Source organism: Peromyscus leucopus, chromosome 19, assembly GCF_004664715.2.
Source record: "Peromyscus leucopus breed LL Stock chromosome 19, UCI_PerLeu_2.1, whole genome shotgun sequence".
NCBI classification, from domain to species: Eukaryota; Metazoa; Chordata; class Mammalia; order Rodentia; family Cricetidae; genus Peromyscus; species Peromyscus leucopus.
This window is the reverse complement of record NC_051079.1, coordinates 47,898,015-47,967,626: the sequence shown is the minus strand read 5'-3', so window position 1 is coordinate 47,967,626 and position 69,612 is coordinate 47,898,015. Positions and strand designations below refer to the sequence as shown.

The following is a 69,612-nucleotide window of genomic DNA, read 5'->3' as shown; positions in this document are numbered from 1 at the left end:
GGGATGAGCAGCCCCTGCCTGGGCTAGAGGCCTAAGGGCCACGGGTGGTCAGGCTTGGTCCCGCGGTCATCAAGCCAGTAGACGTTAATGAATTCTCCCCAGCCAGGCGCAGCCAGAACATGAGTATGCGCACGCATGAGTCCTCTATCTGTCTCCTAATAGAGAGTTCACATGGCTAAGCAGTGGGAGAATGGAGTCTTTCAACAAGATCTACAAGGGTGCCTCCAAGCATGACCAGCAGTGTGTGCCCTGCCTTAAGGGCTACCAGCTCAACTGAAAAGGTCTTCTTCATGTCCGACTCTGTGTCTCCTCAAATGACTTCCAAACGTTTGTCCCCACTGTGGGTGGGACTCTGTCCTGCTCTCTGGGACCCCACCATGGACCTGCCCACTGCACATCTGCCCTGGAAATCTAAACATCAGGCACCTTCTCGTTCCACTAGTCACCTGCCCCTTCCTGTTTGTTTCCAGCCTCCACGAACACAGTCATGTGTCCTCAGAGCCTGGGACCTGTGTGGTACCCCACATTCCTCCCCCTTCTCCACACCCACTCTCCATCTGCCAAGCTCTTCCGCCCAAGTACCCTCCATTCATCCCCTCCTCCTTAGCCCTTAGAGAAAGCTCCCGCCCTCTCCTGATTATCATCATTCGTAACATTTACAAATAATTCTACTATGATCACTGTTTTCTCATTATTATTCACAGCTCTCCCCAACACAGCAGTTCTCAACCTGTGTGTCGCGACCCCTTTGGTGGCCGAAGGGCCCTTTCACAGATACTTATATTACGATTCATAGCAACGGCAAAATTACAGTTATGAAGTAGCAATGAAAATAATTTTATGGTTGGGGGGGTCACCATAACATGAGGAACTGGATTAAGGGATTGCAGCTTTTAAGGCTGAGAACCACTGCTCTAACAGATGTCAGAACTTCATGAACTAGAACACCACACCTTCATCTACACTCCATATTTCTTACGATTATCTGAAGTAGAATGGGGGCCTGATAACTTTCTGTGGGATGAAAGAGTAGCCCACGTAAGTTAAGCGATGGCTCAGAAAGTGTGCTCAACACTCTGCATGCGTTTTTTTTCATAGAACCCTTTCCACAATTAAATTGGAGTTGATCCCTCATCTAAAGTGCTTGGGACCAGATTTTAGTGTTTCAGATTTTAGACTTTTGAAAAATTTGCATATGCATAATGAGGATAGCTTTGGGGATGGGAAGCTGAGTCTAAAATTAAGTTTAATTTCTGTTTCGTACATATCTTATACCCAGCCTGAAGACCATTTTACACGATGCATTTTTTTTTTTTTCTTTTTTAACTGCACCTTATGTTTACTGTGACTTAGTCCACAGGTCCAGGGATGGGATTCACGGTGGTGGCTACGTGATGCTGCTCAGAACGTTCTGGGTTTGGGGTCTTCAGATTCTGGGGTGCTCAAGCTAGATCACGATGTCCATTTCACAGATGGGGGAGGGGAGACTCAGAGGCCAGCACACAAGTGGAGGGAGTTGGATCCTGGCTCAAAGTCTGGGCGCCTGTGAGCACCCCATTGTGTTGGCTCTAATAACCAGCTGTGTACCCTAATTGTGTACCCCGCACCCCACTGTCCCTGTGGTTCTCACGGTGTGTGTACCTTTGGTGGGACGTGAAAGAATTCTTTTTACATGGTGCTCATGAGTGTTTTAAACTAAGTAGATATTTATTTAATGTGCATAGGGAAGGGGGTGACTTGGCCCGATTGGCTTGTGGTTTTCCTGCAATTATTGCTCAAGATAAGTCTAAAGTGATAGAAGTTATGTTATTTAAAGTGGATTGAAGGGGAACATTAAGTAAATAAGTGTCAGGTAGCCTAGGGAATAGGGTATGAACAGCTTGCTACAAGGCCAAACCTCTGGAAACACTTCCCTGTGGAGGAGTGGGAACCGTACCCCAGATCCCAGCCAGCTCTTGAGGCTACCCAGGGGTGGAGAGGTCCCAGAGATTCCCTTCAGAACATTCAGTGAGCTCTCTGATGTGTGGCATCTTCTCTTCCTATGCAGATAGATCTCTCTGGAGGGCCCTACATAGCAGAGCCCAGGAGGGTAAGGACGAGTGTTGGAGGACTACATCTTCACCCAGCCCAGAAAGGACTTGTCTCACCCCTCAGCTGGACCTCACTCCAGCCCTGTGCAGCAGCAGAAGAAGGTGACTCTGCAGAGAACCCAAGGAGGCCCCGAGAGGATTGAGGAGCTGTATTCACACGGGTCACCCACCCTGCACCAGGAGGCGGCTGCTTTGTCCTGCCGAGGAGAGGACCACAATGTTGGGCCCTCACTTCCCACCCCTACCCCTCGGGCCCAGCGAGGGGAGGCCTGCCCCTTGCACCTTCCAGATCCCGGATGGCAGCTACCGGTGCCTGGCTCTGGAAGCTGAGGAGAGCAGCAGTGAAGATGGCCTGCAGGGAGAGGGGAGGCTTGTGGAGCTGGAAGAAGAGGTGGCCAGCAGAAGCAGAGCCAGCCATGGGACGGCACAGCTATCCAGAGCCTCAGGCGTAATCCAGCCATCCAGCTGTTCCAGGGAGGCGCGAGGTGGGTTCCAGCACAGTGACAGGACCAGCCAGGACTGGGATGTGGTACAGGCCCGAAAAGTGATGACCACCAGTGGCAGCACCAGCCCTGGGCCCAGGGTGGCCCAGAAGCCAGGTAAGCTTGTATCCCTTCTCCCCCGGGCCATAGGAAACCCCACATGGTCTTAATCAGGGACTTTAATCAAGCACGTTTTTCCTAGGATGATTAACAATGATCTCAAGTCTTCCAGCGTGTCCAGATCTCCAGCTGTGGGAGATGGGCACCTGGGCAGTGTGTGTAGTTCCAGCTGTTTGTCAAGGCATCAGTAGAAAGCCCATATCTCACTTGGTTGACAAAAAACCCACTCCCCCATCACCTGCCCATTAGCCATTACTGGTAGCAAGTGGTTGTGACGTCCTAAGCAACTGACCTGGGCAGAGCCCCCTCATTAAACCCAGAGAGCTCAGTGGGAGCTCTGGACAAACAGACACCCCGACAGGGGGGCTGTTGCCTCACAGGTGCAGACAGGGCAGAGACTGAAGCCTTTTGTGTAAGCTGACCTCAATGGGGAAACCGAGACTCAAGAGTAGGAGAGTGCTCATCCGGGACCCTAGGCCGGCCGGCGGGGTATTGATGGCTGAGCTAGGCGAAGGGTCCTCGCTCAGGCCTCGGTTCTCCATCTGTCAGGGATGAATGACAAAGGCAGAAGAAGCCTTGTCACCTGGACTGCAGCAAGATCTGATGACAGCTTGTGGAGGGAGGAGGATCCTTGTCTCCTGGGGCCAGCGAGTGCTGGAGTCCTCCGAGCCGGCAGGGTGAGGCGAGGGAACCAGGCTAGGCTGCCTCATTGCCTCCACCGCTGGCCAGGGACAGTGGAAACCGCTGCTGCAGTGGGTTCACACTGGGGGTGGGGTGGGGCTGGCTGTGAGCTGAGCCGCCATCTGCCCAGGCAGGAGAGCCAGCTGCCAGCAAGTCCCCAGGGCGCAGAGTGTGTGTGTGGGGGGGGGACAGTCCTGGGAGGGCTTGTGCGTCAGGAGAGTGAAGGAACACTTCATTTCTCTGCAGGCGTTGCTGACGCCGGAGCTGGCACCTCACCAGCCTTCTCACCCACTCTGCTCTCTGCCATAATTCTCTCCAAGCTCTGATCATCTCCTTGGGTCACAGTCCCTGCCCAGGCATGGGCTCTATATATACAGAGAGCTGGGCGGGAGCAGCGAGGGGCCTTCAGAGCCTCTAAACAAGGTGGAGGATCCCAGAGTCAGCCTGAATATGGGTCCTCGGGCACCTGAGGACCGTTGTGACTTGCTCCCTGCCCTTACCTGGGCCACAGCTAGGTCAGGAGGCAGGGATGATGCGTATCAAGCCCAGTACTCAGTCATCAAGCCCTAGCAAGTCCCTTTGGTGAGCTCATTTTTTTTTTTTTTTCATCTGTGAAAACAGAATAAAAACAGGAGCTGTTGAAAGGGTGCCATGATCTTAGCTGTGGCTGTTTTGGAAAATTTACAATGCTCTAGGTAGCTGTGTAAAGCGAAATGGAAACGATCATTACTGGCTGAACCACACAACGGCTGTAGGTTGAACTGTGTGCAGAGACTGCTGTGCTAACAGCTTCTCTGTGTGGCTTCATGCAGTCTCGCAGCAGAGCCCATTCCACAGATGAAAGATGGAGACTCAGGAGTACTGTAAGTGACTTGTCCAGGATGTGACTAGCATGGCCGGCCACGGATGGCTGTTTGACTAATGGGCCTCGTGCTATTAGCTAGGATTTCTACTCTGAAATGGCGCTTTCTGCAGATACCCTGGAATGGTAGCAACTATGGGTGAGGTGGAGAGGAGAAAAGATCACCTTTAGTGACTTTGTTGGCATCTCACACCCCGTGGGTCATTTGATGGGATCTCACTGTAGTTTTCCCAGGAAGGACAGGTGAGACGATGGAGACTCAGAGATTCAAGTCACCAGTCCAAGGTACGCAGTCATGGTCAGCTCGGAGACTCAGTGCATCCTTTTCATGAGCAGCCCAATTCATTTGTCTCTTTACTGTCCATCCAGTTGGCCTGAGCATTCTAGGGACAAAGAGGCAGAGGCAGCCTCAGGAGGAGAGAAGGGAGAGGTGAGACTTCTCAAAGGAAGCTGGGTCTTGCTAAGGAGTGGAAATCTGGGTGGTCTTGGATCTAAGTCTCAATGGCCTTTCTGCTCCCTGGGGATGGGTAGTGGCAGGTCCCTTCCCTCTGCCTGGAGAGCCGGAGGGAAGGAGCCTGGGGAGCTGCCAGGTTATTAGCGGCTTAGGGCTTCCTCTCCAAGCTTCCTCTCATTACAGAGAGGATCATAAGCATCTTCAGACAATCACACCCATCCTTCCGCTATTAAACCTGGCTTTCTGGAGTGCTGCCTGGCAGACTGAGGTCCAAGCCATTTGTCTTCTGCCTCGGGCACCTTACAGACCTTTCTTTGGGATCAGCGGATGCTGGTACCGGCGAGCTGGGCCGAAGAGGGCCTTTGGCAGGCAAGAAGGGACTGCAGACTCAAGTTCAAGTTCCATGTCACCAGTGGCTGAGGGAAGTCTGGTAGAGGATGTGATCAGATGGTCCACAGTCGGCCAAGAAAGAGCTCTACCCTGTAGCTGTCCTTGCCACAGAGTCTCAGCTGATTGTACCTGGCAGGGCACTGAATCTGCTGTGCCGATAGCGACAGAGGGAGAGAAACGGAAAACGACAGGCTTGCAAAGTCACCCAGTAAATTGGTAGCAAAATGGAAGGCTGGAACCCTGGGTTGCTTCTCTTTTCAGATGCTCTGCTCCGAGTGGAATGTTTTATACAGAGTGCTCCATTGCATCCTCTGAATAGCCTTAGGAAGTTCAGACTTGCCACTGCCGTCTCCTCCTCCTCCTCCTCCTCCTCCTCTTCTCCTTTTTATTTTGAGACAGTCTTGCTGTGCAGTCTCGATAAGGCCTGAAATTTGCTGAGGAAGTCTGGGCTGACCTTGAACTGTGGCCTCTCGGATGCTGGGATTACGGGTGTGCCTCCCAGACCCAGTTGGCTCTTTCCTCATCTCTGTCTTACAGATGAGGAAACTAGGCACATAGAATTTCAGAGAACTGTCACAGTGAAGGCCAACGGCCTGTAGGTGGAGGAGCTGAGATTTGAACCCTGAGAGGTCTTGGGCCCATGCTTCTAAATCCTCTTTCTGCTGCTTTGTTTCTATGGCAACAGGAAGCAGGCTTATGTGCTTCCACCCACCTGGGGCTGGAAAATGGTTGTTCAGGCTCTGAGAGTGGGTGGGGGACCCAGCCAAGCCTCATTCCTCTTCTTCAGATGTAACGGGGAGACCTGGGAGCCACTGCTGACCCAGCTTGTCCTTTGCCAGCGGCCACTTGATGGTGAAGGTTATCCAGAGGATGCTGGGGCCTTTGCCACTCTAACAGACACTGCCTCGAGCCTCAGATGGGTAGGAGGATAGGGGTATGGGTATAGATTGTAAGGTAAGCCTGCCCTGGCCACCTCCATCTTGATTAAACAGAGGGAAATGAACTACATCTGTTTTATTAGGGAGAGAGCTGACAGAGTCTGGTCAAGGTCAAGGAGCCAGGGTCAAGGCTCCTGTCCCTTAGGCTTCTGGGAAAGAGCAGATGGCTGAGGAGGCTGGGCAGGGAGCCCCACACCCTGGTGACTTTAACCGGAAGATGGCCGTGAAGAGCACTGCTCACAGGTTGACATATACCTTCCTGTGCTGTTCGATCAAGCATATATACCATATCCATCCATGAACACATGTGTACACCACAGTGTAGACATGCCACATTCCCAGACATTCTCCTATGACCTTTTCAGTTGATACATGTGTGAATGCCATCAAACCCCGGCACATATATGTGCAACGGGAAGACACTGGCATACACCCTCCCAAACAGCCCCTCATCCATCATATCACGGTACATGCAGGCAAGTGTCTCAGGTTTGTTTACATAGCCCTCATCCCACGTCAGGTCACGCAGACACATGTAAGTGTTCGCACACGAGTACACAGTTTCCTGTAGACAAGGATTAAGCCATGTCCTGCTCTTCCTTTCTTTTGCTACACACTCCTGGTCTGTGTTCCAGGCACAGTCACTCTTGCACATCCACCGTCACACACCCACACGCAGACGGAACCACTTTCTCTCCGCCTTTCTTTTCCCCATCTCTTTCTCTTTCACAGCCACCCACACAGTAATCCTAGCCTCTCTCTCTCTCACTCTCTTCCTCTCACCCACGCACTGTTTCCTGGATTTCCACAGGCTAGGCTGCAGCCAACTCCCCAGCGCATGCACAAGGAGAGAGCAATCTCTTGCCTGGTACCATCTCCAGGATGTCTTCTTGTCCCCCACCCAACCCACCAGGACAAGAGTGACCACTGGCCGGAGGAATTTCCTGAAGCCCACAAAGCCAGACAGAGGGATGGAAGGGGCCAGAGTGGATTTGTCTCCCCATTCACCTGACCTCCTGCTCTCAGAGCCTACCCACTGGGGACAGGGACAGTCTGAAACCTGAACATCTTTGAGTCTGTGTTTTAGAGGACCTTGGGCGGGTGGGTGGATGTCAGCATATTTCTAAGTTCCTTTATCAGAAACCTAGACACGGTTCTTGGGGACCAGTGATCCTGGAGCCACTCTGACTGAAGGAGTGATCAACCAGTGTGGTCCTCCTTCAGAACTGCTGGGGATGTGGAGGTGCTCGTTAACCAGTTATGTTTCCAAGTCCACCAACAACTCCCCATGGGAGCTGCACTGGAATGTGGGAATATGGACTTTTAACAGCTGTGTGTGTGTGTGTGTGTGTGTGTGTGTGTGTGTGTGTGTGTGTGTGTGTGATGTCCCCACTGAAGCAGAGTGACAATTGCCATGGCCTCTGCTGAGCTCAACCCTAACCGTGTTCTGCAGAAGTTGGGGAATCAAAGCCTCCCAGCATCTCTGCCCTTGTTGCTGATAGCTAATTAAGTCAGGGGAGGACAACGGGCTGATGACAGCCCTCCCAGCCTCTTTGCTTAAGCCCTACAAAAGAAGATAGTTACTCTGGTTACTTGGCTATGTGGGGCGCGGGGGTGGGGGGTGTCGTGGTTATCACTTGAGGGGACAGAATCTCAAAGACAGATTTTAAAGGAGGGTAGCAGGAAGAGAAAGGGGCAGAGAGATGGCGGCGCAGGGAGAAACCGAGTGAGAAAGAATTTAAGGGCAGGACCGCAGACCCAGAGACACACAGTAAGATGAGGAGACGGAGGGACAGGGGCATCCGCAAGTGAGATGCATAGTGAGGACGAGAGGAGAGAGCGGGACCCGGCTGGAGATGAGGCCTTGGCCACAGCGGGGAAGGGGGTGTCGCACCCCGGGGGCTGGGCGGGGCGCGGGAGGGGCGGCGCTAGGGCCCGGGGGAGCGCACAGCGGGAGAGCGGCGCCCGCCCAGCGCCCGCGGCTCCCGCTCCGGTCCCCTTCAGCCTCCAGCGGCCAGGACCTGGCTTCGGGGCGCTGAGCGGGCGCCGCCGCTGGGCGGGGTGCAGGGATCTTGGGGCGGGGCTCACGCATGGACGTAGCCAAGTGAGCCAAGGCGGCGGCGCCCGGGAGCCCAGGGAGCGCACACCGCTGCTGGAGGTGAGTGGGGGGGCTCGGGGCTGGCGAGGCGCCCAGTGAGCCTTGCCCTTGCCACCTGCGCAGCCGCTCGTACCTCCCCCGGAGGAGGGAGGTGGCACATCTGGGCTCCAGTCCCTGCCTTCAGGGTGAGCTTTGCCAAGTTGCTGCTACACCGAGCCTCAGTTTCCCCATCTGTGCAGTGCAGGCTGGAGAGATCTCAGGGCTCTCCAGCAGCTCGGAAACCGGAGGACGCCCTGTCCCGGGGCGCTATCTCCCCCGGCTGTGTGAGCTTCAGCTATGTGTCCCTCTCCGCAAGCCTGTCGATGGGGTGTAGGGGAGACATGCAACCCCCTGACTCAGACATGGGCACTAACTAGCCCTAGCTCTGAGTCCCTGCCGGCTCCGGGAGATCCGGCGGCAAGACCCAGGAGCCTGCGGCTGAACGGACGTGGGCGCCTGCGGGGGCAGCAGGACCAACTGTGCCGGCGGGCACCTCCATTTCCCGCGGGCGGGCGGAGCGGCCCGGCCGAGGGAGCTGCAGCTGTGCGCAGGGGAGCCACACCGCTACACAGCTGGGACCTCCAGGGCCCTGCCCAATCCTACCCGGGGAAATCAAGACCTTTATAAAGTGCCCCAAGGGACTCCCGAGTCTTCCTCGTCCGAGTCTCACAGCTCCACCTTTCGCTTAATTACCAGAAAGGGCCGGCTCTTTTCTGACACTGCACTGTGGAATGAGGCGAGGGGAAAGATCCCGCCTAGGGCCCTGGAAAAACCTCTGAGGAATCTAGGGGAAAGGTCTCCACATCCTCCCTCAACCCCAAGTTCTGGGTCCAATTCTAGGTGGAGATAGGGACCCCTGTGCTCCGCATCTGGGTGTTTTAGAAGTTGGGTAAACAGCTGAGCGAGAAGCCGCAGGTGGCATGTATCCTAACCCCTACTCCCACCAGTCCTGAGTGGCAAGTGACCCTGCTGTGAACCGCCTTGTTGTAGGGTCCTGGCATCCCCCTCCCTTCTCCCGATCCCAGAGAGGAAGGAAGGTGGGCCCTGAGCGGGGGGGGGCAACTGTGCTACAAACCCAAGTACCCACGGTGGCCCATCAGGATGTCCCACTCTTATTGCTTTGGAAAGTGAGGGATGAAATCTGATGAAATCTGATGCTTGTCATGAGGAAGAGGGGGGTACTGTGGGGGTCCTTGCCTTGCAGCCAGTCTGCCCTGTCACTGACCCAGACCTGGCCCCTAGCCATGTTGAGGGGAGGGGGGTGCTGAGGCATAAACTGAAGCTGATGACGGTCCCCCAGCAGGAGCCCGAAATCCCTGTCCAGAGCTGACCTGCTTCTGGCTAGTTCTAGCATCATTCAGGTTTGATACTGGAAGAGCTAACAGCAAATATTTGCTGCTGGGCCACCAAGGCTTTCCGTCCTAATTTTTAGCCTGCCCTCGCTTTGCAAGCCACACCCAATCTCCTGCACCCCTTTTAACTAAGTTAGGACTGAGTCAGTATTTGCACAGTGAAAATAAGGTCTTTAACTCTTTCCCTCCCTCGCCAGCTGGAAGGTAAGATCAACGCTTTTTTTTTTTTTCTAAGACAGAGTTTCTCTGTGTAGCTTTGGTGCCTGTCCTGGAACTTGCTCTGTAGACCAGGCTGGCCTCAAACTCACAGAGATCGGCCTGGCTCTGCCTCCCTAGTACTGGGATTAAAGGCGTGCGCCACCACCGCCAGGCGACAGGTTCCTTTTAATGGACAGTTTAGTTGTAGGCAGAAGGCAGCAGAACCCTCTCTCCCTGGGGGAAAAAAATTGACACTTTAATAAGTGGGAGGGGCATAGTGCCCTAGGGCATGTGGCAGAAAGAAAGAAACACTGGGGGCCTTTCTGGTCCCCTTCTCTACAGTCTTCAGAGCTGATTCCCAGAGCCCTGCTAGGTGGGACGTTCACACTACTGCGCATGCTCTGCTAAGGCTGCCTTCCCACAAGGCTGAACACACCTCCAGCCCACGGGCCTGGCCTGGGAGGCACCTTTTCCTTCAGGGCATGAGCTTCCTAGGCTTCCAGACATGAGCTCATCCGAACAGTGGATGCCAGGAAGGGAGGGACTGAGGGGAAACAGTCGGGGCTGCCCAGATCGGTACACCATGGGCTCTGAGTGGGCACTGGTGTCGAAGACTTTCCAGCTCTGTCCCATTGTGATGAGGAAGCAGGGTCAAAACAGCGAGGCCAGGGTGGGTCAGCAGGGAGAGGATGGGAACCAGGCTGAGTGCCCCAGCTCTAGTACCAGGCTGACCCCTGCTACCTGCCGGCTTACCAAGTGACCTTGGCTAAATCCCTTGGCTTCCTAGGACCTCGGTAGCTCTGGCTAGCAATGAGGGGAAGGGTGCTTCGGAACTAGGTTATCGTAGAAAACAGGCTAGTCCGATTCGGTCCTCAGGGAGCTTGCTATACATTTGTATTTGTACATACATGTGTATATAAACAGTGTGCATGCGTGTACACATACACACAGGGTTGGGCTTTTTGTTTTGTTTTGTTTATCGAGACAGAGTCCCCCTATGTAGTTCATGCTGGTTTGGAACTTGCTGTATAGCTCAGATGAGCACCAAACTCAGGATCAATCTATTTCCATCTTCTGTGTGCTGAGATTACAATGGGTATATGCCGCCTTACCTGGCTAGAAGCTAGAAGCTTTGTCTAGATTTTTGAATAACATTTATTTACTTGTATGTGTGTGTGTGTGGGAGGAGAACACATCATGTATGTGTGTGCACATGCACATGGTATGTGTATGGAGGCCAGTAGTAGTTGGTTCTCTCCTACCATCATGTGGGTCCCAGGGATTGTACTCAGGTCATCAGGCTTGGTGACAAACACCTTTATGGGATGTACCATCTCACCATAGACACTTGTGTTTTAATTGAGAGAATAAGACAAGAAAAAAAAAAAAAGAATGAGTAAATCAACAAGATAATTTCAGAGTTGGGGGTGTGGGGGTGTGGGTATAGCATGGAAAGAAGCCCACTGTTGAGATGGAGAGTCAGCAGAGGGACAGCCCCTTTGTGGCCAGGGAAGGCTTATCGGGGACCACTATGGCATAGAGGTCTGAATGATATTTGAAGGGTGGTCAGGGCATCTTGGGGGAAGCATGTCCGGAATGGGACCCAGAGTCTTTGAAGGTACTAGTCTGGGCCTGGGAGGGTACTGGAGAGGATGGTGAGTGGTTCACTCTTAAAGCTGGGTGTGGGTGGTATGTGTTGGCTGCAGGGTGAATACCCCCCACCCCCTGGTCTTTAAATTGCAGGGCATAAGAGTTGGGCTTGAGATCTCTGGCCAGAGGGAGGGCAGATGACCTCTGGGGAGGCTCTGTGAGTTAGGCCAGTGTGTGTATAGAGCCCTTTGTGAACTATCTATCCATGGACACTGGGGCTCAGTTGCTGCTCAGTGTGACTGGAGAAGGCGTCTACATGACAACAGCCCCCAGGCCCTGTGATTCCAGAGGCTTACCCAAAGCCCTTTTTCTGGAATGAACTCTTCACCGACTGGCTGCTGCTGCTGCTGACATTCCATCACCCTGGGTTCATCTTTTCCATTCAGTAAGGCTGACCCTGCCCTCCCCTGCCCTGCCCTGTCCCCCTCCCTGGATGCCACAGTCTATCTCTGTGTCACCTGCTTTCCGAATGGCTGGCACATGAATGTTGTGGTCAGACTTGGGGGTTTCATCCCTGGCCGTCTGAGAATTCATAAGCACATTATGTAACCCCTCTGGACTCCTGTTTCCTTATCCTACAAAACAGAGACAATGCTCGGCCTTGTAGTGTTAGGAAAATGGAGTGAGTTGATGATGGATGCTTAAAAAATGAGCTACTACTTATTAATAGTACTCCCATGTTTTGATCTCCATTAAAATAGCAAGCCCTTGAGCAGATGGCCTCTCGTCCAAGGCTCCTCATATCACCGTGTCAATTTCTTCTTGGTGTTTGACCAGGGTGTTTGGGAGGTGGCAGGATGAGCCAGCATAATGGATTGGACCTGGATTGAGCCTGGGGGGGGGGGGGGGGGGCTCCCGGGCTAGTGGTTTTAAGCAGCCCTTTGCTTCCTTCGGGCCTCAGGTTTCAGCTATAAGGAATGAGCAGGAAGGATGGAAGAGAATTATTTTGTAGAACCCCAAAGCATTGACCTCTAGTAAGGAAGGAACAGTTAAATGAGACCATGGTTGGGACAGTGGGCTTACCTGAGACCCTTGTGTCCAGTCTAGAATAAAGATCTCTTGGAACTAACATGCTCCATAAACAACAACAACAACAAAAACAACAACAACAAAAACAGTTTTTGAAAAGTATTTTTTTGTTTCTGTCTTCCAAGAGCTCTATGAAACCAGCCTCACTGTTTTATGAGTGGGAACCCAAGGCACAGAGTGGCTAGTTCAGTGAGCTCCAATGACTGACCCCAAAGACCTCAAGCTTTACTACTGAATGATAGAGTCCAGAGAGGCCGAGCCACCTTCTCCAGATCACACAGAGTGTCTCCTGATTTTCATTATCTCTAACCCTCAGGTCCGGACAAGAGAAACCTCATGGGACTTGGGGCCCAAGCCTCTGACACTGGCAATATGAGCCAGTTCCTTCTCCTTTCTTTCCTGCCCGTCTTCCTTGGGGTAGGTAAAGGATGATAAACATGTGCACCGTGGGTACACCGGGCAGGGGCAGCCCTGCCAGAGTGAGTGTGGCTAATGCTGAAGAGCTTGCAAGGGTGCCAGTGCCTGAGCTGCAGCAACCCATGCAGTCTGGCGTGCATGGCCCAGCTCTGGACAGATAAGGAAACTGAGGTCAGAGAGTCTACAGACTGGTCCCACACCACCCAGACAGTTGGACCCTCTTCATCCTCTTGTCTTGCCTTCGGGGCTACTTAGGACTTTGGGGCGCCCTGGGGAGATAGGACACAGGGCTCTGAGAGCATGCGTGGAACTGGGGGATGGGGAGGGTACTGATTAAAAAATAGACTGTCATGTGCATGAGGGCCAGACAATGCCACCACCCAGCCTCTGGCCATTTGGCTTCCAGGGAGCCAGCTGCCAGGCTCTCCTCCGGCCTCCTGCCGAGAGCTCCAGCCATCTTCCCTGGCTCTGGGCCTGAATCCACATGCGCTCCCTCACAGCTACTTTGCTCTCTCTTCTCTCCCTTCTGCATTCCTCCTAACCTCCAGGCAGATGGTGCTCTCCGTGAGCCTGGGTGGGCCTGAAGCTCAGCTGTTGGCTCCTGGCTGCACCCAGGAAGTCTGGTGTCACCGTGCACTGGTTGTGTGGCCTCGGATGAGACCCCCCCCCATCCCTCTCCAGGCATTAAGCAGCGATAGAGGAATGGGATTAGTGAAAGTCCTTTCTTTGCAGCTTTAGAAGTCTCACCCAGGCTCCTTCTCCCACGAAAACCTGGCAAACGGTGCTGGGGACCCCACACCAAGAGGTGACATGGCCTGGAAAGGCCACTGCGGCACCTCAGAGAGCAGCCAGGCCGCAGGGCCGAGGTCTCACCCCCCAGTCATCTTGAAAATACCCTTCTTTAACAGCTTCTCTGGTTGAGTGAGACTGCGCCGTGTCAGGGAGGTGAAGGAAGGCTTTGCAGCAGGGGTGTGAACCGTTCGCTGCTCTGTTCTTTCCTCCTAGTTGACAAATGTTGGTCCGACCCCAACTGCAGCCTAGGCACGGGGGAGGTCAGAGCCGGTGTCTCTGCCCTGCCAGGGTGGAGCGGACTGATATTAAAACAAACAGGGATGGAATCTGATGAGGTCGGAGAATATTCTGAGGATGCTATGGCGCCGAGAATGTCACTCCCACCTGCGAGCACCACCCCGAAGAAGGAAAAGTGTGGTCGGAAAGGCGCAGCTGCTGGGACGAGGGCCGGAGGGGCTCAAGGCAGGGAGGGCCGTGGGGCAAAGGCCCTGGGGTGAGGAAGGGCATGGTACCTCCAAAGAGCCTTTAAAGGAAGGCCAGTGAGGCTGGAGTGTTAGGAGGATGAGGCATCCCAAAGAGAGGCGCATCATGGGGCAGTGGAGATAGCCGTCCAGGACTGGAGGCCAAAAGGATTGGAGGAGGACACTGGGAAGGAGACATCCCTCTGGAGCTGTGCCAAAGGCTACCTGCGTCCTCTTTCTTGGGATAGGTGCTGTCGGTGGGCCCCACGCTCAGGGTTGTCGTAGATGGTGGTTGCTCACAGAGCATCTGGAGCTGCCCCCTCTGCCTGGATCGCTCTGAGCAGGGCATGGTGGTCCAGTAGCCACCTGGCCTTGGGCAGTCTCCTGAAGCCAAGGCCCTGGGATGGTAGTTCAGTTGCCGGTGCTCTGCTGAAGCCCTTTCTTTGGACTCAGTTTCCCAATCTGTGTCCTAGAGAGTAGGTTTTGTTTTTTTTTTCCTGTTCTCCAAAGAGGGCATGTGGTTGAAGTGGCAGCGTCACTGGAAATGCAGGTTCTCGTGCCTCGCCCCCTGTGGCCTGTCCCCACCTCCCCCGAGTGACAGTGTCCATTCTAACAGGTGCCCTGCATAGTTCCTCTGTGCTCCAGAGTCTGAGGACTGTGCTAGGCTAGCCATTTTCAAATTTGGAAACAGTTAAAGTCCTCATATGTTTCCTCCCTCTCCAAGGTTTTACATATAATTTTCCCAGGCCTCTCTTTTACTCAAGAACTTGGAGCTGGGCAGTGGTGGCGCACGCCTTTATCTCACTTGAGCAGAGCCAGTGGATCTCTTGATTCGAGCCAGCTGGCTACAAGTGATTCCAGAACACAAAGCTACATAGAAAACCCGTTCGAAAAAAAAAAAAAAAAAAAAAAAAGAACTTGGCCACTGGCCTCTAAGCACCCTTAATTCTCTGGGGTTCCCTGTCTTGAGAGTCTGGACATGTGAGCTAACAGGGAGGGCAGTTGGCAGGCCACAGCCCTGTGACATTTTTCTTGCTTGTTCGCATTGGGTGTCCTGTCCTCTTCCCTTTGGGATCCCTGAAAGGGTAGCTGGTACTATTCTTAGCAGGTCAGGGTGGGGAGGAGAGAACATCCTGGTACATTATTTATGCCTCTTCGTCAACAGGATTACATTCAGGGCTCCCAGGACATGGCCTTTCCGGCACGGCCTTCGTCACTGTTGTGACGACCACATCTACTATTGTAGCCCTGAGGTGAGAAAAGTGCTTGGCACCAGGTAGAGAGGAAAGCAGTTCCCCAGGACCCCAAACTTGGCAAAAGAAGTTTGGGAGGACCCACACCAAGAAGGGACATGATCTGCAAAGGCCACTGAGCCCCCAGGAAGCACCTGAGTAGAGAGACCTGACCTCGGCCATCTCGAAGACCCCATTCCCAAGCAATTGCTCTAGTTGAGCGAAATTGCGTGGTGCGACAGAGGTGACGTCTTTGTCACCTTGCCTGTCACCCCACTTAGGCCTGTAAACCTCATGCTGGTAAATGGAGTGTGAGATGACAATGGTCAGGAACCTGGGATGTGTGTGGCTCAGTGAGTAGAATGTCAGCCAAGCACGCCTGAAGCCCTGGGTTCGGTCCTCAGTACCACTGAAGCCCGGGTGTGGTGGTACACGCCTATAATCCCAGCATTTGGGAAGTAGATGTAGGAGGATCAGGAGTTCAAAGTCATCCTCCTCTACACAGCAAGTGTGAGGCCGGCCTGAGTTACGAAAGACGTCTATGCAGTTATACGGATGCAGTGTGTGTGAGCACTGACTAACAGATGAAACAAGATTCTCTGCTTCTGAAAGCGAGTGTGTTAGTCAGAGCCCACACACACCACCATTGCTGGTGCACGCATGAGCCACAGGCCTATGGATGGGTACTTTGCATGTGTGCTACCCACCCCTTGCAAGCACTCAGCAGGGTGGACTTTGGAGACTGTTGCAGAGACTTGGCAGATGGGAGGCTTGCTAATGGTCATCATAGCTCACGCTCAGGTTAGTTAGGGCCGAATGATGGTTTTAGACCAAATGTAGCACACAGTGGGAGGGCTCTGGGGACTCTGCACATGGCCCAGGGAGGGAGATACTACCGTGCTGGCAGATCAGCTGGTCCCATTGCTGGGGGGCCTTGAGTTGCCGAGGAAGTCACATGTGCCGTAGTTGTCATGAACCTGGAATAAAGGCCAGTTACCCCGCGGCTAGAACCAAATTATAAGGGATGAATGTCAGGCCTGAGGTGCCAGAGCCTCTGGCTAGAAGCCAAAGGCTGCATGCTATGAAATCCTGGGAGGTAGAATGGCCTTCTCTGGGTCCCCTCCCCACCTCTTGCCATTTATTTATTATTTATTTATTTATTTATTTATTTATTTATTTATTTATTTATTTATTTATTTATTATTTATTTATTTATTCATTCATTCATTTACCTCCTCTTGCTGTTTGTTTTTATTTGTTTGTTTGTTTTTAAGACAGGGTCTTGCTATGTAGCCCTGGCTGGCTTCAGATTTATGGCAATCCTCCTACCTCTGCTTTCTAAATGCCCAGCCTCTGCCTCAGTTTCCCAGTCTGTAGAGTGATGTAACAATCCCTCCTCTGCCTGTATTTCTGATTAATGAAAAGTACTATGGAAACTACCAAAGGGTTGTGAGTACTTAAAGGATGGTTTGTATTCACTATCCTTTTTATTAGCTTTTCTACTTTGCACACAAAATAACCAGGTTTCATCACGGCATTATCATGCATGGCACTGTGTGCAGGTACATTTCAATGAACATTGCTCGCACCCATCCCACATAATTTTTTTTCCGTGTAGTTTAATGTTATTAAATGTGTTTTGGGTTAACGTTTAAGGAGTCATGTTATTTGCCAGACCACAGTCTAGGCATCTGTCTGTCTGTGTGCTTGCTACCTATAAACTTAACTTAGGGGTTGATGGGCCCATGGAGTCTCTAACCTGGCTGTGTACCGGAGTCCCTTAGGTGGACCTATAGGGCTAGACTAGAGCCCAGGAATTGGCATGTGGGCCGCCTGTAAGTTCTGTTCTGGGCAAGAGAGGAAAAGGAACTTGCTGAGGCCTCAGGCTGGGGCTGGTCTTTTTCTCCTGCTCCTCAGCTGCCCTGATCACTGCACAAGAAAGAGACTGGGAATCTCTCTGGTGACAGCTGACAGATGCATGCTGCGCAGTACTGCTAGGGTACTTCATAGGGCTTAGTTGTTGTAGGAGTGGAAGTGGGGGGGGGACGACATTCTCTGGAACAACGTCATCCCCTGGGACACTCAAGCATCGGTGGTAGATTTTAATGCGTCCCGAAGAGACGCATTCTGCTCTGAGTGAGGTGCAGAATCATGGATTTCAAAGCCTACCTACCATTGGGTCACTGACTCCTCAGTGGCAAGAACTGTTTGGTAACTCCATTACCTGGAGACTAGTTAGGTAGCCTGAAGGGACACATGCCCTCCCACAGAGCGTGTACCTGTTTCGGGTGTGCCCATGCTGGCCTCCCGCATGAGCACAGTGTACTTCCATGTGTACGCCTGCAGGTGCTCACGTGTCTGTCCTGCCCACTCTGCTTAGTGTGTGTGCGCGCACCCGGGTGGGCTGTGTTGTATGTCACGCATACTTGAAGCCTCTGTGTGGGGGCCTGTGTGCAAAGGAAGACGTGTGTGCTGCCACCCGCTGGAGTCGGTCCAGCATTAGGGGAAGAGATCCCAGGGAGAAGAGAGCTGTTGGAAAAGACACTTTCCTTGCTAGTGTGTGGTGTAGCCTGCCCCAGGACAGTGCCACGCCGCTCTTTCTCTGCACAGGCCTATGCTTCCCGAGGCCCCACTCACACCCTTCATCATGGCCTCGCTCAGAAGCGCTTCCTCTGTGAGGATGACCTTGATTGACATAGTTGACCTTGCAAGTCGCTCTCCACAGACTCAGACTTACGTGTCTATTTGTTATCTCGCCCCCTGACTACAATTCGCACATTGCTATTTCTCTTCATGGCGGTGAACAGTGCTCGGTCCTTACGCTTGTGCGATAAATATTGGCTGAATTCAGGAGGGTGCCTCCACTTAGCCTTATTTTCTCTAAATTGTCTGGTTATCCTCTCCCTAAGATGTGATACACGGGAGGCCACAGGCTTGGCGAGTGTTTTCTGGGACACACTGGAGGCTGGCATAGCTATTAAGATGTTAAGGGCCAGCAAGAGTCTGGTACGTTCAGTTGAGGCAGGACCGGGCCCCTCCCCACTGCATCAAGACTGAACAAGGCGTCCCACCTTAGGTAATGGGCTCCAGAAAGAGCCCTTTATCCTTTTGGAGGAGGGGATGGGGGTGGGGTGGGGGTGGAGGAAGGCTGGTGGGGGAGTGGGAGGAGGGATGAGAGGGGGATCTGTGGTCGGTGTGTAAAATGAATAAAAAATTAAAAAAAAAAAAAAGATGTTAAGGACCAGAGTTGCACCCAAAACCCTTGGGTGGGAGGTACTAATTCTCTGGCAAGCATTGGTCCCAGTGCAATCACCCCCACCCCATCCCCCACCCCACTTTGAAGAGATGGTAAAACTAGGTCCAAAGAGGTTTAGGAATTAGCTCAAGGCCACCCAAAAGCAACAGGACAGACACCGGAATCAAATGTCCTGACCTCCTCCTGTGTTCTTTTGTAGTTTTAGGAAAAACGGCCAGGCAGGAGATTGGCTCATTTGGCAGGATCCTCTCTGGCAGGATTCCTGGTGGGTCCAGGGGGCAGTTCGGCCTGGAAATGGATGAGCAGCATTGAAGTAGATGTGGTAGGCCTCCATCTTCCAGCTCCCCGGAGTCCTGGTGCCCTCTTGGGTGGTATGTCCAGCCAGAACCTATGTAGCTGCTCCTTCCCTACTGGGATCTTGGACCTGGGGCATGCCCCTGGTGGGCCTGGCAGGTGAACTCTTCTTTTCTGCTGTAGCATTTTGACTAGAGGTTGCCTCTGGGGGGGTCCCCTGGGCAGTGGAAATGGCGTGGGACTAGGCTCGGTTATAGACAGAGCAGAGCCTGGCTGGGGAAGAGAGGGAGAGGGAGTGAGAGACCCCGAGCCCGAGCTTTGGAAAGCTCTCCAGAGGTGGTAAAGGCTGGAGTTAACCCCTGCAGGAGTGATCAGGGCTTTTAACCTTATAACCACCTCTGTGCCTCCCTTGCTGAGCGGTGACCATGAAGTAGACTGTCTTTGTATTTGCTTGTTTGTTTGTTGTTTATTGAGACAGGGTCTGGCTGGCATTGAACTCACAGAGATCCACCTGCCTCAGCCTCTGGAGTGCTGGGATTTGAGGTGTGCGCCTGCGCCGCCGCCGCCGCCGCCGCCGCCGCTCTCAGCTACTTATCCTTGTTTTATTAAGGAGGAAGTCGAGACACAGTGATTTCCTCAGGGTGGGTGATGGGTGACCCGTTGCCCGGGAGGTGGGAGAAGGGCAGCTACCTGGGGGAGGCACCAGCTGACAGGATGGGAACGTAGGCAGGTGCTGGAGATCCACAGTTGGCTCCTTAGCCTAATGCTGTAGGGAATCCTCAAATCCTTCACAGCGTCAGTTTCTTTGTCTTGAGAACGGAGATAAGCCTACTTAGAGCCCACGAGGATAAAGCAAACGATTGGAAGAATGATTCTACGTGAAGGAGGAAGACCCCGGTGCATTGGCTGTGCTGGGTGGGCGGCTAGCTGAGGAACAAGGGCACCCGGCCCCTGACAGGTTTGCTGGGGTGACTCCTTGTGGCTGCCCTACCACAGGGACGCCGAGCACCTCTGGCAGCTGTGAGCAAGCCTGAGCCCCCATTGGCCCTTATGCCCATGGTGAGAGGCGGCCACAGGCCCTGCCCGTCCCAGGACAGGCACGGGGCGGTGCTGGGTTCCCATGCTGTCTCCCCCAGTGCCCGAGAGTGCCAGCGGGCTTGTGCCGTCATTATCATTCCTCCTGTGTTTTTCGCCCGGGTTATTTATTTTTCTGAGAGGAAGGAATGTGGGGAATTTACCACAGGGCTGGCCATCATTTTTTTTTTTTTTTCCCGGCTGCACGGCAGCAGCCTCTTCTATATGAAGGACGCAGCAGAGGGACAGATGGCAGAGCGGAGGAGGCAGAGGGTCCTGGCTGACTGTGGGACTGCGCTGTGGTGTGTGTTGTATAACCACCCAGAGGCCCGAGGCAGATCCCACGGTGCACGTAGCCCAGGGCAGAGCCTGGACGCTCCCGGGGCTCCTGTGAAATGACACCCGGCTCCCTGCATGCAAACTGGACTCCAGGCAAGCCTGCTGTCATTTTTTTTTCTTCCTCAAAGGTTTCTTCTCTCCCTCTTGCTTTGGGCCATGGGGGCAGATGTGGCCAGACTACCTTGAATCTTCTAATGCCTGAGAACTCTCCCTGTTGCTGGGAGCATCTCCTCATCTCCACTAACAAAAACCTAAGGCAAGTGCTGTCCTCTCCAAGGAAGCTTTTGGATCGCTTTATCCTGATTTCTCTCTCCCAGGCTCTGTGTGCTCCTGGCACTTCATGCCATAGGCTTCTTCTCAGGTTTGACACAGCGACTTGGGATTTCATCTCCCAATTCCACCCACAGGCTTGCTGATCTTCTTTTTCCGGCCTCCCCTCACCCACTAAAGAACCACTCTCCAGTCTTGAAGAATCTGGAATTTGGCTCCAGGGCTGAGCGATGGAGCAAATGTGAAAAAGACACAGAAGCCTTGGATGCGGGGTGCCGAACCTTCAGCCCACACTTACTGAGCTCCCCCTACTGATAGTTCTGCCTGGGCTGAGGCATGTAGAGATGCTAGAGGCAGGCCTTGGCCCAGAGAGCTCAGGGAGCAGGGGGGAGGGGGGAGGCCTCACTTTCATGTAGGGCCCGAAGTGCGGCAGGCCCTGATGAGGGAATGTTCTCTTTCCTATCCTGGCTTGCCACCTTTGTGACTCCAGACCTTGGCACCTCCAGGCTTATATGTGTGGTCTGTCCTGTGCTCCTGACTGCTCTGAAAGACCTCATAGCCTGCAGGCCAGCCTTACCTCTCTTACAGGTTCTTGTCCCTCTAGGCCTGAACTTACCCGTCTCTTGTGACCATTTTGGGTTTTGTCTTTTTTTCCCTCCCCCGCAGACAGGGTCTCAACTGTGTCACCCCGGCTAGTCTGGAACTCGCAGACATCTGATCTCCTCAGCCTCCATAGGGGTGGAATTAAAGGTGTGTGCCATGCTGCCCTGCTTTTGGTTTTTAAATTTATAAGTTTTTATTGTGTGGTGTGTGGGCGTTTTGCCTGCATGTATGTTCGTGTGCCCTGTGTGTGCAGTGCCCATGGAGGCCAGAAGAGGGTGTTGGATCTTCTGAAATTGGAGCTGTAGATGGTTGTGCGCTACCATGTGGGTGCTGGGAACTGAGTCTGGGTACTCTGCAAGAGCAGCAAGCCCTGTTGACCTCTCCTGTTGTTCCCCGCCCCCCCAATAATTGGTTAACTTTTTGACACAAGGTCTTACTTTGTAGCCTTGACTGGCTTGAAACTCACAGAGATCCACCTGTCTCTGCCTCCCTAGTGCTGGAATCAAAGGCGTGTGCCACGGGCTGACTGGATTTTTGGTGTTGTTTGTTTTGTTTTGTTTTGTTTTAGACAGAGTCTTATGGAACCCAGCAGGCCTGAAACTTGCTGTATAGCCAAACACTGAACTTCTTATCCTCCTGCCTCCACCTCGGATGCTGAGATGAAGGCATGCACCACCGTACCTTTTTCACATAGGGCTAGGGAAGGAATACAGGACCTCTGTGTAGGCTGGGCAAGCGCTCCACACTGATCTGTATCCCCAGCCCTCTGATGACCATTTCTAAGATTCTGAAATCTGCCCATTATACATTAGTGATTTAGCTAGCAGAACAGGCAAGAGACATGCTATTGCAGCCAGGTCCTACCGGGACCTCCCAGCAAGGCCCTGGGCAGCCAGCAGTCTGTCTTTTACCTGCTAAATGGGCCAAGCCTGCCTCCTTCTCCTCCTCCTCCTCCTCCTCCTCTTCTTTTTCAAGACAGGGTTTCTCTGTGTAGCCTTGGCTGGCCTCGAACTCGCTCTGTAGACCTGGCTGGCCTCGAACTCACAGAGATCGGCCTGGCTCTGCCTCCCAAGTGCTGGGGTTAAAGGTGTGCGCCACCGCCGCCTGGCATCTCCCCTCTTCTATCTGTGCCTGTCTGATACCCCTTTGACAGCAGGGGGGAAACACAGGAGTTCTGGTAGAGCCCACATCCTCTTGATGTCTGCTGCATCCTGTAAGTCCTGTTTCTCTTGCTTGGAAGTCAGGGAGGATGGAGCAGGACTTCCTGGATGAAGCGGCAGCTGATTCAGGAGGTGTATGGGTGTACTCTCTGTAGATGGAGCTCCACTGAGGAAATATCCCAGGCTTGGGAAGTAGCCTCTCTGCTCTGCATATACTCTGCTCTCTCCTTGCTGAGGGATATATTCTGCTCTCTCCCTTGCCGAGTGAGAACTGGGATGCACTAGCTCGTCTTCAGTGCTTCTCTCTCCTCATTTCTAAACTGGCCATCCGAAGCCATCCTTTGAGAACTGCTGTGAGGATTTGAAGGAAGCCTTGAGCCTTTGTTTGCAGCATCTGGAACTCAAGCAGGCAACGATCGATCGGGCAGTTGTCATCCTCACCGAGGATGTAGGCAGGGAGGGGTGCGGGAGGGGAGCCTGTGTGGCCCTGCCCTCAGGCTCCTTCAGTCTATGGGGGACAGAAGACCCAGGGCCCTGGATGTCGTGAAACAAACGTTGGGAGGGACACCCTGAGTGTGTCCAGCTAGCCACATGACTTGTTCCGAGTCGCGGAAGGCACCTCTCCGAGGCATGTCTCCTCTGAGGCAGAGGTGAGGTCAGTGCTAGCCTCAGGGCTGCTGGGATGACAGAGAGGCAAGGTCCTGTCATGGTTCCTGTTAAACAGCAAGCTCTGCCTGAAGTGAGGCCTGCTCCACAAGTGATGATGCTCTGGGCTGTGCAATTTAAACGCTGACAGGCCCGGAAGGCTTTTGGAAGGGGCTGATCACATTCAAATTGGGTGAAAGGCTGGGGGGTGTGGGACGCATAGAAAGGATGGGAAGTAGAAGGCTTCAAGTGGAGAGGTTTGTGACCCTGTTTCCAGGCAGGAACTCAAGGGGAGGGGTGGGAGCCAGGAGCTACTGTACTCTCAGCCATTGCCAGGGACACACAGAGAGAAAGCGCGTGCTTGTACAGGCAAGCTTTGCTATCCGGACCCCTGAATGCAGGGATGAGGAGGACCTTTCTGGATTTCCCAGGGCTAGGGGTTCTGAGCAGAAGAGAAGCACAGGGCTGGGAGGGGGGACAAGTGAATCTGGTGATTCTGGCTGCGTGGGGTGGGTTGATTGGCGGGGGAGAGACTGGGGGTGGAGAGGCCATTTAAAAGGCAGTTGCAGAATCGTTTTCCTGATAAAGAGCTGGGCTGAGTCATCTGTGGAGGAGAGAAGTCATATCTAGCTCCTCCGGGTACTGTCAAGGTGGGATTTTCCTCTCTTCATCAGCCGGGAACTTGGCTGCCTGTTCCAAAGGCTTTGAGAACAGAGGCCAGCAGCGGCGGCAGAGCATCCTGGGGAAGCTGGGCTGCAGGGAAGACCCAGTCAGAGTGAGTAAGCTGAGCACTCAGAGGGACCTTTGGGGTTTGGGGTGTGACTCAGGGTATGTGGCATCCCCTGTCTGGCCTATTTTCTCTACCAGGACCGGGAAGAGGCAAATGGGAACTTCTGCCAGCCCCGTTAGTGGCAAGGCTGGAGCTGGCCCTAGGGATCCCCACTCCTATTCCTGGGTGCCCCTTAGCTGGCCGGCCTTCTCCCCCAAGTGGTGGGTTATTCTACAGGGAGACGTGTGGGTCTGTGTCCACTGTCAGAATGTACTCACCAGGCTTCTGGCATGGGCGCATCCTTTGGGGGGTCTGTGTCATTTCCCTCTTTGCAGGGAGGATGTGAGGCTGGGCTGGCAAAGTGGCTAGGTTATTACTCAGACCTCCTCATCTTCCTGCCCCAGCCAGGCCAGGGGTTGTATTGTGGCTGGGACATTGGGTCCTTCCTGACCCCAACAGGGGGGCAGTTTACCAAGCCTGTTTACCGGGTCCGGTTGCCAAGGCTCCCAGGCCGCTACAATGGGCTGCCTCACGCCAATCTCTGTGTTCCCACCTCTGGCTCCCATCCTACCCACTGGCCTTGCCTGGACACTCCCATGAACGGCAGTCGTGTGAAGAAACATTTCCTTGAATTCTCAATGTCCTGACCTTCTGCTCTGGCCTCTCTTCCCCTGCCTCAAATCCCTTCCTTTGGTTCAGACAGGCAAAGTCATGGGCAGAACAGGGGGGGCGATAAGGACCAGGAGCTGGCGAGAAGGCTTTTTCCTGCTAGAATAAAACTAGACCCAGGAGTTTACTGACTCCTAGCCTTATGAACCTCCTACTCCACCGGCAGTTCATAGCCTATCATTTATGTCTGTCTTATTGGGAATAAGTTCATCAGCTCTTCTCCTGAAAGGAAGAAGTGATAGGAAGCCATCGAGGGGCATTGGTGGGATGGGGAGACAGGGGTCTGTAGACTATCCTCCAGGAACCTTGAAGCTCCCTTGATGCCCTTCCTGCTGAAGCTCTGAGCTAGAAAGCCTGTCAGACTTTCTGAGTTCTGCATCCCAGCTCTTCCACTTGGAGTTGTTTGACACTGAGTGGGCATCTCCGAGCCTGGCTGTCATCTACCGAATGGGAATAGCAACCGTATCATCTTTTGGGATCGCCGCCTTTTAGATGAACAGAGCGATAAGCATGGAGTGCTGTACTCGGGCGTGCGAGGCCTGTGTGATGTCATCCCCACTTCCCTGAGGCATTGCTCTGTCTTTGAGCCTCTCCTCCGCTCCGGATCTGCCCAGTCTCGCCCTGACTCCAGGCAGCTCTTCTTTGTCTACCCTCCAGCCTTCTTCTACCGAAGGCCTGTATTCAGGGCTGCTGTCCAGAGTTCTGTAGACCTTCTGAGATCTAGGCTAGAAGAAAGGGCATCATGGCCTGTGCCACGGGCAGGGAGAACTGTGGCTCACCTCTGATCTCTCTAAAGCCAAGAAGCACAGTCTCACACAAGTTTGCCGTTGCCAGAGGTGACATTGCCCTAGGAGACTTTAGCTGGCATGTCCCCTGACGCTTGTAACAAGGGACTCCAGGGTACCATTGATTGGTCAAATACTGCCCTGCCCCACCCCCATGTTTGTGCAGGGTGACAGAAAAATTGCCAGGCTTGGTGGCTGGGCTGGCACCAAACCTCCTGTCAAATTCCTTTTTTGTGACATCACTGCAGCTGGCCTTGGGGGCAAAGCGCCACTAGGCAGGAGACTCATTCCCCTCTTGGAGCTTAGGGGCAGCTCCAGACTCACAGGAGGGGAGGTCATTCAGGCCAGGGCGGGCTATGACGAGCCTGGCTGGCAGTCAGCAGCCTCCTGTCACCTTTTCTCTGTGACCCTTCCTCTTCCTGAGCCTCCCCAGCTGGCTTCTCCCCAAGGGCCTTTCACACTGACATCGGAAGTCAGGGGGTTGGGGAGTACTGGGTGGATGTGAGGGGACTAGGGGGGCGGATACAGGATGGTCCCGAAGCAGGAAAGGAAGGAGTGAGTGGCGGTGTTCAGGGACATGGCGTGGCCTGGATGTTCAAACGCCACATCACTTTCTATCTGTCTTACCCTGTGGGATTCTGCCAGGCAGGATCCCGGTGCTCTCCAGTGACAGGTGTAAAGGTAGCTCTGTGACGTTGGACGGCTCACCTTACTGTTCTGCTCTTGGGGTGTCCTCGTCAACACAAAGCACACAATAGCAGTCTGTGCTGGAATTGTGCGAGGATCCAACAATGCATGCCAAGTGCATGTAGCGTGTGCCTAATCAGGGTAAGCTGCAGCTGCTGCGAGTGTGTCGTGAGCAACGTTGGTAGGCTCTGTATCCTGGGTCACAGGGGATGGGTTTGCACCTGTGAATCTCTGCGGGACTGTCAGGCTGCAAAGTAAAGCTGTTCACTGGGGTGGTGGGTGGTGGTGGTGGTGGTGGGCAGAAACCCACCAAGATGTGGAAGCCACTGAAGGAATTTGTGGTTGAGAGGCCTGTACCAGTGGGAGGCACAGCACGGAGTCATGAGCCCACCCTAGCTGGTGTGTAAACAAGTTTTGCACACGCAGGGGTGTGGCTCTAGGGATGCAAGGATTGGGTGGAGAATTGTGCTGTGACAGCCGTCTCTGAGATGCTGAGACCCTGTGGTGCTTCTCCATTATCCCAGAGTCCCCCGGTGTGTGTCCTTCGGGATCCTGATCTATGCTATGAACGTGCTTTGCTGGAAAAAGATCAGATACTGTCTGTCCCCGTGAGCCGAGTGGGGTCATGGTGGCCAGCTGTTCCTGGGGTAGCATGAGTCTTCTTTGCCCTTTGCCCTGGATTTGAGGATGACAGACCCCCCCCCTTGTACTTGTGATCTCAGGGTGGCCCCCAAATGTTTCTCAGCTAAGGAGGCTATGGCTCTGGGAGGAGCTTGCCAAGAACATAGGGAGAACCCAGCCAAAGAACTTGGCTTTGAGCCAGGGGACCTGCTTCCAAGCAGAGCAGAGGAGGCAGACACTGTATGGTCCAAACATCCCAGACTTTCCCATGTGTGGAAGCCTGGTCTTTGGCTGTCCCAGGAGACTTGTCTGGCTAAACACTTCATGCTTTACAGAGTGGGTAACTGGGGCAGAAGAGGAATACCACAGTTGGGGTAGGCTCTGTGCCATCAACGTGGCATGAGGGGAAGCTACAGGTGTAGCAGATGGACAGAAGGATGGAGCCAGAAAGCCAGGAGGCACGGGTTGTACCTGGCCTCCATGGACCTCTCTGCTGACTCCAGCATAGGGGAGTGAGAGCTTTGCCCTGGGATACTCTCTGGATCTCAGTTTCCCCATCTATAAAATGGGATAGTGGTGAACCACCTATCTCCTCTATCAAGGCACTTGCCTCTCTCAGAGTCCACGAACTCTGAGCCAGGCTGGCAAGATGCCTAGAAAGACTGTCCCTGGAGACCCATCAGCCTGTCAGGCCCAGGGCTAATTAGGGTGAGTTAGGGAGGGAGGGCAAGGTCAGATTCCTCAAGAGCTAATTAGCTTCCCACAGTGGGGGAGGGGTTTTCTCAGCCACTGGGTAAGCTATGACCCTGGTCATAGGCTGATCCCTCCAGCTGCCTGTGACTCATCTGTCCAGGCATCTTTCTTTGTTTATTCATTGTTCAATGGCATTGGGCACCGAGTGTGTGCCAGCTGGGCGCCATGGACAGAAAGAGAAATGGTGACCTCAGTTAATAGGGGGCCGACCCATGACCTCGTCTTTGCCGTTTCCTACAGCCTTGTCCCCGAGAAAGACCCTGAACACAGCTATAGACTGACTCGGTCTTTGCCACCTGTAGCTGGGTGGCAGCCTTGTGCCTGTCAGGAATCTTGGAACTTCCTCACAGAAGTTTTTCTCTTCTGCGCTGCAGGCACACAATGGCTGTCACCCAGGGCACTTGGGGGAGCAAGAGAAATGAACACAGTGGGCCAGTGTGGCCACAGTTGATATCAGCCCAGGGTATCGCTTGGCTTATGTTAGAATGTATGGATTTTTAAGTAATTATCTTAATAAAAAATGAAGAAAAATTGGGGAAGGATGTAGAAGAAACTGACCGAGTGGTTTCTTGATTTGATGAGGTATAATTGGGGTTACTTTTTTTTTTTTTGACAGGGTTTCTTTGTGTAGTTTTGGTGCCTGTCCTGGATCTTCCTCTGTAACCCAGGCTGGCATCGAACTCACAGAGATCCACCTGGCTCTGCCTCCTGAGTCCTGAGATTAAAGCCATGTACCACCACCACCCAGGGTTACTTTTTTTATGTGAATGTGTTAACTTTTCCTTTTTTTTTTTTAAAGACAGGGTTTCTCTGTGTAGCCCTGACTGTCCTGGATCTCACTCTGTAGACCAGGCTGCCCTCGAACTCACAGAGATCCACTTGCCTTTGCCTCCCAAGTGCTGGGATTAAAGGTGTGTACCACCATGCCTGGCATGTTAACCTATTTTTAAAAAGAAGTCTTAGGGGCAGGTGAGATGTCTCAACAGGCAGAGGTACTGGCTGTGCAAGCCTGGTGACTGACTTTGATCCCCAGAACCCACATAAAGGTAGAAGAAACCTGACTTCACCCATTACCCTCTGACCTCCACATGTGCAGCGTGGTACACACTTCCCCACAATGATAAACTCAAAATACCTTAAAAAACAAATCTTAGTAGCATCTTGTGTAGAATATCAAGCAAATGACCATACTCTGAATTTGAAAGTATAAAGGACCCCCAGAAAGGACTATGTCAGGCATTCTGGGTTTTGCTTTGCACATCTGGGAATCTTTAGAACACTGTTCTTGGGGTTGGGGTCAGAGAGGTCATCATGACAAGGAGAGGCCCTCAGAGCTGGTCTGGAGGTGAGAAGACAAATCAGGGGATGTTCAAACACTTTAGTTTCAAGAGTGAATGCTGCTGAGGAAAAGCAGAGGTGTGACAGGAGACGGGAAGGCCCATCCAGGGAGAGCATGTTGTCAGGGGAAAGGCTGTTCCCAGCACATCCAAGGCCTTCCTTGGCCATGGCTTGTCTTTCTTCTTCCTTTTCCCCTTCTTTAGTGTAGAAGGGAGGCAGAGTTGGTATAAAACACTCTCAAGGGGTGAGAGTGGCCAGTGGCCAGGGGGACCATGGGAGATGTAGTTAGTGGGGTGACTCAGTTTGGAGAAGTACTGTATTAGCAACCCTTCCAGGGCAGTCCAGTGCAATGGTCAGACCATCCTGAACAGCGGGTCAGCATCGTCCTTGAATCTTCATGACAGCTGATTCTAGGAAACGGAGTAAAGATCAGATTTCAAAGGAATGGTCAGATGTCGGAGGGCATTGGTGACTGTCTGTCTGTACACCCGTTCACTAACTGGGCCTGTGTACTCTCTGCAGCATTAGGCCGGAGCACTAGCTTCACTGAAAAGGATCTGAAGGAGGCCAAGGCCTGGAGCCAGCAGATTGCAGCCCAGCTGACCACCCCTCCCAGCTCCAACTCGCGAGGTGTCCAGCTCTTCAACAGGCGCCGGCAGAGGGTGAACGAGTTCACCTTGGAGAGCCGCGGCCAGAGGCCACCAAAGCTCAGCCAAGAGGCCCTCCCGGCAGGGCATCCTTCGAGCCCCACAGGCCATGCCCCAGGGCTCAGCCTGAGTCCTACCTCTCCATCCAAGCCAGGCCCTCCAAAGCACCCCAGCCCCCGAACCCCGGCAGAGGGGTCTCTGGCCACATCATGGAGGAGTACTCAGAAGAAGCCAGTCTCCTGCGGCACCTGGAGAAGGTTGCCAGCGAGGAGGAAGAAGTGCCACTGGTGGTTTATTTGAAGGAGAATGCAGCCTTGCTAACAGCTAATGGGCTACACCTGTCCCAGAGCCGCGATCCCCAACAGCCCTCACCAAACCCCCCATCAACTGAGGTGCACAGTCCAGCGGCAGATATCAACCAGAACCCTTCCGCGCCCAATGCCACCGTCACCACAGCGGCGTCCAACAGCCACCACAACCAGCCCACCACCGATGTGAATCAGAATCCCCCGGCGACGGTCCCCCTGTCCAACAGAATTCATCTGAGGCACAGTGTCCCCCAAATGGCACACCTGATTCCAAACCCGGCACTCCCTGTGCTGATGGGCAGCCCCCGGTGCCAGCAGAGGAGGTACGATCCAGCATTCTCCTGATCGATAAGGTGTCGGCTCCGTCGTCATCCGCCACCAGCCCCTTCTCTAGGGAAGCCACTCCCCTCTCCAGCTCTGGGCCACCACCAGCCGCAGATCTCATGTCCAGCTCCCTGCTCATTGAGATGCAGCCTAGCAACCTAGTGGCATCAGCCGAGCAAGAGATGTCTGGACGGGCAGCTGTCACCACGCCCACTAAGGTGTACAGCGAAGTACATCTCACGCTAGCCAAGCCCGCCTCGGTGGTCAACAGGACGGCCAGGCCTTTTGGGATCCAGGCACCAGGGAGCACCAGCCAGATGGAGTACAGCCCCATGATGGGAAGACGGCATTTTGGAGAGAAGGCCTGGGCTCCCCCGGCTCCCACCATGGTGGACAGGAGTCCCCAGCCGCAAAGGCACATGATGTCCCGCAGCCCCATGGTAGAAAGGAGGCTGGTTGGGCAGCGAAGCCCAGTCCTGGAGAGGCGCCCCTTAGGAAGCTTCACCCCACCTCCCACCTACGCAGAGACTTTGTCAACAGCCCCCGCGGCTTCCCGGGTTAGGTCTCCCCCCTCTTACTCAACTCTGTACCCCAGCTCCGACCCTAAGCTGCCTCACGTGAAGAGCCAGGTCGCCCCTGCCAACAAGACAGGCATTTTGGAGGAGTCGATGGCCCGCCGAGGCAGCCGGAAATCGATGTTCACTTTCGTGGAGAAGCCCAAGGTCACCCCAAACCCAGACTTGCTGGACCTAGTGCAGACCGCTGATGAGAAGCGGAGGCAGAGAGACCACCACGGGGAGGTGGGCATGGAAGAAGAGCCCTTTGCCCTGGGAGCCGAGGCTTCCAACTTCCAGCAGGAGCCAGCAGCTCGGGACAGGGCCAGCCCTGCGGCCGCTGAGGACACCGTGCCCGAGTGGGCCTCCTGCCTCAAGTCACCCCGCATCCAGGCCAAGCCGAAGCCCAAACCCAACCAGAACCTCTCGGAGGCCTCGGGGAAGGGGGCCGAGCTCTACGCCCGCCGCCAGTCGCGGATGGAGAAATACGTCATCGAGTCTTCGGGCCATGCCGAACTGGCCCGCTGCCCTTCACCCACGATGTCCCTGCCCTCATCCTGGAAGTATTCCACGAATGCCCCTGGCGGCTTCCGAGTGGCATCCCTCAGCCCAGCGCGGACTCCGCCTGCCTCCCTCTACCATGGCTACCTGCCCGAGAACGGGGTCCTGCGCCCAGAGCCTACCAAACAGCAGCCATACCAGATGAGGCCTTCACTCTACGCTCTGTCTCCTGTCAAGGAGCCTGCCAAGGCCTCCCCACGCACCACCTCGCCACGCACTCCATCACGCACCGTCTCACCTCGGGCTGCCTCCCCGGCCAAGCCTAGCTCCCTGGACCTGGTGCCCAACCTGCCTCGGGCAGGCCTCCCGCCATCTCCTGCTCTGCCTCGGCATTCCCGCTCCTCCCCAGGCCTCTACACTGCCCCCATCCAGGACAGCCTCCAGCCCACGGCTGTGAGCCCCACCTACAGCAGTGACATCTCCCCGGTGTCTCCCTCCAGGGCGTGGTCTCCTCGAGCCAAGCAGGCGCCCAGGCCTTCCTTCTCCACCCGGAATGCTGGAATCGAGGCCCAGGTGTGGAAGCCTTCTTTCTGCTTCAAGTAACGCATCCCAGGGCCTGTCTTGGCTCAGGGCTTAGGGAGGAAGATAGGCACCCACGGATCAAGGTCTGGCGATGCCAACAGACCGTGGGTGGACCATCTCCCCACTCCGAGCTGTAGACAAAGGGGCTTAGACTCCATGTCTGGGTGGTGAGGAGGGTCATGGAGAAAGAATATCCCCAGAGGGTCCTGATAAGCAGAGATTCTTTCCCTGGCCTTGCAAGCTTCAGGGACGACAGTGTCTTGCTGGGAGAAGGCCCAGAGGGGTCCTCAAGGGGACTTCTGGAACAGACAGAGCCTTTCCGGCACCTGTGAATCTGCAAGTACTGGGTGTGCCTTACTCATAGGGCTCAGGCTCCTGGTATCTGGCTTCCTGCTTCTGGATTCTCACCTTCACAGGGTGTTGCTTCCCTCTGCCTTCTTCTGGACATTTCCTGTCTACTGCCTCAGAGAGCTTTGCCTGGCTCCACCTCCTCTCCCGAGTCCTCTACTGCCTGTGGACTTAGCATATCACTGTTTTCTGATGCTTGTCTTCCTGCTCTCTGGGACTCGGCTGCCTTCGTGCCCTCTCCGGGACCTGAGTCTACACAGGGAGGGAAACTCCGGGACCCCGACCTCAGTCCTGCTTCCAACTGCCTTGCCCTCTCGGTTCCGGGGTGAGGGGACATCCCAGGGTATCCCTGCGAAGAATGCCCTTTAGAGGGCTGTGCAGATACGAGTATGTTGTTAGGAGAGTGACCCTTTAGTGATATAGTGACCTCGGTCAAGGTCTCCCTGACCAAAATAAGCCACCTCAGTGCAACAGCACGAGGTCAGGAAGAGGCAATGGAGGAGCATTCTAGACTCACTCGCACCTCCCATTTGCTGGGTGACTTTGGCCAATCCACTTTTCCTTTCTGGGCCTTAGTGTCCCCCACGGACACAGGGTCTTCTAGTTGTGATAGTCATCGAAGATTGTGAGAACAGGCTGGTGCAGAGGTAAGGGGACTCTCATACAGAAAGAAAGTAGAAAGGATGGGCTGTTGCTGGGAGACACAGGAGTTAGCTCTCCATGAGAGTGGCCTGGTGAGGCACCATTGGAATGAGCTGCCGCAGCAGGCCACAGTCAGAAGCCTGGGCTGGGTCAGCTTAAGCTTGGGATCAGCTAGTGACAGCAGGAACATGGTACAGTGGCTCAGGAGAGAGGGACAGAATAGCTTTGAGGGAAAATCCTTGGACTTCGACGTGAGTTCTGACAGACTGAATGTGCACCTCGGGTCTCAGTTTCCCTGTTCACACAGAGGGTGTAGAGTCAGGTAGCCTGAGATCTCCACTCCATGCCCTCCTTTGAAGTGGCACAACCCCCCCCTCACCCCCAGAACTAGTCTTTGTTGGGGGTGAGAGCATACAGACACAAGAAGACACATTTACATGGAATCTTCCCAAGACTTGGGCCTAGGACCACCCACTTCCTCTTTCCCATCCCTATTTCTGGGATCCCAGAGGGGCAGGGGTGGTGGAGGCGGTGCCCGTGCTGGGCTGAGTGCGCAGTTTTCATGAGCTTTGGGCTTGTCTCCATGGGAACAGGGGTGGCTTGTCAGTGAGCTCATCCGCACAGAAGAGGCGGATGCACGTGGGAACTGTGAGTGAGCTTGGCTCCTTCAGGCCAGGTCTTCCCAGGAGCCTCTAGGAGACCCCCGCTCTTTTGCACCTGGGGTGGGGTTGGGGGTGGCCGTGGATGGGGGTGTCCGTGGAGGAGCCTGTTCCTCCAGCCTGTCACTCTTGCCTAGGCTGAGCTCTCTGCCACTCGGCTCTGTTTTCCTGTTCTCAATACACTCTGTCTCAAATCTGTCTCGCTTCTTTCTTCTGCGCTGTTGCTGCCGCCGCGGCGGCAGCTTGGGGCTCCCCTCTCTCCTCCCCGACTCAGGCCTGGAGGTGAAGTGGAACTGCTCAACTGCTGTGTGTGCGTGGAAGTGAGGCTGTGTCCCTGTGTGCTACGGTGCCAGCAGTGGGTCTAGATCTGCTGGTGTCAGCCATGTGCTGCCTAGGAACGAGGGTGCTTTCTCTCTTTTGCTCCTTTCCCGAGGCTAGCCCAGATTGCGTTGAGGATAGAGAGAACACACTGCCCGATGGCCCAAATTGGTTTGGAGTTCCTTTTTTTTTTTTTTTTTTTTTAAGATAGAATCTATAGCAGAGTCTGGCCTTGAACTCACGCTCATGATGATCCTCCTGCCTCAGCCTTCTGAGTGCTAGGACTATAATCATGAGCTTCTGTGCCTAGTTCTGTTGTTGTTTACTGGATTTTTTTTAATTGTTGTTGTTTTTTTTTTTTTTGAAACAAGGTCTCACTGTGTAGCTCTGGCTGGCCTGGAACTTGCTGGATAGACCAGGCTGGCCTTGAATTCACAGGGATTCACCTCCTTATGTCTCCCAAGGACTGGGATGAAAGGTGTGCCTCCATATGCCTAGTTCTGATATGGCTGGGTCTGTTTGAGGTGTGTGTGTGTGTGTGTGTGTGTGTGTGTGTGTGTGTGTGTGTGTGTGTGATCGAAATGTCTTCCACCAGACAATTCCATTTACTCTCCAGTCCCCACCCCTCTCCTTTTTTTTATCTAAATTGGACTGTTTCTCACATCCATCATCAACCCTGCCTGGCTCCCCTGGTGGAGAAGAAAACGCTATGCGATCAGTACCTGGTTCCTATGTGACTTTGCATAGCCCCTGCCTGTCTCTGGCCCTGGTTCTTCCAAATGCAATGACTGGGCTGCAGGAGGTAGCCTGGGAGTCCCCTGGCCTCTGGCAATACTGTGCTCACGGCTCAGCTTTTGTCTCCACCCCCTCCATGCAAAGGCCCTGCTGAGAGGCTGGGGTGACTGGCTGCTGCTTTCTGAATTTCCACCCATTGCATTTTCAAGGAGCTTGGTAGACACCGTGCGCTGGGCCCTTTGGCAGAAAGCGAACAGTTCTGCTTCCTTCTCCCTTTCCTTACTGTGCCCCCTCTGCCCCCACATGTCCTGAGACATGGCAGTTAACACGAGGTCAGGCCTGGCTCATCACCACATTTCGGCCTGTGCCTGAACCATGTCACTTCATAGTCCAGGCTGGATTTGATGACTTCCTTCTACTTGGTGGATCCAGCCGTCCCCTGTGTCCAGGAAAGGCAGAAACAAAACTTTAGAGACTTTTAGACAGTTCTCACAGCTCCTCCAGCCTCTTCTGGTTCTGCCTTAACGTTGACTAGGGCCAGGTGTGGTGGTGGTGCACATCTTTGATCCCAGCACTCAGGAGGCAGAGGCAGGTGGGTCTCTGTGAGTTCGAGGCCAGCCTGGGCTACATTGGGAGCTCTAGGACAGCCAGGGCCACATAGAGAGACCCTGTCTAAGACAACAACAACAAAACATTTGCTGACTGGCTTGGGTCATGAGCTCAGGGTGGCACTCATTAGACCATGGAACATGCCTGAGCACCTTTGACTGGCTTTTGGCTCTGAGACTTTGGTCTCAGCCTCGAGTCCTTCCTGTCTCACCAGGGGCAGGGACATCCCTTGAAGCTCTTCTCCACAGGCCTGTGGTATGCCTCCCACAGGTGACCTGGCTGGAGAACAGCTCTCAGGGACTCTGGCTTGTATAGGCACATACAACCCTGACCCTGGGAATAAAAGGGGGAGGAGGCCTTAAGTTGCTCCTTCAATGAGCTTGGCTATCCTGGAAAAGCCTCCACAGGTCCCTGCAGCATTACATCCCACCAAAAATGTTTTCCTTTTTAGTGAAAGGGCCCTGAGGTTGAACCCAGGTGGCAGCTGCTGCCGTGTGATTGGAGAATATATACCACCTGCCTCTATTGTTTTTTTTTCTGAGTGGGAGGGACTAAATTCTCCATTGGTTGGAAGGATGACTGGCAGATTACTGACTGGGTGAAAGAATGGATCTCGTGGGTGATTATAGATTTTGATTGGGAAGAAGTCATTGACTCTACCCGATAGCTTGGGACTGAGATGAATGGATGATTGCTAGTGAACATGGACTCAACTAAAAGCCCAAGTAGACTGCTTATTTCTGGAATATGGGTGAACAGCTGGATAGTTTAAGGTATGCGGGTACAGCCTATATTCCCAAGCCCTCCACTTTCAACTCCCTTAACACTGTTTGAGCATGGTGTAGCTTTGAAAACACACACACACACACACACACACACACACACACACACACACACTGGTGGGGGAGAGAACACAGTGCGCTGTTATTTACACCTCTTGGCTTCATTTTCATCGCTTATAAAATGAATGTGATAACACCAGCTTCCCAACTAGTCTGACCTAACCAGAAGAAGTGAGAGATGATGGATGAGGGTGACTCGTGTAGAGGGATAAGTACTCAACTAGGTGGGAGGTGCTTTTTAACCTCAGAGATGGTCACCACTCGGTTTGCCCGGAGCTAGTCTCACTGTCCCTCTTGGCAAGAAGTGCAGGGAGGGGGAGAACACTGACCAGAGGTGAGTGGCTTGGTTTCCTTTTGTGTTTCCATCTGCCGGGAGGAACTTCCTCTGCCGGGCACCCAAGGAAAAGAAGTGAGGAGGTGACTTCAGAACACAGTGAGGGCTGAAAGGGTCCTTCATGAGGCCTAATCTTAATAGTGGAAGTTAGTATTTTTAAATTATAAACTGGGCTTTGTGGCACATGCCTGTAATTATTCCAGCACTCAAAAGAGGTAGAGGCAGGATCAGAAGTTCAAAGTCACCCTCAGTTACATATTGAGTTTGAGGCCAGCCTGGGCTGCATAAAATCCTGTCTCAGAAATGTTTTTCTATATAGAAGTATGAAATTTGCCTGGCTATGGTGGAGCAGGCCTTTAATTCCAGCACTCGGGAGACAGAGCCAGGCGGATCTCTGAGTTCAGTTCGAGGCCAGCCTGGGCTAGCTACAGAGTGAGTTCCAGGACAGCAAGGACTAAACAGAGAAGCCCGACTTGGAAAACCAATATATATATTTAAAGTTACATTTTTGAGTAGATAAAACAACCTTATAGTTCAACACTCTAGACATACATAGGAAATAGTAACTTAAAAAGACGTGTTCCCACCCCCTGTGGCCGTGTGCGGTGTGCCTGCCAGAAGCTGAAGGCTAGATGGCTGGACGATTGCGTGCCCATTCCCTCCCACTAAGTGAGGGAGCTCGTCTCCAAAGCAAGCAGGGGCTGACCCCAGATAGCAAAGGCTTTTAAAGCTTCTGCACTGAGTAGAGCCACCTGAGTTTTTACACCAGGCACTACCTGACTTGGTTGGGTATCTTTCCCATCTCCGAATGATGGACAGCCATACTCCTATCTTTTCCAAAACCCTGATTCTGGAAGACCTGGCACTAAACCTTCCCCTTGGCCCTCTCTGCTCTCTCCCCAGGACCGCCCCGAGAGCCTGCCCACGTCCCCGCCCTGGACGCCGGGCGCTTCCCGGCCCCCCAGCAGCCTGGACGGCTGGGTGAGCCCGGGACCGTGGGAGCCGGGTCGCGGGAGCAGCACGAGCAGCCCTCCGCCGCTGCCGCCGCCGCCGCCGCCCATGTCCCCCTCGTGGAGCGAGCGCTCGGTCTCCCCGCTGCGACCGGAGGTCGATGCGCGGCCCCCCAGCCGCCAGCTGCAGGCGCTCCTGGCGCGCAACATCATCAACGCGGCCCGGCGCAAGAGCGCCTCCCCGCGGCCAGCGGCCGCCGAGACCCTGCGGCCCTTTTCCCCGCCGCGGGGACCGCCGCCGCCGCCGCCGCCGCGCATGCGCTCGCCGCAGCCCGCCCGCCCCGCGGGCACCTTCCGCGGAGCCGCCTTCGCCCCCATCCCGCGGAGCCCGCTGCCCGTCGGGCCTCCATCCTGCGCCAGTCCCCGGAGTCCGCAGGCCACGCCGTCCAGGCCTTTTCCCTACCGCCGCTCGCCCACGGACTCCGACGTGTCCCTCGACTCTGAGGACTCCGGGCTTAAGTCGCCCGGCATCCTCGGCTACAACATCTGCCCTCGAGGTTGGAATGGCAGCCTGAGGCTCAAGCGTGGTAGTCTCCCCACCGAGGCCTCCTGCACCACCTAAAGTTTCCCCACCCCGGGAGAGCCGAGCCAGAGGAGGCACCCAGCTTGGGGTACCCCAGCCCCGGGACCTCAAAGGGTCTGACCTCATTGGACAGCTCCAGAGAAAGTGGTCAGGGAAGGAGAGCTCTGGGCCTGGGGACCAAGTAGCTAGTGACTCAAACTTGGGCTCTAGCCCTTGGCTCTATCATTCATTTGTGTGACCCTGAGCAAGAGCCTCCTGTCCCTGCCCCTCAGATTTGGCCGATGCAGTCTCCAGACATCTTCCCCTTCCATCCACACACTTGTGCCTTGGGGAAGGCAGCTCAGCTCCCTGCCCCTGGACCTGCATGCAGCATGCCAGGCTTCCATGTTCCTCCCTTACTCTGTCCTCCGTCAGCCTGGCAAATGAAGTGTGTGTTGAAAAGAACCTGGGCCGTGACCCATGCATGCCCAGGCCCTGGCTTGACCACCCAGCTCCTGGCACCAAGTCCTAGGCCAGAACAGCTGTTTTCCATCTCCTCTCAGACCAGCTCTATTTTTATCTGGTGACCTTTAGAGAGATCTCCCAGGCAAGCTCAAGGTGCCCTGCTGGGCCCCTCTGGGGAGAAGGAGCTGGAAGATCCTCCCCAGGTCCTGCCATGCTGCCTTCTCTACCACAGCTCAGGGTGGCCAGGGTATCTTATGGCCAGGGCAGAGCAGTGTTCCCTGGGGCCATGGGTCTCAGACCTCTGCCCTTCTTGGCCTGTTCATGGCAAATTTCGGGTTTTTCAAAGCTGGCGAGAGAAGAGATGGCAGCCTTACGTGGCTGCCCCCAGTCTGTCTTACCTATTTGGAAGGAGGTCCTTGTTAACAGAATATGTAAGTCTTGGCCAGGATGCATAGAGGAGACTCCAGTATTGGGTAGAGTTGGCTCCTGACCTCTGAGGATTCTCACCCTGAAGTGCATCCCATAGTATGAGAAAGTGGGGATGAGGGTGGAGGACCACAGGGCTTGAATTCAGAGACAAATAAACCTGGGCGGAAGGAAAGGGGTATGCCAGTATGGGCCTGTGTTTCTGGCCACCAAGTGAATGTCTCCTTCTTTCAGTCTCAGGCCTTGGCCTAGTGTCTATACCATGCCCAGAAGAGTCGGCACGGTTATATTCATTTTTCTTCACATCTCACTCTGGCCTAGCTCATGCCTTTACCCAGTGGCCTTGAGGAGCCTGTCCCCTAAACTTCAGTGACTCTGATTCCAATCCCCAAGAATGACATTGGGAAGAATGTAGCTGAGGTACGTGGTTTTCATTGTTGGCTGATGGTACCCCTTGAGGTTCAGAATATCAGAATTCAGAATCTTGGGTACCGGTGCTGGAGTTCAATGAGGTGCAAATATGTAGGTGGAAAAAAAAAAAACCAGAATGTTGTTAAAGGCAAGGGATGATGTGATTTGGGGTAATTGGTAGATTTCCCCACACATTAGGGTGATCTAGAGCCCCTAAGTAAGGCTAGGGGAAGCTAGGGTCAGGATGGAATAAAGTCGGGGTTGGGATGGAGTGCATTGGAACAAAGGGGTGATCTTGGCAGGTTTGTAATGGCCATGGGTTAGGAACCAAGCCCTACTGGGAAGATGAGAGGGCACTGAAGTCAGTCAATAATAAATGAACACATTTACCAAAGCTCTTACCTGCTGCAGCATCCCTTGAAGCTAACTAAGGAGTCCCAGGCTAAGGATGCCTTCCAGAGAAAAGATACTTCTAGACATCTAGCTGATGCTGTGGCATAGATCGGCTTCTACCTGCATTTCCTCAGAGAACCAGCAGGAGGCAGCCTTGAGAAACGACAGTTCTGAGCTGCTGTTCTGTCATAGTGACTGCCTCCTCCCTGATGTTCTCCAACACACTAGAGCTTGCCTGTATCCTGCCTCGTGCCTCTTGTAGAATTCAGAGCAATAAATGCTTTCTGCATTCCTCTGCCTCCTGTGTCATTTTTGCCTTTCAGGAAGCCTTTCTCTTCCTCCCAAACATACATCAGTCTGCAGAATATCTGAGACTCATGGTCTGGGAGTTTGGAAGTCATAAGACCGGGTGGAAAAACTTGGGACCACAGAAATCCTTGGATTGGAGCCTAGGGTCTGTCATTGATTAGCTAGGTGGATCTGAGGACACCATTCCTTCCCCATGTCTCTGCTTCCCCATCTGAGTGATGGGACAGTTGATCTAAGTGGTGTCTGCTACAGGATGCTGTTGCTGTCGTGGGCAGAGCCACGCTGGGTCAGGGTCCAGTGCTCAGCTACCACTTCATTGAAATCAGGATTCCAGGATGGGACAAGAGTCTCCAGGGGGAGGTTCTATGTGAGTACAGGCAACTATAGTGAGACCAGGGTCATCGGGCCCAATTTCCATGGGCCAGCCTTGGCTCAGAGAGAGTGATTGTGTTCCTGCTTCTAGATGAGGACATCCCTTAGTCCTACCCTCTTAGATTCAGGCCCAGCAGAGACTGGGTTGAGCAACCCAAGGGGCAGCAAGCTGAGTTCAGAGCAGAGCCCAGGATGCTGTCCCAAATGGGCATCAGAAAGGTCCACTGGGGCCATCTGCAGTGACAGACTCAGGTGTTTGCCACCCTGTTTCCAGGGAGCTCTTGCTGTGCCCACCCTTCCCTGGGATTGACTTGTGTGCCTCTACCAGGTCACAACTTCTGCTGGAACCTGAGTACAGTCAGTATCTGACTGCCGACTGGTGACTTCACTCCCTTACCTCTTGTCCAGTGCTCAGTGCCTGAAACTAATTCATCCATGATGGAATGAGCTCACCATCTGACCCCCCTCCCCCTGCTCCTCCCTTCCTGCACCACCCATTACCAGACCACCTCCAAGATGTGGGCATTATTCAAGTGCCCCTCAATACCCCCACCTCCTCCCTGCCCTTTCTGTCTCCACCCTGAGCCAGCTACCCGCCCCCGCCCCCATCTCTCTCTTGGCTACCGCACAATCTCCCTGCCTCTAGTCTGGCCCCCTTCAACCCTGTATGTGTACAGCAGCTGCGTCTCTGGAAAATGTCAATCTCATCATCACACTCCGCCGGCTTAATCTCTTCATCAGCCCTTTGTAACACAATTTCCTTTTGGAAATCTGGCCCCTGCCTGCCCCCCCCCAATCTGGTCTCAACTCCCAGCCCCACCCTCAGCTCCTATCTCTGCCCCTGCGGGCCAACCCTCCACAGTCTTTGCAAGAAGAGATCTATCCTCCACCTGCAGGGTCCCTGGCCCCTCTGCCTGGTGAGCTGCATCCTCCAAGACCCAGTGCCGACGTCCTCTCTTCTGGGAGGCCTTCCCAGGCTCCACACTGAGCTGGCGCTGTGTTCCTTGCTCCTTGAGCTCCTTCAGAAGCAATGTTAGAGATACAGTAGCCCAAAGGCTGGTTCACTGGTTGAGTCTAAGCTAGCTAAGCTCCTTGAAGATAGAGTCCTGGCACGTTTGTTTTTAGCCCATGGATAGAGGCTCAGGGAATATGAGAAGATAGTGGGGCGGGGGGGAGAGGAGAAAGGGAGGGAAGGAAGGCAAGCAGGAGAAAAGGAGGAGAGAGGAAAAAATCAAGAAAAGATACTGGGGACCAATTCATTCATTTATTCCTCCATCCATCCACTTCATTCACCCAGCAAACATCTATTGACTCCCTATTAGGCATTACTCAAGACACTAGGGGTACAGCAGTTACCAAGCTTCCGCGAACGCAGCCAATCTCCGGCGTTCCCGGGTGACCGAAGAGTTCTGATGTGAACGTGTGTGCAGCCAGGGGGTGCAAGCCCTTCTGTTTGCAAGGGCCTGCTGCCGGGGCACCTGTCTTCCTTCCCCAGAGCCCAGCGCCTTTAGCATCTGGCTCCAGCTCCTGTTGCAGCCCGAAATAAGGCTGACCCACGGACAAGGCGAGAGTGATTCTTGTCAGCTGAAGCCAGCACAGGCTGTAGGGCACACCCTGCTCACTGACCGCTGACCAGGGAGACCGCAGTAGGCGCTGACCATACAACTCCAGCTCCCCCACGACCGAGGTGTTAGTCTTGAGTGCCTGACATTCCTTCCCACCTACTGTGGCCCCATCAGGTACAGGCATTATCCTCTCATCTTTGGGAGCTCTTGGGACCTAGGGGGAGTGGGCAGAGGAGATGAGGTCGGTTTTTCAGGGCCTTGCAGGGGATCTGGGGAGTCTGGGCCTCACAGAGCTCTAGGGTCTGCATTAGGAGGAAGAGAACTAGAAGTTCCCAGGGTCCTGGACATCATCAGATGGGAAGGCTGGGGTTAAAGGTGATGGAGAGGTAACCGCTCTGCTGTCTTCAGGATCATTAGGCAGTGCAGAGAGACAACTCCCTGACTGTAAATTAGGGGCCCTGCTCAGATCCTGTGAATGTTTATCTGGGGACTATGGTGTCCTAACTCAGAGAAGTCACAGTTGGCGCTTGTCAATTGTCTTGCGACCCTAACCCTCCACTGTGTGCAGACATGCTCCGATTTGCATTCAGTTTTAGAGGTTGGTGGATATCTGGGAGCCCATTCCTATGGCTTAGTCTAACCAGTGCTGTTAAATTACAGAGCGGGGAAACTGAGGCACGGAGCTGGTGATTACTTGCTCATACTTGCAGAGAAAGTGAAGGGAGCCTCCTGGACTCAGCTCAGTCCGTGTCCACCAGGGTCCTGCTGTGTATGGGGACACGGAAGAGCATAGAAAGACCTGGAAGCCAAGAAGAGGGGCACTGACAGGGACGGGCAAGGATGAGGGACTCAAGGTTTCCTTTTCTGACCCATGTTAGGGAAACTGGGTTGGGAACTCACAAGGGTTCTCCAGGGCTTGGATCTGTGAATCTGCCCCAAGATTCCTGGAAAGCAAGAGAGGGGTGAAGGAAGAGAAAGAGAAGGGGTGACAGTAAGGGACAGCGGAGGGCTAGGGCCTTGAGGTGGTGCTGGGAACTGGGTTAGGTGGGCAGGGGCCAGATTTCCAAAAGGAGCATGTTACGAAGGGACTGTAGTGGGGAGCTGGTAGAGCTGGGTGGTTATATTGGCGTTTACCAGAGATAACTCTGCTGCCATGGGAGTAGCTCAAAGGTGGAGAGACAAGGATGTGATGGCTTTGCCCATATCATTGGGCTAGCCTCAGGACCAAGTACCAGTGTGTAGAGTCCAGGGTAGCCCTGGCCTGATTCACAATCTCCCCAACTTCTTCCAGCCTCCAGTTAGCGCTCTTAGGGCAGTAGATGACAATTGTGCCTGAGGTCCTACCTTCCCAACCCCTGAAACCCTAGGACAGGGCCCTCGAGAGAAGCCCTTAAAGAGAGTGATTTCCCAGTAGACTGGCCTCTGATCTGTGTGGCCTCCTAGTCCACAGTCTCCTCCTTCCTGTAGAGACCTTACAGGCTCTTCAACTCCTCTAGCCTTTGTGACTATGGTCGGCTCAGGGCTGGGGCTGGGTGACAAGGACTTAGAGGAGGTTTGGGGAGAAAAGGGAGGTTTCCTGGGCCATTTGTGGGCGTTTCTCCTCCACAGGATGATCCCCAAGGAGCAGAAGGAGCCAGTGATGGCTGTCACGGGAGATCTTGCTGAACCAGGTAAGGTGGACCCAGTTCTTTACGTTCCACAAACTCCTCTTGATCTCAGGTTATGGCCATTCAGGCCTGCTGGCCCCAGGGCTGGGGGAAGCAAGTGAGGGTTCCACAGCAGTCTCTAGACATATCTGTGGAGTATGCCCTTGGGCTAGGATACTTTGTGAGGTGTTTCTGGGAACTTATCCTTCTCCACGACAGCTGAGTACCCCAGACTGGTCCTTGGTTCCAAGACCACCCTGTTCCCAGCCCTCTCTAAGGTCAAACTGAACTTCAAGGACTCCCAGATTCAGACCAACTGTGAGTCTCATGGAGAGACCTGGGCGCAGGACAGGTAGCCCAACCCCATTTCTGGAATTAGGAGTGTGTGTATGGTAAGGCATGGAGGGGACTGGAGAGAAGGCGGCTCAGCTGGCCTGAAACCATTTTACTAAAACATGGCTCAACTTTGGGAACAAATCCCCCCAAATCCACGCTCGGCAATTTTATAAGGCCCCCTTGAGAACTCCTGTTATAATCTTGGAATTCATTAGAGCACGTCAATTACTCTAAAAATTAATCCAGCTAAGTTGGGAGTTTCAAGCCTTCATGTGACTTCAGTGGCTCTGTGTTGCTGGTTAAAATCCAGACCCACAGCATCGCCTCCTGGGACCATGGTTTGGGGTGGGGCCCACACCCTTGTCTTTTGGACTAATGCCCTGGTGACTGGCACAGATGGCAACAGAGACACTGATAAATAAAGGATCCCGGGGTCCTTTGCTGTTCTGTCTCGGTCAGAGAACTGAAGGACTCAACAACTGTGCTGTGTGGCTTAAAATTTCATTTTTAGAAATAATTTTTTTGAGACGGGGTCCCATATATCTCAGGCTGGTCTCAGACTTGCTGTATAGCTGACAATGACAATGACTGTAACGAGAGTGTAATGTGGTGGGGGTGGGCGGGAGCAGGTGGATGAGTGTGTGTGTGTGTGTGTGTGTGTGTGTGTGTGTGTGTGTGTGTAGCTCGCTCGTGCATACGCACAGAAGCCAGGGGAGGACGTTGAATGTCCTGCCCTATTATCTTCGACATTATTCCTTGAACCCAGGGTCTCCCACTGAACCTAGAGCTCGACTGAGTAGCCAGCAGGTCCACGGGACCCTTGGTCTCTGCCCTCCTGCAGTGCTGGGATTTTAGGAGTGCAGCTCTTCACATGGGCACTTGGATTTAAACTCAGAGCCTCATGCTTACACATGCTCATACCCACTGAGCCATCTCTCCAGCCTCCAGGCTGGTTTCATGTGGCTCTGGGACTCAAACTCGGAGCCTAGTGCATTTTAGGCAAACACTAACAACTGAACTTCAACCTCTACCTTGTATGGATTTGTGTGTGAGTTATTCTTTTAACCTACCCTGTGTGTTCTTACATCTTTTTGTTTTTATGAACCCCCCCCACACACACACACACCGCTTTTGGATGCTAAAGATCAAATCCAGGGCTTCATGTTAGACAATCACTCTACCACTGAGTCACACTCAGCCTGGATCATCCATGACTTTGCCTGCTCATATATGAGAACTGTGGAGTACTGATGCTTCAGCTGGCAGAGTCATGCAGTGAATGGTATGTCTCTTGCCCATGTAGTTAACTACAGACCCCCAAATATTGACACACATGATTTACACTAGACATGATTATTGCTATGGCATGTATTAGTCATCTTTTGTTGCTGTGATAAAAAAAAAAGAAATCTATGACAAAGGCAGCTTGCAGAAGAAACAGTTTGTCGTGACTTACAGTTCCAGAGGGAGAAGCCATGATGGAGGGGAGGCATGGCAGCAGGTGGCTGGAGCTGGAAGCTGAGAGACCACATCTTCGACATCAAGCAAAAAGCAGAGAGAGGGCTGGAGAGATGACTCAGAGGTTAAGAGCACTGGCTGTTCTTCCAGAGGTCATGAGTTCAATTCCCAGCAACCACATGGTGGCTCACAACCATCCATAATGAGATCTGGTGCCCTCTTCTGACATGCAGGTGTACATGCAGGTAGAATGTTGTATACATAATAAATAAATAAATCTTAAAAAAAAAAAAAAAAGCAGAGAGAAAACACTCATAGCGGGGTCATGTTACACTCTCTCCAAGCCAGCCCCCGAGTGATATACTTTCTTCAGCAAGCCCTATCTTGTCAAGATTTCATAACCTTCCTAAACAGTGCCTAGGGATCGAATATTTAATTTTAATCCTGAACTTACAGGGGACATTTTTCATAAACCATCATAGACACTCATGACATTTTCAGATTCAAAGTAGCCGTGGGAAAGCAATAGCAATTGCTGGGCCGTGGCAGCATACCTCTTTAATGCCAGCACTCAGAAGGCAGAGGCAGACAGATTTCTGAGTTCAAGGCCAGCCTGGTCTACAGAGCGAGTTCCAAGACAGCCAGGGCTACATACAAGGAAACCCTACCTCGACCCCCCCACCCACACACACACACAAAGCAATAGCAAATCAAAACACTTACCATTATTTCTGGGTGCTATGGGGTAGACACTGTGTTAGAAGCTTTTATTCAGTAAGCCATCTGAACCTCATAACAGTTTTAACTTACATATTATCATCCCCGTTCTGCAGACCAGAAACGGCTCAGAGGGGCCAGGCAGCCCTGATTGGTCGGTAGCAAAGCGGGGATTTGACTGCTGGTCTCTCTTTCCCCAAATCTGCTGCCTCTTTTGTGGTTTTGTAAATAACACATCCGATGAAAATACCCAGACAAGTGGCCGGAGAGAAGGTTCAATGGTTCCAAGCACTGGTGGCTCTTGCAGAGGACTTGGGTTCAGTTCCCAGAATCCATTTGGGGGCTCACAACTGTTTATAACACCAGGTCTAGGGGATCTGACACTCTCTTCTGGCTTTGTATGCATGTGGCACACAGGCATACATTCAGGCAAAACATCCAAACACACATACACACACACACACAAATGGTTTTTGAAAAATTCAAACAAAATCCACATGAATGGCTTTGGAAGTTCTTCATAATGAAACAATTAGAATATGCTAACCACTGTCAGCATACTGGTGTGGATTCTTCTGCTCAACATCTTTTATATGAACACACATACATGGATTATGTCCTCCAGCTGTCTTTCTTTTTCATTTAGCAGTGTGCCACAGGTTTCTTTCCATCCTGACATGATTTATCTTTCTGCGGCCCCCTCTGCCTGCTTCCTTAGCACATCATTGTTTCGGACCTGTCATATTTATCCAACCAATTCGTGATGGTGGTCCCAAAGCTTGCTTTACGTGGGATCCTTGAAAGAAGAGTCTGGGTGCTCTTGTGCACAGGGCTGACTAAGGGTAGCTTAGCTGTAGGCTGACTCCTTGTTGACAGTGGCAATGGGGGCAGGGGTATGGTTCAGTGGGTCAAAAGCATTTGCCATGCAAGCATGGAGACCTGAGTCTCAACCCCCAGCACCCATGGGAAATGCAATGAGCATGGCTGCAGGTGCCTGTAACCCTTGTATCAGGAGGCAGAGACAGGAGGGTCCACGCAGCATCAGGAGGCAGGAGAGTCTTCCCCAGAAGAGCATATCCCCTCCTCCATCTCCAATTCCTACAACCAGAGGAAGAAAAGTAACATTCCCTATTTGTCATAAAATATTAGCACATTGAACAGAATCAGCAGTAATGATTTAGTGCCATCTAAGAACTAGTCTGTATTCAGATTTCTTACAATGAATGGTTTTTAAAGTTTTTTAAACTGGGCAGTGGTGGCACATGCCTTTAATCCCAGCCCTTGGGAGGCAGAGGCAAACAGATCTCTGACTTTGAGGCCAGTGTGGTCTCCAGATTGAGTTTCCAAAATTTTTTAAAGATGCATTTATTTATATTTTGTGTGTATGGCTGTTTTTGCCTGCATGTATCTGTAGCATATTCATGCAGTTCTTGCATGGCCAGGAGAAGGTGTTAGACGCCCCCCACCCCTACCCCCTGCCCCGGAACTGGAATTACAGACAGTTGTGAGCTGCCTTGAGGATGCTGGGAATTGAACCTGGGTCCTCTGAAGAGCAGCTGGTGTTCTTAAATGCTGGGCCATCCCTCCAGCCCCGATGTGTAGAACCCAAGTGAGGCACACGGTTCTTATTTGGTTGCGATGTCTCTTAAATGTCACGTAGTCCCAAACAGCCCCTCTCCTCTTCTTTCTTTTTCCGTCTCCTTCTCTTGTGGGAAGAAACCAGACAGCTGCACTCCCTGAACATCCTACGTCCTGTTTCTGGCTCATGACCCCCTTGTTCCACTGCCCTTCCCTCTCGAGCCCTCTCCAGTCACACTTTCACAGCCAGATGCTCTACGGACACGCTTCAGTGGAGATTACCACTGACCCCAACTTGGTAGCTCTGACGGTCAGTCTTCGGGTCTCACCTGGTTTGACACGTCAGCAGAATTTGACTCCTGGGGCTGTCTGTCTCCGAAGCCTTTCAGGAGTTGGTTTCCAGGTGCCCCCTCATCCGCATTTTTTCTCCTTGCTGGCCCCTCTAGGTTTCAAGGGCATTTGCCTAGCTCTTACTCTTTTATTTTTTTATTTTTATTTATTTTTTATTTTTTTATTTTTTTTTTTTTTTGGTTTTTCGAGACAGGGTTTCTCTGTGTAGCTTTGCGCCTTTCCTGGGACTCACTTGGTAGCCCAGGCTGGCCTTGAACTCACAGAGATCCGCCTGGCTCTGCCTCCCGAGTGCTGGGATTAAAGGCGTGTGCCACCACCACCCAGCCTGAGGTGCCTTTCTAAACCCTCAGATGGCAAACGTTCCAAGGAATCATGGTGTCTAGTGATGGCAAGCATGAGGCTTGGGGCTGCCCAGGAGTAGTGGCAGGTCGTCCTTGAGGTCCGACAGTAAGAGCCCTCTCTGACCTCTCCCACAGTCCCTTCGCTGGATCTGGGGAAGAAGCTGAGTGTGCCTCAGGACCTGATGATCGAGGAGCTGTCTCTCTGCAACAACCCGGGATCCCTCCTCTTTCAGAAGAGGCAGCGCCGGGTGCAGAAGTTTACCTTTGAGCTTTCAGAAAGTCTGCAGAGTGTGAGTAAGCCATCATGTGCTCTTGGGGGAAATCAAGGCCAAGAGGGAGCCAGTGGTTAGTCTAAAGTCAGTGAGCCAGACTGAGGATGTCTGTGGAGGGTGGAGGGTGGGTGGAGTGGGGGGTCCTGCGTGTCCTCATTAGATTATGCTATAGGCTGTTTACATCATGACAGAGGCGGTTCAGACTTCACTTGGTCTTAGGTAGGGAATGGAGGAGGAGAAGGCAGTAGAAGAACTGACTGACAGGGAGACAAAGTTAAGACTAGGAGGCATGGTGTGGCTCAGCTGCTTGAGTGCTTGTCCAGCATGCCAGAAGCCCTGGTGTTGGACCCCAAAGTTTTTAGGGTCACAAGTGGGCGCCCCAAGAACCCAGACTCCAGTCCAGTTGATGCAAAAGCACGAGGATTTATTTTTGAAGCTTCTGTACAGAAGGGCAAACTCTGCTCCCAAGAGCAAGAGCCGCCTCTTACTGCAGCCCCATGGGGGTTTTTAAAGGAAAAACCCACAAAAGCCAGAAGATAACAATTCCCATACAATTTCGTTTCACAAGATCATGGTCTGGTTACAGAGTGATCACAGAGGGGATACAGTTACGTCAACAGGTACATTCTTCCTGAAACCTCAAGGCGGGGTGTCAGGGCGGGAGTGGAGTTTACACAAAGGTCACAGTGGTCTTTCCTGGAACACCTGCAACTATCCCAGTCACAGTTGAGCACATCTCTTAACAGAAATCTCTATACATTGTTACATTGTAGGGGTGGTTGAATAATGGCTGAGTCAGGTGACCCTTGGAACTAGTTCTTTTAGTTTCTCATTTCCTGGTGCTTGAAGTTTCTCTGTTCCTGAGGCTTGGGGGTGTAAGCCTGAAGGGCTAGGGTCTTTCACTGGGTTCCACCCCCAGCCACACACAAAACCAGTACGGTGCTATACACTTGTAATCCTGGCATCTGGGAGGTGGAATTGGGGTGGGGAAGATCAGCGTTTCAAGGTTGTCCTTGGCTACAGAGCAAGTTCAAACCCAGCCTAAGCTTCATAAGTAACCCTGCCTCAAAATACAATGAAATAATGGTTTGCTGGTGGCAGGTAATTTTGGAAAATACTAACGAAGTCCAGTGCATTTCTCCCTTTACCACTCAAGTTCTGGACCTTACTGGAGTGGGGAAGAGTGGAGAGGAGAGAGATGGCACGTGGCCCTGTATTGCCTGAGACAGTGTTTGCCAGGGGTCAACATGTAGGAGGTGAATATGTCAGCATTATCATACCATCAGTATGCTGCCACCGCCGCCGCCGCCGCCGCCGCCGCCGCCGCCGCCGCCACCACCACCACCACCACCACCCATGAAGGGAACTGAGGCTCAAGAAGTGTTTTATTCTGACTAGATTTACAGTAGCAAAGACTGCTATTGATATTTCTCCATCACAGGCACTGGCTCACCGCTGTAAACCATCTACATTCCCAGGTTCCGCCGCCTTCTACATTCTCCCTCCACATCCCTTAGGTGGTGGTGGTGGTGGTGGTGGTGGTGGTGGTGGTGGTGGTGGTGGTGGTGGTGGTGGTGGTGGTGAAATCCTGGCCTCTTGCTCCGCTGAGCGCCCCTGCCTGATTATTTCCCCCCACAGATCCTGGCGGGAAGTGCCCGAGGGAAAGCGGCTGACAGAGCGGCGCTGGGGACGGTGAGGAGGGACCCCTTCCTCCAGGGACAGCTATGGGAAGGGACGGGCCGCTAAAGGGCCGCTGGCCATAGCCTCTGAATGCTCGCCCCTGTACTCAGGTTCCCAATGGCCTGGAGGAGCAGAACCACCGCTCCGAGCTCCACGTGTTCCAGGGATCACCGGGGGACCCCAGGATCGCCCACCCGGGAGTGGCTGGGGTCGAGTCGGTCCGTAGTCCAAGCGCCCTGGCGCCAGGTGAGAGGCCGCTCTGTGTCCTGGGGCACCGATGGCTCAAAGAGTCGCCGCAAGTCACAGCGAATCTGTGTCTCAGCGCAGGCTGGAACCCCCTGTTGCAGACGTCCTGGGATCGGGAGGCTGGCTGCCTTGTGCTCACATACCCCACCCCTACCTCCGCTCTCTTGACGCTTCTCCCTCTGCTCGCCGGCCCGCGGGGTGGGATGACAGAGCCCAGGCAGTGCCTGTCACCAGCGCCACTCCACCCCCAGGCTATGCGGAGCCGCTGAAGGGCATCCCACCCGAGAAGTTCAACCACACCGCCATCCCCAAGGGCTACCGTTGTCCGTGGCAGGAGTTCGTCAGCTACCGAGACTACCCCAGTGGCGGCGGAAGTCTCATTCTCCGCGACTATCGCAACTTCAACAAGTAAAACCAGGCTGCATGGGACACACAGGGTGGGGAGTTCTTTCTGCTTGCTAGCTGTAAGCCCAGCCCCCTGTAGATGGTTACTGAGAACTTGTTAGAGCAGTGTCTCGCACCTATTAGGTGTTCAATAGATGTGTGCGTGCGTGCATGCGTGCGTGCGTGCATGCGTGCGTGTGCGTGTGCGTGTGCGTGTGCGTGTGTGTGTGTGTGTGTGTAAGGTGAACATGATACACCTCCATCACATATTGCAAGTACCAGATTCTCCCTCATTCTACAAAGGAAGAGACCACGCTCAGGCATATGAACATCCTGCTCAGTCACAGAACCCGGAGGAGGGGGCAGCCCTGGGCTTCAAGTCCCACAAGTCCGGAGTTGTCTTGCTCTCCATTCAGCTCTGGGACGGACATCAAAACTCGGTCCTCCTTTGGGGACACCCCCAGATCTCACCAGTTCTAGGCTCATCCTGCTTTTTCTTTCACCAGTAGTATGGAAAGGGCCTGGAAGGTGGCTTCGGGGCTGTGGAAAGCAGGAAAAAGCACCAGAGTTGGGGGCTGCTGAAGGAGTGGCCTGTACTGATGATGTAGTGCATGGCCTTCATGCATTTATGCAGACTCCAGACCTGGCTGTGCGGCCCTGGACAAGGAACTTAAAACGCTCTGCGCCTCTGTCGTTCCACCTGTAAAATGCAGCATTCTCAAGCACACAAGGCTGCTGTGGAGATGACGTGAGAAGTCCTAGGCGAACTTTCTGTCAGACAATAAGCTAGCTGCTTCTAGGTCTAGGGCTTCCACTGCGATTGCCGCTTATAGGTAGACATGATGGGGAAAGTGGATTGGGAAGATGGGGCAGAAATGATGGTAGCCCTTCTCTGGGAGCCAGGAAGCGTAGCCCGGGTTCCAGAAGGAGGTGGAGCCGCAGAGGGGCCCCAGCTGGGGGTGTTTCCACTGCAGTTGTCTTTTTTTTTTCCCCCCCTGTCTTGAGGCTGTTTCTGAACATGTTCCCTCTGGTTTGGGCTGCAGTGAGTGAGAACAAGAAGGGTTCGGAGAGGAGGCTGCCAGACAGCCGGCTTGGTACCACACACGGAGATCGGAGATCGTCTGAGAGGCAGGCACTGTGTGAGAGGGCCTGGCCAGGCCCTAAGAGAAATGTTGGAAGGATAGGGCCCTTGAGAATACACAGTAGAGAGGGACTTGATCGTTCGAAACAGCGGCCTGGGCAGAAGAGTCTGTGAGAACCTGGAATTCTCCACCAGGCAGAATTGCTGGCTCTCCAAGGCCCTCACCGGATGCCTGACCACCTATTCAACTCCACAGCAGGCTCGGTCTTGGCAGCTGGCCTCCTGCCTGGCTGAGTTGGAGGCATCCTCACTCCTGTGTCTCAGAAGGGCAGCTGAGGTTCTCTCCTAGTGGCCGAAGGGTCCTAGGGAGGCCCCTTCTGGGACAGAAGGAGCAGCTGAGGTGGCAGAGGAGGAATAGCTCTCTTGTGGGCGAGCAGGGCCCAGCGGGGACTCTGGATTCCCAGTCCTGGCTGTGAGGCCTGCTGGGCTCAGACACTGCCCAGCCTGCTCCTGAAGGGTTCAGCTGTTGCCGGCAAAGCTGGGGTAGCCAGTACTGCCCTGGCAGGATCCCAGACCCTGGCCAAGGTTTGCAATTCCACCCAGAGGCAAAGCCCTTTCCACTAGTCCCCACGGCAGGGGAATTCTAGGAATATTGCTTTCTGTATTCTTCTTTCCTTTCCTTTCCTTTCCTTTCCTTTCCTTTCCTTTCCTTTCCTTTCCTTTCCTTTCCTTTCCTTTCCTTTCCTTCTCCCCCCCCTCTCTTTCTCTCTCTCTCTTTTGGTTTTTTGAGATAGGGTTTCTTAGTGTGTCCCTGGCTGTGCTGGAACTCACTCTGTAGACCATGGTGGCCTCAAACTACAGAGATCCACCTGTCTGTACCTCCCGAATGGTGGGATTAAAGGCGTGTGTCACCACTGCCTGGCATGTATTGGTTAAAATAACAAGGACTGAATATAACTGAGGGATTGAGCACTTGCTTATCACATGTGAGACCCATGTTCAATGTCCAGCACTGCTCTCTCCCAGCAAAAGGCTTAAAATCACATACAGCATTAGTCAACCGTGAATGAAAAAAAGAAATAAAAAGGAAAAGGAAACATGTCTGTCCCGGGATTCAGCAACAGATGAATGAAAAAAAAAAAAGAAATAAAAAAAGAAAGGAAGCTGGGCGTTGGTGGTGCACACCTTTAATCCCAGCACTCAGGAGGCAGAGGCAGGCAGATCTCTGTGAGTTCGAGGCCAGCCTGGGCTACAGAGTGAGTTCCAGGAAAGGTGCAAAGCTACAGAGAAACCCTGTCTTAAAAAAAAATAAAAGGAAAGGAAAGGAACATGACTGCTCCCAAGTATAGTGGAGAATTTACTGTTGATATGTGGGAGAGCATAGGCAGAGGCAGGGAGCAGGAGAATCCAGAGTGAACACAACCCTGAAGTAGAGACAGGATCTCTTTGTTGGCCACTCTCCAACGCGTTTCCTTTGCAGTGGTAACAAGGTTTCAGATGCCCTATGATCACAGACCATTTGTACCCGCCATTGCCAACCAGAGGGTGATTGCTGTGTGTGTGTGTGTGTGTGTGTGTGTGTGTGTGTATGGACACTGTTTCATTTTGTAGCTTCTTTTTTCACCCAGCTTTGTGCTTTTGAAACCCACCACTCGGACACAGATGTTTCCCTTTCCCTTGAGTTTCTGTGTCTCTGGCTTGTCCACCCCTACCCACCTCAGAGGGTGTGGGGCTACTTCCCGCTTGGTGATGCTCTGCTGTCTGCTTCTCCACACAAGCACGCAGGAGCCTCCTCCAGCCATATGCTTAGAAACAAGAGTTCCTGGGTGACAGTTTACACGTTTCCAGGTTGAAAGCGATTCTGCTAATTTGCCCTCTGAGGTAAAAGCACCGATTTATCCACACACCAAAGCAGCAGATGATGAGTGAAGCTTTGTCCCCCGCCTCCTCATCAACGTAGGATGTCTCACGTGGGGGAGAAGCGGTGGGCTCTGCTTGTCACTTGGCAATTTCTCATTCTTGGTGCTCCTCCAAGTCCTCGGTCCTCCGGGTTGTGGGTATTTTGTTGTAAGGGAAAGTGGGAAAAAGAAAGAGAAATCCACCTTCCAGTGTTGTTCTCTTCTGGCATTGGCTGGAAGGGAGTCTAGAACTTGGCCTAGGCCACTTCTAAACCTCCCTGTTACTTCAACAGGGAACAGATTTGGATAAGGCAGGACTAAGGACCAGCTAATGACAGTATAGATCTTTGCTGCCTAGAAGGGGAAACTGAGGCCTCGAGAGAGGCTGGGTGTGAGCACGTGTGCACATATGTCTGTTACCTCTTTTTCACAGCCGATCTCTCCGGTTTCTCTTTTCCAGGACCCCAGTGCCATTTGGAGGACCCCGTGTCGGGGAGACCATTTTCCAAGCAGGCACCACCCCCTTTGTCCCGGAGCCCTTCAGTGGCTTGGAACTCCTCCGGCTCAGACCCAGTTTCAACAGAGTTGCTCAGGGCTGGGTCCGGAAGCTCCCTGAGTCTGAGGAGCTGTAGCCTCAACCGGAAGCTCCAATCCCTGGGCTTCGGGGCTCAAGAAACATCATGCTTATCTTAACTCTGCTTGCAGCTGTTTGTAGAATGTTTGCCTAACGAGCACAAAGCCCTGGGTTTGATTCCTAGCACCACGTAAACTAGGCATAGTGGGTATGCCTAAAATCCCAGCCCCTGGGAGATAGAGACAGAAGGACTGAAAGTCTGAGGTCATCCTTGACTAGATAGTGAATTTAAGGCCAACCTGGGCTACATAAGACTCTTATCGTTACAAGGAAAAAAAAAAAAAAGAATAAAAAAGAAGTTGTAACTCAGGCTGGCTATGAACGGTAGCTGAGGACCTTCTGCCTCCCTCTCCCAAGTGCTGATTAACAGATGTGTACCCCATGACTTCCCACTTACTGAGACACAGCCAGCTCTCATCTGCACATGCTCTCAGTGTTTCTGACATCTGCTCTGTGCTAGACAGTGCCAGGCTGCGGTCTCGAGAGGAAATGATAGGGAAGAGATCTATAAAGCGTTGGATACTGACAATTGAGAGCCAAGTGACATGGAACAGAAGAGCCCTGGGTGGGGTTGTGGGATTTCAGACACTTCCCAGAGGACTTGAACCAGACCTTAGAAGAAATGGGAGCTCGTCAAGGAAAGAGGGGGCGAAGAGAGGACATTTGGCATGTGCTGAGGTGGAGAGAGACCGAGGATCTACTGGGTAAAGGAGGAAGAGGTGAGCCAGGGCCTCAGTGGTTGCTGTGTGGGGCCCAGGAGCAATGCTGCAGATCAGGAAGTCCACAGGGGTCAAGGCCTGCGACAGGAGGGGAGGAAAAAGTGGGGGTCAGCCTGTGAGGCCCTTCCCAGAACAGGTACAAGGTGGAACACGTACACCTTCCCATCCTCCACTCAAGTGATGAGGAGGCCACTGCGGACAGTGAGGTGTGGGTGTCTCGGTGGTGGTTCTCTCCAAACCCTGTTCTAGAGATGTGGATATCCAATCTCTAAAAGGAAATGAGGTGTTCGGAACCGAGTCAGAGTGGAGGACTCAGAGGAATCATTTCACTGACTGAGTTGATGCCTGCTCACTCTGGAATAGTGAAGCAGTGTCATGTCTTATGATTTAGAATTTAACTGATTGTGGGGACCAGGGGCACCCCACTAGATGAGATTTGGTTTACTCTGAGTGGTGTGAACTTGGGGAAGTCATTTCCTGCTGGGCCTCTGCTTCTCTGCCTGCAAGGCGAAGACAAGTGTTGGTTTTCTGCAGGGCTTGGGAGCACAGGACAGGACAGTCCCAGGGCTCCGCCCCTCCTGCTGGAATAGATCTGCTGTGGATGCCATTTATAAAGCAGGCTGTGAGGATGCAGGATTCCAGGTCCGTGTGAAGCTGGTGATATAAGGGTTTCCTATGACAGGAATCCCTAGCCAGGCTGGACGACACAGTGGCTGTATTTTTCTTTTGCTCTGTGGAGCTTTAGTCCCCTTCCTGTTTCCAGGGAACCAGTACCCTGAATCTTGGGATTCCTTGCAGTTGATGTTTCTCTTGGATTTGGGACTGTCATTCAAAGCCAAATTTCCATAATCTATAAACCAACACCATCTGGCAAGTAGGAGGACTTGGATTGTTTATGGAGCTCTGAGAGTGCAGAATAGACCCTGGGAGGGTGGGGTCCTGTACCCTAAAGCAGGTCCTTATTCCTTCTTCTGATGTGATTGTTGCTAATAAAATATGACCATGTCTGTGCAGCACGGCCCCTCGCATGCACACCCCTGTACCTTCCTACCCTGTACTCTGCTCCATCCCTGCAGACCACAGGTAAACCACTGGTCTTTAGTGAATACTATGTGTGCTGTTTGTTATTCAACAAAGACATTTTGGATCCTGGAAAAGCAAATAAACATCTCGTGTAACTTGGGAACCTAGCAAGTCCTTCATACAAACTTCTAATTTTGTCTCCTTTTCTTTACATAAAGTGCCTAGACTAGCCAACAAAACACTGAGAAGCCTGATGGAGTTGGCAGCAGTGATCACGAACTAGTTAGATGTAGCCACACGGTACCTCTCAGAAGCCGAGTGGTGACAAGGCAAGCTGAACAAACTCCTGTGTGGTTACTATGCAAAGACACAACATAGAACAGTGGCGAGTCCGGAGGGAAGGGCGTGTGGATGTGAGTGACTGGAACATGAACTTCTCTGGGATGACTGCAGGTTCTCCATTTCTAGACCTGGCTGACTGCTACACAGATGTCTACTTTAAAATAGTCTAAGTTGGTTGTACATCTGTGTTTTATGTACCTTTCTGTTTACATTCCATTAAAATGATCCCTTCTTTAAAAAAGTTACTTTCAGTCTCCAGAGCCACCAAAAAATTTCAAAAAGCTAAATAACTCCATATTACAGACAAATTCATTGCATTACAAATGAAAAACCAGTAAGCCACAAGTTTCCACATGTATCCCAGGGGAAAAAGATGGAAGTATGAGAAGACACAGAGAATGAAGAGCAGCTCAGAGCTGACCAGCAACCCTGTCTAGCCGAGCTGGTAGACAGATCACGCACTGGCTCATCCGCAGTGTGGCTGCAGAGGGATGCACACGGCACCAGGCATATGCGTCTGGTGTGCCTGTGAGGGGTTTCCAGAGAAGCCTGGGTGCAGGTCAGTGAGCTAAGTGAAGGCCTATCTATAATGTGGGTGACTGGAAAAGGAGGAAACAGCCTAATTCTTGTTTTCCAAGTTACACAGGTAAGCTCTACAGATTTTAGATAAAAATGGCATCAAACCCTTCAGATCTGGCTTGTTCCTTACAACGGCCTGTGTAAGAACAGCACTTAAGACTACTAGCTATCAAAAGCCACGGGCAAGACTATGAATGCTCTTCCTTTTGTTGTTGTTTTGTTTTTATTTTTAGACAAGGTCTCACCATGTCTTGGAACTCACGATGTAGCCCTAGCTGGCCTCAAACTCAGAGATCTGCCTGCTTCTGCCTCCTGAGTGCTGAGATTAAAGGTGTGCGCCACCACACTCAGCTTTCTGTCTGCTCTTATTTCAACCCTACTACCAACTTCTTAGTACTAAAAAGGCTGGGTATTTTTACCATCATGGAATGGAAAAAAAAAAAAAACTTACATGTTGTGATACAGGTCTATGATCCTAGTACTCAAGGGGCTTATAAGAAAGACTAACCTGAGCTATATATGGAGATTTTATCTCAAACTGCATGCCACCTACCCCCACTGCCACCAAAAAAAAAAAAAAAAAAAAAAAAAAAAAAAAAATCAAGTCTAAAGATCAAAAAATTCACAAGTATAACTTGTTTCTTTTACCAATTTCAAATTCAATATCAAAGGGTAAAAGAAACAGAAATCCAGGAACATTTGGAAAATTGACCCGTTTTAATTATTTAAAAACAAAAAATACAATACAACATCAAATTTCCCTTACCATCTACAATTGAGTTAAATCCAAACATCCTAAGACTGAACAGTCTCCTGCCCAGAGGCAGCGAATGGTGAGCCGCTGAAGACACACGGGTGAACGCTGAGGATCCAAGTTCTGGCTGCAGGCGGGCAGTCTCCAGGCAAACACACGCCAAGGCTCTTCCTTTCAGTTTATTAAAGTGTTTCACAGGAAGTTCTTTCAAACTATCTCATCTCAGGTACCAGGTTTCATCAATGATATTCAGCGCCATAAAATTTGGGTTTCCACCCAATAGGAATAAAAAGCAAGTTTTTACTTTTGTCTTTTTCTGACAGTGTGGAGAAGTAAATATCAGTTGACTCCTTTAGTAACATGAAGTTTTAAAAGCAAAGAAAAATATTGGCTGTGCTGGGTTCTGGTCTCTGCTTGTCTCTGAGGGTGTGACTTCAAATTGGTTAAATCACATTTACGACACTACAATGATTAGTACTAAATTTTTTTAGATGATATAAAAGAAAATACCAAATAGACATAAAAATGGTCAAAGTTTTTTTTTTTTTTTCCAAATCGCAGGTCAATTTTTGCCTCCCGCCCAAAAAGATACAAAATGAACATATTGGGATAGTAACTCCATTAGTTATTCCGATTCACCCATGTGTACGTTCCCCACTAAGTGGAAAAGGAACACACATAAGGCTGTCTTAGTACTGCTAGAGTGGTAAGCAGCTGTGTTCATGGCAGCTTGTTTTGGGCCCACTGAGCCTCTGATACATGTGGGGAAGCAAAGCTGTGTTCTCTGGCTGCCCACATCTGAACACATTCAGCTACCATGGAAACTACAAAGCAAGGAAAATTATACTTATCCCAGGATTCATTCACTGGGATTGTAGAGTGCCCTTTCTTCCTCAGAGCCCCTGAGTGGCGATGCTGTGCTAGGGGCTGCTGTGTTTCCAGCATGCGCTCCCATTCTCTGAGGGTCCTGAGAAGGGTAGTGGATTGGTCCTGGAGCCCTCATGAAAGGTGGAGGCGGTCCCATTGGGTGGAACATATGTGGTCCAAAACCTGATGTGGAAGAGAAAAAATTAGGCTTGCAGTTCCCTTGACAACCTTCCAAACCTGTGAATCTTTCTAAGATCAAAACCACCTACACATAAACCAAGGCTGACATAATGTTAAGTAAATGTCAGTGCACAAGACCTGCTTAGAAACATCTACCTCTATTCCTTGGTTTTCCCCCTCAGCCCAAAAACCTTCAGACTCATGCACCTGTTAGTACGTCACTCAACTGTCTGCTACTAATCGAACATCGCAAATCCTACCAGACAGGAGTCAATCAGGATGTGGGAGACCAGAAAGAAACCAGGCTGACGTTAAGATCCTCTCTGCCATCAACAGCCTCAAGGCTCGATTCCAGAACGGAAAGACTTTCTTCAAACATACAGGCTCACCATCAAAACATTATTGGCCACCACTGTTTTCTACATTATTCACAATGTCATGGACATTCACACAGGGTGCTACTGCTTCAACTGTTTATTAGTGGCCACTGACAGGAGAAAGAATGTGAGCCCAAATGTAACTCAATTCCATAACCAACTCCATGTATTCACATGACAGTCTCTTTGTAGCAAGTTTTTCTAACAGAAGCAGTTTACCGATTCCCATCCTGATACAAGGCCCACACCTTGCTGTGGACAGCAAGGACAAAATCTACAATGAGGAGCGGACTGGCGGCAGGTGGCCATCACGCAGTAACTCCTACCCATGATACCTATGCTCAGATTTATAGAGTGGTGTCTTTCCTCTCCTACGAGTCCAGGAGAAGAGGAAAGAATCAGGACGCTCCCCCTACCAGCTTTGCCTGGAGACTTCTACAGAGCAAGCACAAAGGACCTAGCTACCTCAGACTCAACTCAGGTGCAGGACTTCTACAAGAACTTTTCTGGGCCAGAAAGGAAGAAGGCAGTTACCTGGGGGTGGGGGTGGGGCGATCCCAGGGGGTGGGGGCAGGGCAATGTTCACCACTGCTGGAGGGCCACTTGGGGGCAGGTTGAAGTAGTTGGCAGATGCCTCCTCTTCTGCTGCAGGAGGAGGAGGTAGAGCTGGAGAGGAAATAGCAAATAGCAGACGTTTAGAAGGGAAGACAATCAACACCACACCCCACTGTTTATGTCCTGGGTTTGCTGCACAGCTGACAGAGTCCAGCCCAGTCTCTCCTAACAGAGAAACAAACCCCGGCTGACTGAGTTTCCATCAGCAAGAAGTCCACACTCACCTCCAGGGAGGCCTGGTACAGGCTCTAGCTTGATCCCAGAGTCTGTGGTTCCGTCCTTCTCCTTTTCTTTCCCTCTGGCTGCTTGGGATCTGGAGACACACATGCACAGGACATCAGCCCCCTGTCCGGCTTTCTTCCATACTCCTGCCTCACTCATTCCCCAGGAAAATGGAGTCCGTCACTCCCGCCCTTTTTAGCAAACACTCTTCTCCCACAGACGACAAAGTGTAGAGTGGTGAAGAGCAAGGTTTTTGATGGTGGGAAGGGCTGGGTTCAAAGCTACTGTCACTGGCCAGGTGTGGTGGCCCTCACCTTTAATCCCAGCACCTGGGAGATAGAGGCAGACAGGTCTCTGAGTTCCAGGACAGCCTGGTCTACAGAGTGTGTCCGAAACAGTCTGGGCTGCACAGAGAGACTCAAAAAAAAAAAAAAAAACCCAAACCAAACCACTGTCTTCATTAGAGATGACAACATCCTTGTGTGCAGCAAGTGCTCAGCATAGAGAGAGCATTCCACCAAGGGAGCTGCTGTCAGCCTCCTCTCTGCTTCCAAGACAGACAGACTCCTCTTCAAAATTTAGGGAATGTTATTTACCTCTCTTATGCAGCCAATTTCAAACTCAAAACAGATATTCTTCTGTTTATCTCTTTCCCCACTTCCCCAGCACCCATCCTCTGAGGGATGAATCTAGGTCTAAGGCAACCGAAACCCTCAACATCTCCCTCTGGCAACCTGGCATTATGCGTGGCTCACAGTGGCTGTAAAACATGAAGACCTTCAAAGGAGCAGGTTATTGGAGCAAGACCGTGAATACAGTTCTAAAGTTAGGATGCTTCCAACAGCCACAGCAACCACACACTAAAGAGGCGGGCTGGAGGGATGGCTCCGCTGTTAGGAGCACTGGGTGCCCTTTCTGAGGACACTGGCTCAGTCCCCAGCCCCCACGTGGTGGCTCATAACTGTCTGTAACTCCAGTCCCAGGGGATCCAACACCCCCTTCTGGCACTAAGCCCACAAGTGCTTCACAGACACACACGCTTGCAAACCATCCACACACATCAAGTCACTAAAATACAAATACTAGAGAGATCGTCTAGGGACTTTAAGGGCCCCGGCAAAGCTGTCTACGCAAGTCTCCAGGAGAACAGAGTTTGGAACAGTCTTCGTACCTTCCCCACTTGACATTGAGTCTGCGGCCGTTGACGATCAGCTTGTTAAAGGACTTCTCTGCAGCCACCTCGGCGGCCTGCCTGGTGGCAAACTGGACGAAGGCACACTGCTGCCTCTGCACCACCGTGACCGTGCGGATCTCCCCGAACTGGTAGAAGTGGTTTCTGAAGGACACAGGCCCAGGAGAACGGGTCAGCAACCCAGATGCTGCCTTGGAAAATGGAGACGGGCTACGAACTTAGAATGTTCCGACCCACCACTAGACAGGTGGCCCCAGGGACATATGCCTGTCTTTGGTTTTCCTTGTACCTGGCCCTAATGTAGGTGCTACTTATTGGAGATCAAAGGAGACTTAAGAAGAGTTCTCATGTATCTCTGGATTTTTCTTGTGGAGGAGAGGAGGTGCTTTACTTGGTTACTCAAGAACCATACTTTCTTACCCCTAATATAAGGCACTGGCAAACTACAGCTCTTATGGTCCATGAGCCGAGACTGTTTTCATTTGAGATCGAGCCTTGTTTCGGGACACAGGTTAATTCTGAACTCACAGGGTCAGGTGACCTTCCTGCCTCAGCTGGGACTGCAAGCAAACGCTACCATGCCCAGCCACAGTCAAGAATGCTTCAAGAATGTTTAAGAGGCTGGGCGGTGGTGGCGCACGCCTTTAATCCCAGCACTCGGGAGGCAGAGCCAGGTGGATCTCTGTGAGTTTGAGGCCAGCCTGGTCTACAGAGCAAAATCCAGGATAGGCACCAAAACTACGCAAAGAAACCCTGTCTCGGAAAAAAAACAAAACAAAACAAAAAACAACACCCACCAAAAAAGAATTCAAACTAGAGGCTGGAGAGATGACTCAGAGGTTAAGAGCACATGCTGCTCTGGCGAAGGACTAAGTTTGACTTCTAGCACCCATGCCGGGTGGCTCACTACTGGAACTCCAGCTCTAGGAGGCTCTAACACCTCTGGCCTCTTTGGGTACTTGCAGCCACTTGCACAAGCCTACACATATATCACGCACATACACAGTAATTTAGAAAAATCCAAGTTGACCACTAGGCCCATTATTTTATTTTCTGACGCAAACACGAAAAAACACTCATAAGAAATGCAGCTACAATGGCATCGTAAAAAAGAATTTTATAAAATTTTCAGTCAGCATTTGTATAATGATAGGCTGGCTAAAAAAAATGAACTTGATTTAGATTATCATGCATGGTGGTGTTTTTTGCAAACTATTCCAACACAGCTAAAAGCAAAGAGAGTTTTGAAATGATGCCCACAAACCTGAGATCTGTTTCAGTAATGGTGTCTCCCAGACCACCCACATATAGTGTGGTAATGGTCTTATCCTCTGGTGGGTCTAGACGAGGCATGGTTGAAGCTCGCTTTAGAAGCTTATCGGCTACAGGGTCATTAATTCCATAGTACCGGTCTTTTATATTCTGATCGGCAAGGGGGTCATCTGGATCGGTAGGCTTCTCGTGTCTAAGATTCACCAATGAAAACAGCACAAAGTAAAACGAAGGGAAAAATGATGATTCTACAGCAGCTACATGATAGAGTCCTCAAATGCCTTTCAGACTAGAAACCACATCCATACAAAAATACTGTTACTAAAGAGAACAAATGCCAAGGGATTACTATACCACGTAAAGACTTCCCGATCGTCTAAGTAATCCACTTACACTGCTGGAATAGAATCTGATTAAAGCTATGGATTTCACCTCAGAAAAAGGGCATATATTTGGGGGGTGCATGTTACAGTTGACAAATCATTAGCTGGAACCCCTAATTCTGATGCTGAGCAGTCCTGGTTGAAACAAAAGTAGCCTGCAGAAGTCTGGTCTTATTTTGACTTCAACAATACTTTGCTATTCAAACCATTTAAATGAAGACAGTAAATTATCTTAGAAACTTCGGTCAGCATGTATATTATACGATATAGCAATTCAGTTTCTTATAGTTGTTAAGTAGAAAACATAATTTAGCTAGGCTCCTGTAAATGTAGTAAGTTTTATTGCACGAGATACTCTACATGCAAACAGACTGTAAGAGCTTTAGATGCTAAAGCATGAGTTTAAGCTAGAGTCTCCCACTAATCAGTTGTCTGAAAGCAAATACAGAAAGCAAGGCTCAGCTCTTACCTGTAGGGACACTCCTCTCCTCTCTTACACTCTCCTTTCACCCAGAAGGAACAAATGTGGGGCCGATTCCTTTTGTAGTACGGTGTGGTCCGGGCCAATTTGAGCAGCATGTCACTGGTGGATGTAGCTTTTCCTAGCATGCCAACTGGTCGTGTTCCATCAGAGTTCGAAATCTGCATGAAGAGGACAATTTTACTGGCTGTCAATTCATTAGGACTTTGATCAAATACAAAACTACATCAATCACAAGGCCCTCGATTCAATTCCTAGCACCACATATAAACAATATATCCCCCCAGACAAACAATGACATCAAGAAAGTGGCCAGAGGACAAGGAAGTCTGGTGGGAGATTGTGTTTCCTAGAAGCTACACCATGATATCCCAACAATACAGCTGCCTAAATAAAGACATGAACAATAGATATACTAACTTGAGGGTGTGGTGGCATATGGCTTTAACCCCAGTATTTGGGAAGAGGCAGGCTTTCTGAGTCCAAGGCCACCCTGGTCTACAGAGTGAGTTCCAGGACAGATAGGGCTACAGATAAACCCTGTCTGAAAAAAAGAAAAAAAGGAAAAAAAATTTCTAGATATACTAATTCAAAAAGGGGAAATCTCATGGGTCCCATTCCTAGACAAAGAACTACAGGCAACTAATGACTGCTGATAGAGAATTAGTCTCTTCTGGGAATGAGCTCCTTAACTAGTTATCCAATACAAAGTGGTCAGCCTTGAAATCATATACATATAAGCCACATTAAATGGACTCAGCAGGTTGTATTTATATGGGTGCGCAAGTGCACACACATTCACACACACAAAACCAATAATAATCAAAGAGGCCATCAATGGGGGTGTTGGAGAGAGGAAGTGATACAATTAGATTTTAATTAAAATAAAAAACATACTTCTCTTTCCATATTTTGTGTGTAATATTCTTTGTTGACATCTGATTTGGGCATGTCATCTTTAAATGACAATCCTGCATCGCGAACTTGGATGGGTAGGCCTGGTACAAAGAAATGGAGGAAAAAAACATCATATAGATTTGAAAACACATTCATACTGAATATGTACATAAACTACAGTATCATCCTTCCCTTTTCTTTCTTACTTGGTGGGGGCTAGAGAGATGGTCCAGTGGTTAAGAGTACATACTGTTCTTGCAGAGGGCCAGAATAGAGTTCCTTCTAACATGCAGGGTGGCTCACTGTAACTCCAGCGTCAGAAGATGACACCCTTTACTGGACTCTGCCCTGCACTTACACGTACACCCCACATATACACATAATTAAAAACAATTTAGTTTTTAAAATGGTGACAGTTTACAATATTTAAAATCAAACTGTTTAGCACCATCAGGCTAACAACTGCTTCAGAGCATCCTAAGAAACTGTCCAAATTCCTGTGCTGTGAGGTGAATGTTTTACAAAATCGCTTCAAAGAATAGACTTTAGCCACGGCAAATTAAGTTAATAATGTATCTAGATTTAACAAATTTATTTCAAATAAACATAACACAATGGTTTATTGTTAGATTGGTCTTGAAGGCCCTATGGATAGCCAGTTATGTTAAGGGGTCACTGTACTCCGGGCCTGAATGTTCCGGACAAACATGAATCAGTATTAAACAGTATATAGCCAGAACTGATTAGCACACATAAACATAAACACGCACGCACGCACGCATGCACACACAAACACTTTCCCTTGCTGGTAGACTACTTTTTTTTTGAAAAGGAAAGTGTCAATGTCCAGAGCATAATTAGCCCAGGAAATTCTGGTTGGGACTGTGAGGAAAGTTTTAGATCAAGAAAAAGGCCTGGGCAAAGAATTAGCCTATCATAGGAACAATGCCTTTTACCCCAACTAGCTATGGAAATGAAGGTGTAGGCCAGTTCTGATTTCTTCCCAATGGCTCCTGAAGTTCCTACTACTGTTCAGGACTCCACAGAAGCCTAACTGTGAGTTTACGCCTGGGAAAAGTAGATCACAGCAGACATTCTATGGCGGGATCAGAACCGGTGATGGGGAGAAGTGGGAGGCACCAGGCTGGTGTCTTGTTTAGGGCACGTGTACACTTCCAGGTGGCAGACATACCATACTCTAGGTCTAACAGGCAGGTCTGACAAACATTCTTCAATTTACTGCAGGTTTGGCACACTTCAGTCTTCTTGAAGCGCATGCGGACCCCAGGGCACCAGCGAAACACTGTGAATGGTCTGGCACAGATCTGAACACACATCAAGAGCCATAGAATAGAATGTTAATGGTCCTGACCTGGACTCAATCCAGATTTACTAAGTATGGGGAGTTGACCGTAGCAACCACCTAATCTATATGCCAGCTAACCCTCAACTCCATTTACCTTCTCTTTTCTAGTAGTTAAAAAGCTCACAAAGTACAGAAATAAATATTCAGAAAGTCAAAGTCCTCCCACCTAGCAGCAAACATTAAGAATCTGACTCTGTCTTTTTGGTGGGGAACAGGGAAAGCGAAGCAGGAAATATTATCTCTTTGAGAATGTTGTGACAGCCCCAACCCCCCTTCAGCTGAAATGCTTCTGTGTAGCCGTCAAACAACACCTGGGACACAAACTCATGGTCATCAGTGCAGATCAGACACCTGTTTATGAATCTACGTTAAAAGGGTCCTTTTCTTATTTCCGATACTAGTTGTCAGCCACTGAATATATCAATGACACATGAAAGCTGTGAGCGTGAACTCTGACTGAAGGACCTCAAAAGTTAGTAAGTGCAAAGCCACTTTGGTAGAATAAGGGGAAGAAAAGGGGTCAAGAAAATGAAATAGTTACTTCCTAATAGACATACTTACTTTGCATTCTTTTCCATACTTTTCTTTGGTCTGAAATAGAAAAGAACTGGAATTACAGCAGAAAAAAACAAACAAACAAAACTAACCCAGGTATCTGTTTTTTTACCCCCGCCTCCCCAACTACAAAACATGATGTGTCTGGAGATCCCTGGCATTGTGAATAAAGCTAATCAAACCAAACCTAAGTCATCCTTTAGTTGGGGTATGGTAAGAGATTCTGGGTAGGTTAAATCTAATTGTCAACTTGACATAACCTAGAATGAGCAGGGAAGAGTCTTGATGATGGGCTGTCTAGCCCACATCAGCCAGTGGGCATGTCTATGGGGGTTTGTCTTGCTTTCTTTAGTTGATGTGGAAGATCCAGCCTGATCGTGGGGCTGCACCATTCCCAGAGTTTGGACCCTGGATCCTGTAAGTGATGAAGGGGCTCAGCACCAGCATGCACACATGCATTCATTCTCTGCTCTTGACTTGAATGTGATGTGACCAGCTGCTTCAAGTTCCTGTTGCCCTGACTGCCCCACAGTGATGGGCTGTAAGGCAAAATAACTGCCCCCCACCTAAGTTGTTTTTGTCAGGGTATTTTATCACAATAAGAGAAGTGAAATTAAGACAGATATACCAACCTGGTCATATTCTCCCAAGAGTACATGGAACTAATACTAAGTCAGTGTCTTTGGAGCTACAACTCTTACATTTACTTCTGGCTCTCAAGAACTAAAATTTCTAATGGAAACACTGTATGTTTTCTCTTACATGTGGAACCTATATTTCAAATTGTTCTTGTGTATGTGTAGATCATGAACTAGAAAAGGGATCCTGGATGGGAAGAGTGTGTGTGTGTTTGGAAGCTGGATAATAAAACAGGTATTAGAGCAGGGCGGTGGTGGCGCAGGCCTTTAATCCCAGCACTTGGGAGGCAGAGCCAGGTGTATCTCTGTGAATTTGAGGCCAGCCTGGTCTACAGAGTGAGTCCCAGGACAGCCAGGGATACACAGAGAAACCCTGTCTCGAACTTCCCAACCCCATCCCCACAAAAAAGAAAGGGTAAACTAAGGGAAGTCAGAAAACTAGCCAGTAAGGGGCAGGAAGAAAGGTGGAGGGCAGTGGAAGAGGGAATTACTGAAAATAAATGTATGAAAAAACAACAAAATGAAACCCATTACTCTGTACACTAACCTAAAAAATGAAAATCAGTTCTGGGAGGTGGCTATTTCAAGGGCTATTTTGTTTTCTAGGTGAAAACTTCCAATTTCCCCGCACATGTTTCCCTTTGACCACTCTTTGAGGAAACTGGTTTAAACGTCAATCCAACCACCTGGCTGGTAGACCTTATGTGCTTGGTGGGGCTGGCTTGGTCGAGGAAAATCAGGCCTGGAGATGGCGGCACCTAAAGCTGGAATGCCTTTCCAAAGCATCTACCCCTGAACTTTGGTTGGCAGCTTTTTTCCCAGCATAGTTCTCTAGGCCACTGGTTTGAAGGAGGTAGACAGTGCGGGAGAATGGTGCTTTAGGAAAAAGACAAGGTCTCAATACACAGCCCTGGATAGCGGATAGCTTGGGACTTGATTTGCAGACCTGAATGGTCTTGAACTCAGAGATCCACTTGCCTAAAGGCTGGGATCAAAGGCAAGAATCCTCATTCATAGCCAGTTTAGGAATCTTTGTTTTTACAACCAATTATGTCTATCAATTAAAAAAAATATTATAGAGTTAATATAAGAACTATGATTTTACATTAGAACGTGGACATGCAATTTGATCTCTCGTATGTGTTAACTGACGGGTTGAATATCAAATTCTTTTGGCGTGAAACCCAAAATTCCTAATGGTTTCCCCAGTGCCCAAATCAAGTAGGATGAAGCCAGGGCCAAGTTTCTACAGTTTGCTCAGAAGGTAACTGCTCTGGCCTCTCCTGTGCTGATGCACCATATATAGCCTACATTCTGTTCCCATAAACCATCCAGTTAGCATCTCTGAGGCTGATCCCAACATATAATCCTAAGACAATCATGTTGACTCTAGTTTTTTTTTAAAAAAAAAAAACCCTTTTTGAAAACGACAAACTGTATCTTAAACTAGAGAGACTACCAGGTGCAGTGGCTGAAAGGCACACGACTACGAGTCAGGAAGCCGAACTACATAAAGACATACGCTCCCGTCAACAGACCTACTTTCCAGGTAGATGCTCAACAAGTATTAGCTGTTATGTTATGGCTCCTACATTACAGAATTATTGCTCAGTGTCTAGGAGAGGAAGTACGCATGGCATTACCTTGTAAGTTGTCTCACACTTTGGGTTAGTAAAAGAGCATCAATTCTTCTAATGGTCAAGAGAAATACTTTACAAGCGGCGTGCAAGGACCACGATATAACGTACAGTTCACTCCCGCTGCACAGGCAAGCACTCACCATTCGTATATAAGGGTTTTCTCCAAGACACGTCTGACACAGTATGGGGAAGTCCTGGAGAAAATGGGAAATCTGATTGAAGAGCAAGTCCCGAAGACCCTGGTCCCTCAGTCACTTTCTGGGGCGGGGAAGGGTGCAAGGTTGGCAGGAGCCCTAGCTCCCGGCACTGGCCGCGGAGCGGGAAGGGGCGCTGTCTGCACTTCCGGCAAGCGGAGAAGAAGAAAGCATCTGGGAAGTGTGGAGTCGCCGGGTGGACGGCGCTCGTCCCGGGACCCTGGTCCGCCGCACGAGGGCTCTCTTCCGGCTGCCCCGCCGAGCTAGGCCGCAGCGCGGCTCTGGCCGATCCCGCCGCAGCCCGGGGCATAGCCTCCCATCCCGCCGGGCCTCGCCGCCCCCGCGTCCTTCTCCGGCGCGCACTCACCGCGTCCTCCCAGTTCTGCCTGTTGTAGGTGTTGGAACCCAGAGAGGTCGCCATATCGGGAGTCCCGAGGCAGCGCCGGCTTCCGATTCGGGAGACCGACCGCCACAATCCCGGCAGGCTCCGGGCGGGCGGGCGGGCGGGCGCCGCGCTACGTCTAATCTGCGCGCCCAGGGCGGCCGCGGGGCGGGGCCTCGCGTCAGCGCGCGGCGGTCCACGGCGCTTCCGCCCGGCTGGCTGCCCGGTTGCCTGGCTGCCCGGCTGCCCGGCGCGCTTCCTGGCTGCCCACGAATGAAAAGGGACGGATCGGGGACCGCCGGCCGGGGTTGGGGTCGCCACGCGGTTAGTCGCAGCCAGGCGCTGACGCCTGCGCCTCTCACGTTCCCTTCCGTTGTTATATTTAGCACACAAAAGTACAGAGAGTCTAGTAAGTGTACTGTAGACGACAAGGAGTCACTTGGCATTCTTTATGCTAGAAGCGGATTCCTTATCAGGAAATCACATGTACGTAGCTAGATAATCCTGTATCTTATGTTGCCACCTAACCATTATGGCTAGAATGCTGATTCCTCTTTTATTAAAAAAAAAAAAAAAAAAAAAAAAAAAGGAAATTGAGATTAAGATGAATTAACCTTTTACTTATTTTTTAAGGTCCTGGAGCTAAAAACCGATGAATCCACAGATCTCAAGGCATTAGGTTTTCTAACTTCCGACATGAAACAGGTCCTATAAGTCAGCGCTTCCGGGTTTTTAAACTCTCAACCATTCTAGGAATATTTTGAGAGTGGGTCACAATATGGAGTCTTGAACTTCCTATGTAGACTAGGCTGGCCTGGAACTACAGATCCACTTTCCTCTGCCTCCTGAGTGCTGAGGTTAAAGGCATACACTATCATGTCCCTTTCTATATTTCTTTTTAATCCCCG

General features: G+C 51.6%; 3 protein-coding genes across 4 annotated transcripts; 2 read left to right on the top strand and 1 right to left on the bottom strand.

The window, feature by feature from the left end:
* Positions 1-29,278: 29,278 nt before the first annotated feature.
* Positions 29,279-39,450, top strand: Synpo (synaptopodin). The gene is given in 3 exon segments (XM_028890082.2): positions 29,279-29,714; positions 29,717-31,455; positions 36,855-39,450. Coding segments are annotated over 3 exon segments (2,718 nt in total). The 5' UTR covers positions 29,279-29,404; the 3' UTR covers positions 37,524-39,450.
* Positions 39,451-41,241: 1,791 nt separating this feature from the next.
* Myoz3 (myozenin 3) lies at positions 41,242-54,259 on the top strand. 2 transcript variants are annotated; one of them, XM_037197159.1, is made up of 7 exons: positions 41,242-41,578; positions 43,013-43,074; positions 47,967-48,121; positions 49,742-49,795; positions 49,867-50,029; positions 50,281-50,437; positions 53,853-54,259. In XM_037197159.1, the coding sequence occupies exons 2-7, from the start codon at positions 43,014-43,016 to the stop codon at positions 54,022-54,024; spliced, it is 762 nt and encodes a 253-aa protein (XP_037053054.1). In that variant the 5' UTR covers positions 41,242-41,578; position 43,013; the 3' UTR covers positions 54,025-54,259. The 2 variants fall into 2 exon arrangements, with proteins under 2 accessions (XP_037053054.1, XP_028745976.1); XM_028890143.2 differs by having other exon boundaries at positions 41,254-41,578; positions 49,894-50,029.
* A 3,124-nt stretch (positions 54,260-57,383) lies between these two features.
* Rbm22 (RNA binding motif protein 22) lies at positions 57,384-68,818 on the bottom strand. Its single transcript, XM_028890102.2, has 11 exons — positions 68,690-68,818; positions 68,269-68,322; positions 65,857-65,886; positions 65,122-65,254; positions 63,930-64,030; positions 63,021-63,193; positions 62,161-62,361; positions 60,876-61,040; positions 59,707-59,795; positions 59,402-59,533; positions 57,384-58,493 (listed from the first exon to the last, which is right to left on the bottom strand). The coding sequence occupies exons 1-11, from the start codon at positions 68,741-68,743 to the stop codon at positions 58,303-58,305; spliced, it is 1,323 nt and encodes a 440-aa protein (XP_028745935.1). The 5' UTR covers positions 68,744-68,818; the 3' UTR covers positions 57,384-58,302.
* Positions 68,819-69,612: the final 794 nt, after the last annotated feature.

Excerpts from the sequence above, each read along its gene's own strand:
- Myoz3 (XM_037197159.1), top strand. The coding sequence starts at position 43,014 with ATGATCCCCAAGGAGCAGAAGGAGCCAGTGATGGCTGTCACGGGAGAT. Across the intron at positions 49,796-49,866 it reads ACAGAGCGGCGCTGGGGACG|CCTCTGAATGCTCGCCCCTG; the intron begins GTGAGGAGGGAC and ends CGCTGGCCATAG. Across the intron at positions 50,438-53,852 it reads GACTATCGCAACTTCAACAA|GACCCCAGTGCCATTTGGAG; the intron begins GTAAAACCAGGC and ends TCTCTTTTCCAG.
- Rbm22 (XM_028890102.2), bottom strand. The coding sequence starts at position 68,743 with ATGGCGACCTCTCTGGGTTCCAACACCTACAACAGGCAGAACTGGGAG. Across the intron at positions 65,887-68,268 it reads AAAACCCTTATATACGAATG|ACCAAAGAAAAGTATGGAAA; the intron begins GTGAGTGCTTGC and ends TTTCTATTTCAG. Across the intron at positions 59,796-60,875 it reads CTCAATGTCAAGTGGGGAAG|ATCCCAAGCAGCCAGAGGGA; the intron begins GTACGAAGACTG and ends GTGTGTCTCCAG.